At 33.7% G+C, this 72,089-nt stretch overlaps 1 protein-coding gene and 1 pseudogene across 1 annotated transcript; one reads left to right on the top strand and one right to left on the bottom strand.

Annotated features, from left to right (window-relative positions):
- Positions 1–30,354: 30,354 nt before the first annotated feature.
- On the bottom strand, positions 30,355–60,308 carry LOC115884403 (annotated as a pseudogene).
- Positions 60,309–63,128: 2,820 nt separating this feature from the next.
- Positions 63,129–69,676, top strand: LOC115884410 (the record flags this gene model as incomplete). Its single annotated transcript, XM_030902972.1, has 2 exons — positions 63,129–63,444; positions 69,474–69,676. Coding segments are annotated over exons 1-2 (411 nt in total), but the record flags the coding sequence as incomplete, so codon positions are not given.
- Between the last annotated feature and the right edge of the window lie 2,413 nt (positions 69,677–72,089).

The following is a 72,089-nucleotide window of genomic DNA, read 5'->3' as shown; positions in this document are numbered from 1 at the left end:
TATTTACGTTTACGTTAGATGGTCTGTACTTTACTTTGCTATAAATATCGTAATCTTAAATCATACAGGATGTTGAAATAAATTTTCTTCGTTTTTTTTTAAATGGAACACCCTGATATTAATTTTTTAGTAAATGGAGAATAAATTTAAATGAACATTTTTTTGTATTTAGAGTATTTCAAATTATTCAACGGTTTCGCCGATATTCGCGGTTTTATATTTCATATCAAAGCCACCCAATGATATATCTCGTATTTTACCCTTGAAAGACCAAAAATGTAATAATATAGAGAGTGTTCCATTTTTAAAAAAATAATTCTGATCCACTCGAATTTTTTGAGTCACCCTGTAAAGGTTAAATTATTTTTCTGAAATACATCCTAATACATACTTTAGGTTTGCACTTAAACAAAATTGCTAAGTTTTTTTTTTATTTTAGGAGCTACAAATGCCCGACGCACTATTGCCGGACCCTATATATTTCTTCGGATTTTTATTACCATTATTTCTTCCAAAACCAACAAATACTACCAAACTAACCTAACCAATTTTTAACAAACCTTACAATTGGTACGATTCAGGAAACCAGTTACCGAAGTCGTACCACTAGGTTTCCTATATCGTACCTACCATCTCAAATATATCTCAAACATATCTAGGTATATATTCATACATAATCATAATTCTAGACTGATTCCAAAAGCTCATATCAGACTTTAACTTGCTAATAGAGATGAGCAAAACTGCGATTCTTCAATCGCAATTAACTGAAATGGCGATTTTTAAATCGCTGCGACTGTAACTTGCGATTGCGATTTTAATATTTTAATATTAACTAGGGATATAATTGTCTGTGTATGTAGCTATAGCTTAACAGTTAAAAAAAGTTAATAAAATTAAGTTGTTTAGTTTTTAAGTTTTTTTAATATCTGACAATTTGACTCGAAATATCGAGAGGTGTCTCATTATTGGAATTACATGTACATTTCCTTGACAGTCGCTGGCAGTCATTGATAATCTTACGGCATGGCAGTAGCCTAAATATGCTAATAATAAGCCATCATCGTTCCATTTGAAAACACTGAGATATGATTAAAAATACGATTTGGGCATCTTTTAATCGGCCAGGACAACATACATACTGCCATTACTCGCTGACGAGTATTCGACACGCATCAAAAGATGGTCACGCAAGGCGTTTTCTTTCATAAGCTTTTCTGTGACTGAAAAGCCCGATACGTGATATTATTTGCCTACCGCACTCCGGACATTCAAAAATCTCATTGCTTTGTTGCCTCTTTTCTTTTTGGTTTGGTTTGGTTTGGTTTTTCTCCATTGAGTTATATTGTGAACTGCTTCTTCCCAATGATTCTGCATGTTAATCCCCTTTAAGTTTTCGTGGAAAATGTCCTTGTACCTTTTGAGTTGTCCACCCGGCCTCCTCTTACCGTCTACAAGCTCACCTTAAAGCAGAGATTTTGGTATGCGGTTTTCTTGCATTCTGCATACGTGACCAGCCCATCTTAAGCGGGATTTTGTAACCATGACACTCGCAGTTAGCTTTTTCAAGGACCGATACGTTTGAGACATGATGGAACCACCGGATTCTTAAGAGTTGTCTGAGGTGTCTCTGTTGCAACTTGTTTAATGCCTTCATGTGTCGGCCGTACGGCAACCAGGTTTCGCTCCCATATAACATGGTGGAGATTATAATTGCTCGCTACACTGCCAGTTTCGTTTTTGTACTCAAGTCATGATTTAGAAAACCCTGTATTTTAATTTCCAGAATGCTCTTGAGGCACTGCTAATCCGGCGCTGAATTTCAGAGTCGATATTTGCCTTTTCCGAAATCAAACTGCCGAGGTAATTAAATTCCGCTACATATTCCAATAGTTCCTCTCCGATTTTTACAGCATTGTTATGAGGGGGGAGTGCACATGATTTTGTTTTGTCGATGTTTAGCTTAAGGCCCAAAGCCTCGTATGCCCAGGTATATGTGTTCAACATTTCTTGTAATTGTTGTAACGTGTTTGCAATTAGAGCGCAGTCATCAGCGTATTGAAGTTCTGTGATGAATGTTGTACGTGTTTTTGCCCTCAGTCTTTTTATGTTGAACAGACCGCCGTCATATCTGTATCTAATGCCCAATCCCCTCTCCTGCAGTTTGCTGTCCATTATAATGGAGAGCGCTGCCATGAATATGTTGAATAGGAGAGGCGCTAAGACACATTCCTGCCTAACTTCTGTATTAGTCAGGAAGGGATCGCTAAGTGATACATGATGTGACACTCTTGACTGGTTGTTGTTATGGAGGCTTTTACACACTGTAAGAAACTTGTTGGGTACTCCGAACTTTTTCATAATTGCCCAAAGTGCATCTCTGGTCACAGAGTCGAAGGCTTTTGTCAGATCGATGAATGCGACATAAAGTTTAGACTGCTGCTCTTTTACTTTTTCCTGTAGTTGGCGGATGGAAAATATGGAATCGACGGTGCCACGGTTGATGCGAAAACCCGTTTGCGATTCTGGAAGGAATTTTTGTATATGTGGGTGAAGGCGATTTGACATAATTTTTGCAAGAATTTTTCCTCCGACAGCCAATAGTGAAATTCCCCGGTAATTTCCGCAGTCTGATGCACTTCCTTTGTTCTTAAACATATTCACTATATTCGCGTTGCAAAAGTCCTGAGGTACCTCTCCGCTTTCCCATATGACATCGAAGAGAGCCTTAAGATAACCAATAAGTTCTTTACTTGCACACTTATAGATTTCCGCCGGTATCGCGTCAAAGCCAGCTGATTTGTTGTTTTTAAGCTGTTTTATGGATGCCATTATTTCCTGTTCTGTTATTGGGGTATTTAATACATCGAGGCTGTTATACTGAGGTATTGTGTTTAGTGCTTCCATATTGGGGTTGTTTTCTTGGTTAAGGATATTCTTTTACAGCCTCGCAGAATTTACCATGATCGTGATGCGTGGCGTACTCTTGAATCTTATTAGCCTTTTGTGACCACCAATCATCCTTCAATTGGCGCAGATTTCTTCGAAGCGTGTTGTTGGCTGCTTTAAAGTTATCTACCAGCCTTGGATTGTGTGGATTTGCAGTGACTGCTTGATGTGCTCTGTGCTTTTGTTCCAAGAAGGTCTGTATATCAGGTTGATTTTCGTTAAACCAGTCTGGTTGTTTCTTTTTGTTAGGCTTTCCCAGTACTGCTTCTCTAGTTTTATGAATCGCATCCCTTAATTGTGTCCAGCCTTGTTCTGCTTCCAAGATTGAGATTGAAGTTATCGGTGGAAGTGATTTTTTGATGGCTTCCCGGAGGGCGTCGGCGGTATTTTTTGTCTCTAGACCCCGTACGTTCAATCTGGTCATGTTGTTTTGCTTTTTACAGTGTGGATGTTTGGGTTTTAACTGGATTTTTATTTTTGAAATTAAAAGTCGATGGTCAGTGCCGCATGCGGCATCTATTCTGGCTTTTGTGAGTCTGGCATCTTTTAAATGCGTCCTTCGAACGATTACGTGGTCCAATTGATGCCAGTGACCTGATCTGGGATGTTTCCAGGTACCTTTAAACTTGTCCTTCAACATGAACCACGTACTGGTGATGCATAGATTATACTCTGTGCATGTTGTTAATAAGCGTTCACCATTGCTATTTACGTTTCCTATTCCATGTTTTCCCAATGCGCCAGGCCATATTTCCTGTTGTCTACCGACACGAGCATTAAAGTCACCTAGCAAAATGATTCGTTCGTGCTTTGGAATTCGTTGGAGAGCATTTTGTAGGGCTTGGTAAAATTTATCCTTATCCTCAATTTTACCGTCTAGGGTGGGAGCGTAGGCACTAATGATGTTGACGTAAGATTTGTCTGATATGGGGTACCTTAGGGTCATAAGACGTTCGGAGACACCAATAGATACATCTGTTAATTTGGTGGCGATTTCGTTTTTGATTGCAATGCCTACGCCATGAATTCTCCTTTGTGTTGCGGGGTGACCTTTTCAAAAGAAGGTGTAATGCCCCTCAGTGAGACTACCCTCATCCGCGAAGCGGGTTTCGCTAAGAGCGGCAACATCTATATTTAGTCGGTGGAGTTCCTGAGAGACCAGTGCTGTTCTTCTCTCTGGTCGGTTTGAATTTATCTTGTCCAGTAGAGTGCGGACGTTCCACGCCGCAAACGTGAAACATTGATGTTTTTTGTTTCTCCGATGATACGCTCGAGTAGGATCCGGAGATCCGATTGAGGGGGTATTTTACCTCCGGATGATGATTTTGTCCCACTCGAATGTTCCATCACTGATCTGTGTTAGCTGCGTGAAAAGGTTTAATTGTAACGGTTACGCTGCCGCACAATTTTGGCTGCAACTGTAGCACGGGATGGCTATGGCACAGTGAGGACCGTGACAATAGTTCCCTTGTGCTACGTTCTCGGCCGGCTAGGAGTAGTTCACTACTCCTCTTCCCCAGAAAGATGGTAGGTCTGAGGATTGTATAAGGTTATACCGCCTATACTCAGACGTCAAAGCCTCGTTTGTGTAAACAGGGTGCACCGCGTGAATGTGAGGTTGACTTTTGGGTAAGCTAGGCTATATGTATCGCTTCATTACCCCTTGCACCCCTCCGCCAGGACAACACACAAAAACAATAGACAATTACTTTTTTCAAAGGATCCTTGATTAAAAATTAGTGTTTTTAATACAGCCATTTCAAAATCAATCCTAATTTATGTCATATGCTAACATACCAATAAATCTCGTTTTTTATCTAAAATAATAAAAAAGTTATAGGGGCGAACCACTCTTGAGAAACACTCGGTATATTATTGATCTTGGCCCTAGAAAATATTACCTTCTCTATAAATAAATAAAATCAGAGAAAAAATTCAATCGTAGTTTACTATAAAATGCTTCAATGGACCACAAAATTACATTCGCAACATAATCGCAAATCGCAACTCCTAAAAATTCGAACTCGCAACTCGCAGATAGAAGATTATCACAGTCCTAGTTTATGAAATCACAATCGTAGCAAAATCGCAACTCGCAACTACAGTAATATTGGTTGCCTAAATTAAAACTCGCAAATAGAAGAAATCGCAGTCGCAGTTTCCTATGAGAGCCAATCGCAGGTTGCGATTTTAAAATCGCTGCGATTGAATCGCAGTTTGCGATTTGTTGCTAATCTCTACTTCCTAATGCTACACCTCGAAAATCCATTTTTAGCATCTGATATACTTACAGCTCTACCGTAAGATTCCTATCGTAAGATTCCATAATATTAGTCTCCTTACTTTCATAAATAGTACTGGTACAAATTGAGCAACCTTACAGAGGTACTCTTTAGGCAACATCATTGAAAATATCAAAATAAATTATTTAGAGGACTTTTTAGAAGTAAAGTGCTGTTTACCCCCATTGGGGAATCTAAAAAAATATTCTATAGTTTGAGAACAAATATACACACCTTCGATTACACTCCCTCAAGTCATATAAAGAAAAATAAGTAAATTATAGAATTTTATATGATAAATAATAAAATATAAGTATAGTTAATTTTCGTAGGCTAAATTGAAAAAATACTGTTTAGCTTGGTTGAAAAGTTATAGTAGATATTTTAAAATAAGCGAAGCAGAACATAATAAAACTAGATTATACAAAAAGAATGGGTACTGTTATAGTACTGTGAAATAATGATTCATAGGTAAACTTTTATTTTAAATCTATTACAATGTTTTATTTATTAGTTCTGCTGATAATTCCTCTTTAAAAAATCAAAATATCAGACTTATAGATTTTCACTCTTCCTCGTCGCATTTTTTTTTCAAAAAAAAAATGAAAGTTTTTATAAAAAAATAACAATAAGGTTCAATGTTCAGGCTATCGATTGTTTGTTACAAAATAAGTAGAAAAAGATTGCGCTTTAAGTTGTTTCATCCAAGTGGAAAATGCTTTGAAATAAGCGAAGCCGAACATAATATGTAAAATAGATTAAAACGAACTAGGCGTCATGTTGTGACAGTTTAAAATGTGAATAAAATTGCCGAAAAAATTTTAACGCGTACAGGAGAGCGTAATTAGGGCGTTGTTGGGTGCAATAACATTTAATAACTAAACTTTCCCGAATATTTAACTCTTACGAAACTACATTTTATAGCTTCACAGTTTCTCACACCGATTTGATGACAAGCAAAAATAGATTCAAGCATTTCATGTGAGTAATAATAACATAATCAAAAAATTAAATAGGCATCATAGGCTCTCATAGTATAGAGAGGATAAAATATAATTTGTAATATTAATGGTATACTTTTTTTAATCAACTAGTGATTAAATGTTTTATGAATACCTAAAATTATAATTATGTACCTTATAAAAATTTCGTTATAGCCGAAATAGCCCCAATTATGATACCTCTAGCAAAACCGGTGCGTATAGAACCAAAGACTAGTAGAACTATGCTCGCTACCATCGTTGAACTCATCTAAAAAGTTTTTTAGCTGGAATAATAAATTATAATAGTTAGACCTTCTGAAGATATCAAAATATTTACTTTTTCATTTTTATTTTTAGAATAATTTTCACAAATTATACTTTCTAACACTTTTAGAATAATGATATAATAAATTTGTCGTATACTCGCTATTTAAACCGTATTTGTATACAGGGTGGTGAAAATTTCGATGCTCAACATTGGCATCTCAGAAGCGACGAGAGATACGAATTCGGATGGGATAAAAGTTGTGTAATTAGAAGTTTGACAAACACTTATGAAGAAAATCCCGATATCTTGATTAGTTTTGGATTTATTTAAAAAAAAATTAAAATATTCCGTTTATTTTAAATGATAATATCTTCAGAACTATTGTATCTATTGCAACGTAAATTGGTAGGTTTATATTTTTGACCTCGGCCAATTAAATGCCGTTGGTGCTTCTAGATTTCGCACAACAGTCAAGTTTTTGTTTTCTTATGACCGCCATTTTGAATTTTTATACTGTTAGATAGAGCGAAAAAAAATTTATACGGTGGTATCTAATTTTTATTCATTATTATGTAAATTCACCAAAAAAAAATAGATTTTTTCAAAATTCGCCTTGGATCAAGTCTGCCTTGGAAATCCAATTGACACTTTATATGTCAGCAAGTTATTTTTTTTTATACTATTAACTGTCAAATCTGGATGCACAAAAATTGTGTAGTAGAGTTCAATACAGGTCAATACAGAACCTAAAATTTTATTTTCAAGAATGCTAATATTATTTTACTACTACATGTTTGGTTTATTTCAATCTGAGTTGGCACATTAACATCATTAAGCCTTTTAAAATATTGCCCTCTTGTTTTTTAAAGCTACCAGCAACTGCTAAATTTCTTGAAATCCTTGCGAAAATAGTACGATGAGGCTGTCTCCTTTCAGGATACTGTGAGTCTCCCCCGTTTTTGAGAAAGCTCACGGACGCCGAGCTGCCTTGGTTCGGTTCCTCGGGCTCCACCCCCAACGTTTAAAGTGTTTGAGAGACCACTAGTGCCAATACGGGTAGCTTTTATACAGTGGAGATACCAGGGAGTGATGAGATGAAAAGAAAATAAAACACACAATTAACTACAACGTAACACTAGGTTTTTATTTAATAAATTAATTATGTACACAAGTAATCAAGGAAGGTTCACGTCCTCGAATCGTAACAATAGTGAAATAAAATGTATATTCAAAGACCCGTAAAGTAAAATTTACAATAACAACCGTGTACCTCTAGAGTTTTAATCGATTATTCCCGATATGTAACTCTCTGACTGATTCTATCCCGCGAATTCAAACGTGTTCCCGAAATGACGTTCTATTAAATAAGACGGCGCGAGTTCCTGATCGGCGTCGAATTTAGCGGCGTCCTAATGAACACAGACACGTAGATACTGGAGCAACACACTCTACTACGACGCGACTCTCTAAACGGCGGCGACGTCGTTACAGGCGTCCCGATGGTCACAGCTAAATATTTATCGGAACGGCGTCCGTTTTGACAGCGAAACACGGACCTCGGATCGGCGTTGGAGTTAAAAGCGTCCCGTGACACATAATAGCGAGTCCTGGATTGATCCCGAAGTTAACAGCGTCCCGAGGGATACACACACGCGAGCCCTGGATCGACCGCAAAGTTAACAGCGTCCCGTGGGATATACAAATGCGAGTCCCGGATATATCGCGAAGTTAACAGCGTCCCGAGGGATACACACACGCGAGCCCTGGATCGATCGCGAAGTTAACAGCGTCCCGTGGGATATACAAATGCGAGTCCCGGATCTATTGCGAAGTTAACAGCGTCCCGATGGATATACAAACGCGAGTCCCGGATCGACGTTGACGTTAGCGACGTCTCGGCGAGTTGTACGTCGTTCGGATGAGCGCAGCCCGCACACACACCGCCCGGTCAGGACAGCCTCGGGATTTCGGCGAGATCCCGTCCAGCGTCACTGAAGCAGGGTGTCGTCCGGACGACACACGTCGTTCGGGTGAGCGCAGCCCGCACACACACCGCCTGGTCAGGACAGCCTCGGGATTTCGGCGAGATCCCGTCCAGCGTCACTGAAGCAGGGTGTCGTCCGGACGACACACCTAGAAAAATACGGGAGCTACAAAACCAGCCTCGGGATTTGGGCGAGATCTTATTCTAGCTCCATGAATATTCGCGACCCGTGCGTTTACTGAACTACCCTGACTGTCCCTTAAGAAGATGAATTAATTATTAGCCCGTAATTAGCTTTTCCTAGAGATACACTGAACAGGAGCAGATAGTCAAACAGAACCTTTAAAAGAAAAGGCCACCATTCCTGACGACCTACCCGTAGCACAGCGTAGTCCCTCTTTTGCCTGGTCGGCAACCCTGGTCATTTTTAATATTAGTAAAGAAAACTAAAAACTCTCGTCTCCGCACCCGAAGGATATACCATACCGGAGTAGATAGTCAAACAGAACATTTAAAAGAAAAGGCCACCATTCCTGACGACCTACCCGCAGCACAGCGTAGTCCCTCTTTGCCTGGTCAGCAATGGTTGTTCTCCCGCGCTTTTAATACCCTAACAATCCCGTCAACTAACTCCCTTATCCCTATAACACGTCCAGGTAGTCGAGTAAACGCTTAATAACTATAAAAATAATACGACCTACCCTCGATCACTTTGGCGGTGGGTGCTTACCTTATACAGTGCGGCGACAGGCGGCTGGCAGCAGGACACTTGGCAGGGCACTCCGGACTCGAACCTCACTGTTTGGCGTGCGACTACCAACTAGCACCAACTAACTAACTGGAGCTGCTGCAGCCAAGGTACTCGACACTTGTGTCTAGCCCTAGCAGGCAACTGTTAAGCCCGACCAATCACGTTAGAGTTTTTGACAAACACGAATGAATTAACACACTCCAAATAACCACGCTAACCAACCTGATTGGTCAAGCTTAATAGTTGACTGCTAGAACTAGACACTTCTGTACTCGACTGACGCTCCCCTCCACTCGGCCTGCACTAGCAGAGTAGGGCGAGCGGCGCAAACGGTTCGGTTTTTCGCATTAAACTATAGCGACCAAAACCGATCAAAACTCTCTTACAAAATGGCAATTAAATATTTAACTTATTTAATTCAACAATAGGAACACTAATGAAGTTCATTACAATAATGAGTTAACAATAAAATACATTGACTGTCATTATTAAAAGAGAATGAGGTCTCTATTATTCTAGTATGATATTAATACAATATACAGGGTGTCCTAGAAATTTTATGAACTTCATTACAATACAATATTCTATAACTTGCGCATACTATATCGGAATTTCTATTATTTTTAAGTAAACACCATACATATCTCGTGTTTCCTCACTTGTGAACATATTGTTGACTGTTAATATACCTTACACTATCTACTATAAATTTTTGTGTCCAGATTGAACACTTAATAGAGTAAACAAGTGTCAACTGGATTTCCAAGGCAGGCTTGATCTTTTGAGCGAATTTTTAAAAAATATGAATAAAAATTGGATACCACCGTATAGATCATTTTTTGTTCTATCTAACAGTATAAAAATTCAAAATGGCAGCCATAAGAAAATAAAAACTCGACTGTTGTTGTGCGAAATCTATAAGGCTTAGAAATTTTCTGAAAACCGCATTTAATTGGCCGAACTCAAAAATATAAACCTACCAACTTACGTTGCAATAGATACAATAATTGTAAAGATATTGTCATTTAAAATATTATTCACATTATTTTCATTTTTTTGACATAAATTCGAAACTAATCAAGATACCGGTGTTTTCTTCATAGATGTTTGTCAAACATCTAATTACGCAACTTTTGTCCGATTTAACCGAATTCGTATCTCTCGTAGTTTCTGAGATGCCAACGTTGAGCATCGAAATTGTCACCACCTTATATACCAGTTGTTTGCGATATTCTCCGATGGTGGCAGCACCGGCGGAGAATACACCAAGCACCAAGCCTATAGTACGGATTACCTACATATTATGTACTCCGTGCACTTGTAGCTCGCAATTGGAATTATCATTGAATTGAACCAAATCAATGAATTGAACCACAAGCGAACTCTGATGGTTGCAATGTTGGACACATTGCCACGGACGTTTGGCAAAGTTCCCTTTCACGAATATTTGATGCAACTATAGCAACATTGAAACCTCCATTAGAGGATACTTGAAAAATAGAATGAATGCTAAAAATCCATTATGTTAGCCGGTGTAATTCTGGATTTTACCACCACGAATAAAAACAAAACAAAAATATATCTACCGGAACAATACCTATAGATACGTATAATCCTCGATGGGGAATAAATGGGGCAAATTTAATCTAACAGATCGAAAAAGCATTAATTCCGATTATATAACGCCCCGGATCCATTTTAGTGCTGTTTGCTCTGAACTTTTATACGAACAACGTATATATTTTTATTAGCTTTTACGTATCTGGCGCACCAGTGTTTTACGGCGTGGATATTTGTTTAGTATCATTTGCAGTAAAAATGAGACACTGCAGCGAGTTTTGTTTTTCACTGCAATTTTGAACGAAATAGCCCCATATATTGTGCTTAAAGACTTTTTTCATGTTATTTTAATGTTATTTTTTCAAAAAGAGTTAATATTAAAAACTATTTGGCACAAAATTCCTGAAATTTGATAGTGAATTTAAATCTACTAAGGGCTGGCAAAGGTTAGTCTTGGGTCGAGATTTCCGTATGTAAGAAGATTATAATCCGTTTATAATGTACAGAACAAAGAGAGGACAGTAAACACGTTGCCAAACGTATGAAATAAACCGAGAAACTGTGCACATCGCTAAGAGACGTGGAAGGGGATATAGCAGATTTGTCTCAGTTGACCGGTCGACCCAATCAATACCTCTGTCAGAACTTAAAGTTCTAGGGAAACGTGTACGTAATGCGTTCAGCTTCACAATTTAATTACGTCTCCTGATACTTAATTTGTCTATTTATTAACGAGTCGTTGTAATTTTCTCTATAGCTTGAATTTTTTTAAGTGCAAGCTAGAAACACTTGCATTTTTGGTAAAAATAAGTGGAATTGAGTGGGTGTTCGATAGTGGTCGCGCTATTAGAACTCTGAATTCAAAAATCGATATCTCGAAATCTATTAGAAATAATAGATTGTAGTTTTTTCAATAACTTTGTTAAAATTTCTGCTGCATTTTCTTTGTAGATAGTATGTGAAAATCTTTATCAATAAAAAAATTAAACGATTGCTGAAAATTGCTATGCTCTAAAAGTAAATGGATGGATTGTTTACAAGTTTTGAATAGAAAAAACAACCTTATCGAATTTTTCTTATGTAAACATATTGTAAAATATCCGATCTTGAAAATAAAAAAAAGTTTGAATATCTAAAGTGGTAGGGCAGGAGAGGGCACAGAGGACCGCTTAAGGAATTTTAGTGTACAAATCCATAAAGAAAATTATTAAAATAGGCAAACCTATTTGTGTCAAGTTTAGTGGTTACTTTATTCATTTAAGACCAAAAAAATATTTTAAACAAAATGAATTATTATTTACAATAGTTTTTTTTAATATTCTGCGCTGGTCCTCTGTGCCTACTAGCAATGGGGCACAGAGGACCTAGTGCTGGGGCACAGAGGTCCTAGTAGGGTGGGTTGAGATCATGCATTGAATAAACAATATTTGAATAGGATTTTCACAAAAAGACTGATAGGTTGCAAAAATAGTTTATAGCAGCTTAACAGCTAACAAAAAATATTATTATTAATAATATATTTAAGAACATTTCAAACAAATAAATTCTGCATCGTCCTCTGACACTCCTGCGCAAGCGTCATGTGCCCAACCTTTGCAATTCTGACATTGAATCCATACCTCCCCTGCCCTTGATTCGCCATACCTACTGGGACAATAAATGCATATAGTGTTAGTGTCTTCTTCTTCACTATCGCTACTTGAAACCTCCACCACTTTTTTTTGCACGGTTTTCTTTTTTTTAATATTGGACTTTTCTTCTACATTTTTAGTAAGTTTTCTTTTTACACTTTTGGTATTTTTTTTCTGCTTCTTTGGCCATAAGCTGGTCCTTAAATGGAGAACTTGTTAATTCTTCAGCATGCTGAGCTCTGCTTACCTTCTGTGGGTTTTGAGTTTTGTTTTTACGGGCATCTGACTTTGGTTTTGGAGAAATTTTTAGGATAGCATTTTTGAAGGAAGTGTAACTGCAGCTCGGTTGTGGTTCTTTGAATATGTTTTGAGGTTCAGGTTGGTGATCATCCTCATCTGAAACATTTTCGGCAGCTATCGGCCTCTCGGTTTCTTGCTGTACCGGGACGTCTGTAACTTCAGCGGGCAGAAAACATTCGTCAGGAAATATTCCATTATTGAATGGATAAATTCCTGTGGTTTGAAAACGCTTTGTGGCTTTTTCCAAGGTGGCAGCATGAAGAAAAGCCTTTGAAAATATTTCTACGACATCATATAATGACACACGAGATCCAGGGTTATTAGTGTGCCATAAATCACACTCCTTTGCATACTGATGTTTAAAAGACCCAAACACAGTGCAGTCAAGGGGTTGCAGGCGATGACTGGTGTGGGGAGGGAGAGAGACCATTATAATATTATTTTCTCTTGCTTTATTTATTACGGCAAGCGTCCTATGACTATTATGATTGTCAAGGATTAATCATATTTTCTTATCGGGACCGGGTTTCACATGGTTAATAAAGTGATCTAATTACTTGACGAAATGATCGGAATCCATCCATCCAGAACCATTTGCATAGCCATCTGCACCTAGCGAACATCCTTTCATAAATAATGGGTTCATTCGCTGTCGGGGAAAAAGAAAAAACGGAGGGACGTAAGATCCTGCAGCTGAAATCCCACAATCTGCAGTTACATTAAACCCACGTTCAGAGCTCACTATCCGCCCAACCTGCTTTTTTCCTTTTTTAGCTAGAATTTTTCTGGGTACGGGCACTGAATTAATCCCAGTCTCATCAATGTTATATATCTGATCTGGTTGAATATTACTGATCGTACAACGTCAAAAAACTTTTGAACTTGGGGTTTATTAAATCCTGCAGCTCGTGCTATATGCTTGTGGCTTCGGGAGCTCTAATAGAAAGTTGAGGATTTCGTTTTCTAAACCCCGCCAACCAGTCACAACCGGCTAATTTGGCATTCTTATTAAATGGATGTTTCAAGCCCATATTTTCTGCCAGCTCAAACGCGAATCGACGAATGTTCAACAGTCGCACAGAGCTCATTGCTCTTGAAGGAAATCTGAATGGCCAAATGTATGCGGAAAACATTATTAGAGCCATTTACCCTCTCCGTGATGAAATGGGTGAACATTTTATCGTTATGGATGATAATGCCAGGTCGCATCGTAAACGAAGGGAATATTGAAAGATTAGACTCGCCGGCAAACTCTCCCGACATAAATCCCATAGAACATGTTTGGGATTATGTTCAAAGACGAATTCACCAGCGAGATAACCCCCCTATAACTCTTGAGGAGCTACGAATTGCGGCTCAAGAAGAATGAAACAATATCCCACAAGAAACTATCAATAACCTTATTATCTCCATGCACAAGCGTGTAAACATTTTGTTTTAGAGATGGGGAAGACATACAGACTATTAAAAGTACCAAGAAAATTTTTGTTGATTTTTTTAGTTAATTTTAAAAAATAAAAAATTGCGTTTGCAAATTTCTCTATTTTAATTTTTTCTCAAAGCCCAAGCATTTCAATTTACAAAAGTTTGGTAGTTTCTTAGTCGCAATAGGTTAGGTTCTCACAGGTTTTTTATTTACTAAAATACCAAGCACCCATTTTTAAATAGGTCGGGGGTGTAAGATGTTTGGCGATGTGCTTATATTCTTCTACTATTTCCAGTGTTGTGTTATTTATTAGAATGTCTTTTCTGTCCCCTGTATATTACTTTAGATTTTGCCTCGGTTTCTGCTAAATTCATTTTGAGACCCACTTTATTGCTGGCTGTATTTAGTTCGTTAATTTGTGCTTGTAGTTCTTCAGGACTATTATCAATTAGGACTATGTCATCAGCGAATCTTAGATGGTTAAGATATTCTCCATCTATTTTTAATCATTTGTTGGTCCAGTGTAGTTGACGGAAGATTTTATCTAGTATTGCTATAAACAGCTTTGGGGATATCCCGTCTCACTGTCGCGTCTCGTACTCCTTAGCCAGTTGGGAACCTGGGGTTGTTTTATATCACTACTCTTACTTTGGCTTCTTTGTATATATCGGCGAGAGTTTCTATATAAGTTTCTGTAAATTCTTTACATTTTATCATTTCACTCAATCAAAAAAGTTCACCGTTTCGAACTAAACGAAGAACACCTTTTTTACGCAAAAAAGTTCTAGTTTTAATGTCATTTGTTGAAATTACTGCATCTATAAAGATAAAAGAATTACCACCAGTAGTACTCTCTACCCTAATGAAAAATACCCTTTTAGGGTTGTTACGGAATTTTACACAACCGCCATTACCTTTGGCATTAAAATGTGTGTAAGAGTACCAAAATTCAGAAAAAACGTGTTACCAGTAGATATTCTTAAAAATAAACAAAATATATTATTTTTATTTAACCCTTCGAGGGCTGTAACTTCTTCGGGAAGCATTTTAGGGCATATATTCATAGGAACTTTTTGTTTTAGTTTTATCTGTAGAATCACCCACCAAAATTAGATACTCTATTTTTTGACACCCTGTATACAGGGCGTTTCAAAAAACCATGTGCCATCTCTCGTGGGGAGATTCCTCACGGAAAAATAAGATTTATTTTTCATATCAACCTAGGTACAATTCTACTTATTATAGGATTTATTATAATTTTCTTCCAAGTACTTTTAGCGTTTCGAATAAAATTTTAAGAGTAAAAGCACAGATTAGGTATCCGATAAGTAAGTACTTACTTATACAGATACAAATCTTGTCCCTAATTTGTGGTACGAAAATCGTTTTTTATGACGATGAGCAAACGAATAAATTTTCTTGTGCGCAAAAATAAATTCCCGTTTAAACAGCGTAATAACTAGGCCGGTCACAAGGCCGGTCAGCTGTGCACAATTTTAGAGGCCATAAGTGGGCGTGCTTGTGCGCAAACTAGTAACCTAACTAGTGCGCGACTCCGAAAATTGGAACCACGAAAAACAATGCTTTTGACGATAAGTTTATAATCTGTATAATCTGTGGTAAAAGTTACTATAAATGCGGCATATTTTAAAGCTGAAAAAATGTCGACATATTCACGAGGGACGTGCATATGAGTTATCACTAGAATATTTTTCAAAAAAATAGTTTAATGCCGATTAAAAGTTGTTTCTCGATATTTTGCCGATTTCGACCTCCTTGATGAGACAAACGCAATTTTATTAATTTGCCTTGATCCAAGTCTAATAGCAACCTTCAAAAAAATTTAATATCATTAACTTGCGAAAGTTTCAAATAAGTATTCATTAATTCCTCATCAAGAAATATGAAAAAAAGTTCCTATAAACATAGATATGGAAATGCATAGTTTTAGAGCTACAGGATGTTAAAACTTTTTAAAATTAGATTTTTTGTAATTATTTTAATTACCATTATTTTTTTATTTGAAATTGCTGTAGGTTGGACTAATAGTTATAACATTTAATAATAAATTAGGTAAAATATATTATTTATTGTTTTTATTTTTATTTTATTAATTATGATTAATAAAATTGCGTTTATCTCATCAAGGAGGCCGAATTCGACAAAATATCGAGAGATAACTTTTAATTGGCACTAAACAGCCTACACAATTTTGATATCAAAAGAAAAAAAGCAGTGGCGCATATGTTTTTTTTGAAAAATATTCCAGTGATAACCCATATGCACGTCCCTGATGAATTTATCGACACTTTTTTAGCGTTAAAATATGTAGCACTTACAGTAATTTTTACCCTTAAAATTTCGAAAGTTTATTAAGACTTTAACACCCTGTAGCTACAAAACAAAGCAGAATCGGACCTATGTTGATATGAAAAATAAATCTTATTTTTATGTGAGAAATCCCCCCACGAGAAATGGCACATGTTTTTTAAAACACCCTGTATTATAATTCACTCGAGAGATGGAGAAAACCCCGAATATTCTATTAAAATTACCACACATACACCGAACTTTAATATCCTCTCTCTCTTTTTTTTTACAGTTTAGCAGAAAATCACACTTCGAAACTAAATCAAATCAAGACAAATTATAGACGAAACCTTGACAGCGCACAAAAAAGTTAACAGGCCATTCACACCGATGTACCGGAGAGGAACAGAAGAAGAACGATCTCATCGCCATGGTCCAGTGATCGCAAGGTGCTAAGGCCCCGTTCACAGCGGCAGGACGAGCGTTTGACGCGCCAGAGTAGAAAATGGCGCCGAAATTGTTCGCCAACGACATGAATCCTGGTGTGAGGGCGGTACTGATGACAGCCAAGGCTTTGGGGGTGGAACTGGATATACAGGAGGTCAGTGTTTACTGTAAGGAGCACGTGGATCAAGAATTACTAAAGGTAAGCTCAAAAAGTCAAAATTATTAATAAATAGTTGTACAAATTTATATAAGGTAGACTAAACCTTTGAAAAAAAATTGGCGCCGGGAGGCATGTATAGCCGCCCATACTAAAATATGTTAATAAAAAGTTGGTAGGCAGTTCTTTTAGTTTCAAAGTAAAGGAATTTTTCCAATTTTTTTTATCTCAAAAACTGCGACTTTGACTGATCTTGCTTTTATTACAAATTTTGTTGTAAATATTATTCCTAATCTTAAATTATTGAAAACCGCGTTTTGCTAGCTACTGTAATTTTGGAGATACGATTTTTTAAAATTGTTAACCCCCTTCCATACCTCTTTACCAACCCCCCACCCCTCCCAAAAACCAGATTTTCGGATGCCACAGTATTTTTGTGCCAAATTTGGTTAAAATCGGTTTAGCGTTTTTTGAGTTATCGTGTTACAGACAGACGGACAGACACCATGAAAATATTTTGTATTTAGGTCATTTATGACCCAAATAACTCATTTTGAGTTAAGTAAAAAAAACTTTTTTTTCGATCTTAATAGCCTACCATACCTGTTGGTATGGTCGGCTAAAAAAGGCTAAGAAAAGAGTCAGAGAGTAATATTATTTATACAGGGTGGTCCGAACTGTATTCCGGAAACTTCAGCAGCATATTCTGGAGATAAAAATGAGTAAAATGCCATTGCCTGGAAACTTATATGGTGAAATTTTGATAAAATAATTTAGTACTCACTTAAAACACGGTATGTCGTTAGTGGTAGGAAAAATAATTTTTAGAGGTTAATAGTTTATTTGGTTGCCTGTGATATGCATATACAGGGTGTTTCCTAATTAATCTAAAAAATAAAAAATCGTTAGAAAACGGCTTAAGGCGGGCTCTTAATAAGTATATTTATTTTTTTCTCGGCAACTGTAGATCAGAAAGGAAGTACTTTAGACCTAATGGTTATATAAAAATTGTTTTAAGAACACATGAGGAATTACACCACAATTTTTTAGACTAATTAGAAAACACCCTGTATATTGTCAACTTGACAATGATTGTTGATAAATCAAAAAATACCTTTTCTGTGAAAAAAGCCCGACTTTCGCAGGAAAAATTTTGGTTTTTATTGAATTTGGGCCTGCGTCTGCAAAAACCGGTATGTTTTTTAATATTCCATCTATCTAAATTTTAAATATCATAGTCAGAAATAGTTTTATTATTTATTAACTGTAAAAATAGTATACTTATAAGTTTTATCAAATATTGTGATTTTCTTTCTACCTTGTAGTCAAAATTTATATTTAATAAACTGTAAAATATATATATTCTTATGTTTTATTAAAGTTACTCTGATATACTAATATATCAGTGTAACTTTAAAACTAAATCCTTTGAAATCAAATATAAACATAAAAAATATTTACAGCAGAAAAGGCGAAAGCGCTGGGTTAAACGTAGTCTCTACTAAGAACACGGAGGGGCGCTTTGACCCAAAATTTTACTATTAAGTTTCATATCTATCTTAATAGAAGATTATTTTCTTTTATCTATGGTAAAATGCTTAGTTTCGGAGATACAGGGTTTAGAAGTGTCATTTTTATGTCCAATTTTTCCAAATAATTGTTTCTTAAATATACATTTAAGACGTTTTTACGTAAAAAAGGCCTCTTGGTAAAAATCGCTACGAGTAATAGTTCTCGAGATATTTTGAATCGAAATTATCAATACCAGTCATCATTGACATAAATTAAGCATGTTGACTAAATAATTATTAGAGTGAAATCATAAATTTGAAATGTTTTGTGCCAAAAGTTCAATAGAAACTGTTATATCGTCATTTCTTTGAAGAAAAATTTATAATTAATTAAAAAAAATAAAAACATCCCAAATTTATCATTTCAGTCAAATAATTATCTACTCAAAACATGTTTATTTTTTGTCAATAATTATGAATAATGACATGTATTGACTATTTCCATTCTAAATATATTGAGAACGGTTCGTTGCTCGTAGCGACTTTTACCAAGAGACATTTTTAAGGTAGAAAATCACGGAAATGTATGTTTTTTCACTCAGTAGTTTTATATACAGGTACGGAAAAAAGTACTCTTCAAAACAGTTAATACACATGTAGGTGGCGCCCCTTACAAATAGGCGTCATATTCACATCAAAATCAAATTCCTCATGTCAAAAAACTCCCAGACACCAATTTTCATCTAATTATTGACGTTACTTCAGAAATTATTTGGAAAAAATCGAAATAAAAATGAAACTTAGTATCTCCGAAACTAAGAATTTTAGGACATACATTTATACGAACTTTTTTATACTTATTATTATCTGCAGAATATGTTGCCGAAGTTTCCGGAATACAGTTCGGACCACCCTGTATATTAATCCCCCATTGCTCTATAAGATTGTTAATCAGAAATGGAACTGTAAAATAAAAACTAGGTAAAAGGGAGCAAAACGACCATTATGTTCATTTGAGTAAATCAATGAAAATTTTTAATCAAAACACGGCGAAAAAACTTAATCGAACTAATTAGACCACCTGCCTATAATTAATATTTTTAATTAAATTCAAACTGGTTCGAATAGAAAATGTTTAATACAAATTGAAAAGCGTACGGTTTCAAATTTAATTAAATTTCCGTCTGATTTTAACTCTCTCTGTGTATTTACACTGCGTGCTTCTTTTGAACGTATTAATGCAATATTTGTATTATGTATCAACAAAATTACGTGATATATATTTTTTGCTTTTATTTTTTTAAGTTTTTTTTCCATAGCAACTGTTAAAATTGCCTAGATATACTATCAAAAATAGTAGATAAAATAGTACTTTAACCGCAAGGGTAGGTTAAATGATACTTTAACAGCGAGGATAGATTAAAAACTTTATTTCTTCTCGCACGTTTTTTAATTGCTTCCGTTTTGGAAAAATTTTGTATTCCTTTTGATAAGTTATTCGGCATTTAAATGGAAGTAGTTTGGATATGGCGTTTGTCGCCTCAGCCTGAATATCGGTTGGTAATTTACTTATTTCTTTTTGAGCCATTTTTGGATCCAATACAATCAGCCATCGACACGAAACCCAGCACAATATTTTTTCTACTCGTAATAAATTCCTTGAAATAATAATTTCTGAATATTTTTTAAAACGTAACTCGCTATGGAAAAAAAATATTGTTTTATACACGATGATAAAATTGCATTATCGTCTTCCGAAATTAATTCACTTGCGATTTCATAATTCGCTCGTGAATTAATCTTTTCGGTCGACGATAAACTACCATTTTATCGTCTTGTATAAAAAATAACTATTAATATTGAATAAAATGATATAAACAAAACAAAATATAACAAAAATTCTCCTATAAAAAAAATATTTTTAGTTGTTTTTGCGTCAAATAAATCCTACGTACTATTTTAGTATTTATGATTGGTTTATTGATTGAAAAATACCAAGAAATAATAGAATAGCTTGAACTTTACCTCAGAATTATTTATTTCCTTCCTTATATTTATTTTGTTATTCTATATGTAACTGTGGTTGATATTTAGTTTTAATTAATAATAGGACAACCCTGTATACAGGTATCCTATACCATCCGACCATTTTAAAACTTTATTGAAGTGAAACTTCGCTTTGGGAGTAAAAATTGAAGGCCGTGACACACGAGCTAGCGTCAGAAAAAGTGGTAACGGCGGTGTTGTCACAGCTACCCCATTCGGTGTAGGTCTAACCCTTTGTAAAATAATTTAACTCGCGTTGGGTAACGATCTGTGCCATACGTGGCTAAGAAAATCACTATAGGTTTGTTCCAACCAGCATTTCGGGATCGTTTCGAAATCGTACTCGAATCGGTTTTCTTGCACTTTGTTAGCATGCGCGGACTTCGAATAGTTTCGTGACGGTGCAAAAAGTATCAACGTTGGAACGCTTTGTGCATTGTTTTGTGTCAAGCGTGCGTGTATCGATCCGATTTTTGTTTTTTGTTTAGAATTTCATAACATAACCCTATTATTTATGTTTGCAATTTGCAATGATAATAATTATTATTCTTGAAATGGAGAATCAGAATCCAGTAATTATTGTTGGTAAGCGTTGTTTCAACTGTATACTCACTAACTCACTTACCTATCCTCTCTTTTATGATCCTGTTATGCGTAGTTTCTAGTTATTTTAGCAGTGATCTTCTTCTTCTTCGTAAGGTGCCGACTTCTTGCGAAGGTTGGCGACCATCATGACTAATTTTATTTTCTTGACTGCTGCCCTGAACAGGTCGTTTGATGTACAGTTGAACCATTCTCTGAGATTTCGAAGCCACGACATCCGTCTTCTTCCTATGCTTCTCTTACCTATTATTTTACCCTGGATAATTAGTTGTAGAAGCTTGTATCTTGAACTTCTCATTACGTGGCCCATATATTGGAGTTTTCTGATTTTCACCTCTTGGGACAATTCTAGATCTTTTGAGACTCTTCGTAAGACTTCTTCATTGGTAATTCTGTCAACGTATGATATCCGGAGTACCCTTCTGTAAAGCCACATCTCGAAGGTATCTATCTTTTTAACATTTGTTTTGTTAGAGTGGCAGCTTCTATACCATAGAGCATTATTGTAAATATGTAGCATCTTAGCATTCGTATTTTAAGGTGGTTACTTAGAGTTTTGCAACAAAAGAATTGCTTCATTTTAATAAAGGTGTTACGTGCTATTTCAATTCTCGTTTATAATTCTGATGAGTAATCATTGTTGTCGTTGATCAGGGTTCCTATATATTTATATTTATAGACTCGCTCTATTATCTGATGGTTTACGATCAGTTTAGTATTTTGATTTGGTGTTTTGGTAAATATCATGAATTTTGTTTAATTAAGGTTCATATTCAAGCCATAATGGATACTTGTTTCATACACTTTTTGGACCATTCGTTGCAGGTCCTGTATACTTTCTGCTAGCAGTACGGTATCATCTCCGTATAGTATATTGTTTATAGGAACTCCGTTTACTACTACTCCAGCTGCTTCATTGTGTAATGCCTCCCTCATGATGACTTCCGAGTACATATTAAACAATAGCGGGAAAAGTATACATCCCTGTCGTACACCACGTTTGATGTTGCTGTTTTCCGTGTATTTATTGTCTATCTTGATGTTTGCTGTTTGGTCGAAATATAGGTTTTCAATAATTCTGGCATCTGTGGTATCTATTTGCTTTTCTCTCAGAATTTTGATAAGTTGTTCATGACGGACTCTGTCAAATGCTTTCTCATAGTCCACAAAGCAGGCGTACACATCGTTGTTAACATCCAAACAGCGCTGAGTCAACACGTTTATACTAAACAATGCTTCTCTCGTGCCAACTCCATTGCGGAAACGACAATGATGATCGTCACTCATCCGTAACTATTATCTATAGATAATTATGAAAGTGTACAAATTAAAAAATCCGAACGATTTACTCCACACAAACTCACAAGCAAAAGTATAAGGCACACATATTCGAATTCGTAAAAAATAACCAAGATAGAAGCATCAACCGGACGCCGCACAGTGTAACGAAATCGGGAAATGCGGGACATTAGCCCAAAAAAACAAAAAATGTAATTCATCAACTTTTTTATATATATGGATAAAGGACATCCCAGAGCCCCACTATGTGAGATATTTCTTGAGCTGACCTCTTAGTCGGGGAGTTATGGCGGGTTAAAGTTATGGTTTCCTTAATTTAACAAATCTGTACAAAAATTTCATACAATGAAATTTATTATTTTCAGAAGTTTCCTTGTGTTGTTCAATTCCAACAATTTTTTCCATAAAGAGAGGTCTTTTACCAACAACAAACCTGAAAAAAATGTACCAATTTTTTTCAGGTCTAGTTTCTACATGTTTATTATGACTTTCAAAAAAACGCTTACATTCGCGCAAGGTTATATATACAAAATATCATAGAGTGAACCTTCTAGTATACTGTTACATATAAATTCCATCCACCTAGATCCGAACCTGGAAGAAAAAAATTAATTTCTTCGGCAATAATTACGTTTTCCATTGATTCGTCCGTAATTTTTTCATATTATTTAATACTGTTAAATGATTTGCCACTTGTGTCGTTCTCTTTGAGTTTTGCAGTCTTATCTAATTTATCCCTGATTATTTGAATATTTAGGAATGTTGATTGAGTTTTGACATATTAGTGGGAGATAAATGATTGTTCGACAGTCATTTGATAACGTTTTTGGTCCATAAGAGCTATAAACTCTTCGTAAATAAAAAAATATACCTGTAAAGTCCTTTTATAAAACTTCGTATTTTTTTTACCTTCCATTACGCCTTTTTTTTTACTCTTTTCGCCCTGTAGCAAAAATTCCTAGTCGTATTATTTAATTTCTGTAAAAAAATGTCAGCAAGAATAGTGATAACTGAAGAAAAATGCCAATGTCCCACTATTTTAGTTTCCTTACACTGTGCGCCGGACCAGAATCAGCTGTTAAAAATAGATAATCCCTGCTAATATGATTCAATACGCAAGTCAACCCAAACAGTTCTCAATTTGGACCATGTACCGAAATTACCGTTCTGAAATCGTAATTATACGATCCCAAGGTAGGTTGGTACGCAAATACGATGGTCCGATAACCGTCAAATCTGGGTTGGAACACATTTGAATTACTGCGCACGAGTGTGATCGTTCGGTGACGGGTCTGCGGCGGGTTGGAACAAACCTTATAATAGACTTGATACTGTATCTGTGTACCAATATCCGCTGGTTGTGTGCTAGGAAGTAAATTTTCATGGATATTTTCATCGATAGGTTTTTAGCTTCTGAATAACGGTCTAGGTAAAGCATCTAGCTCATTTGCTACCTCAGAATTAGAATTATTAGAGCTAAGCAACTCGCATTTTCATTGGTGGACATTGTCATATTTATTTCAACCCAATAACCAACGAGAATATTCGTATAATTTAACAAAATTACTATAAACCACTATAAATACGAATGGTTGGTTAGGTTCAAAATTGTTTTTCTTCTTAAATAAATTTAAGCGTTAACATTATTAGGCATTTGCATAAAAACCTATATTTTGGGTGGTATTCCACAAAATTTGCAGTCTATTGAGGAAACAGAAAATGTATAGATTACAGAAATAAATTGAAAATAATATTTATATTAAAACAGCACTACCGGATGCGTCTCAAAAGTGGCTCTCCACTATAACTTTTTTGTTTTTTCAGATAAAAAAAAACGCGATTTGATATGTTATATATGACATAAATTAGGATTGATTGACGTGTTCAATTGTTTTTGGTCACTTCTTGTTTCACCGGCAATGACTACAACTTTTTATTTTTAAATGATCGGTATTTTTTACTTTATTCGATAGAAAATAACATTCTGAATAGAATGACATATCATATATCAATTTTTGACATTCTAGCTTAATAAATAATCATATTTTAAATTTCAATTTAGAGTGCCATGGCTATGATAGAAACACTAATTTTTAATCAACGAGCTTTGGAAAAATATATTTGATCGTCGAATGGTGCGTTTAGACTTGAGCACGCATGAGCTGAGCGAGCGCGCACGCGGCATTCGTTCGCACTCTCGGCTCCGTTCAAATTCAAAACTTATTTTTCGACGAATGAAGTGATCCATTTGTGCGCGCACAGCAGAGTTGTATTGGCGAAAAGAATGGACGACCAAGAAATAGTCGAGGCTGCAGTCATTGTTATGCACAGCTTAATTATTAAAAAGGAGAAAAATCGAAAACATTGTCGCTGGTGGCAAACCTAAATTTTTAGAAATCGATATAATTTACTGCAACAACTTAGTGTCTGAGGAGGGCTATGATTAGTTCAAAAACTTTACAAGAATGACTAGACCCGACTTTGAATATTTACAAAATTTAATAATACCAAAAATTACGAACAAAAGATACAAATTTTAGAATAGCAATTTCATTAACATCGACATATTCAATACTAATTTTATTTACAAGATCTTGCCATGCGTTTTTTTATTTTTTAATAATACAAAGAATGTTTAACATCCCATAATATAGGCAACTTTTCATATTCTTCAATTAATAATAACGAAGATTCATTGATCCACTCCATAATTTTAATAAAGAAAACGAAAAAAAAATCACACACGCACGCACGAACGCAGACAAAAAAAATTGCCGGTGCAAATTGAGCGTTCGCGCACACATAAAATCCCTTTGAGCACGGACCAAAAACCGACACCACACCCGTTCTCGGCTACTCGCGCACAGACAGATTCAGAGTGCATGAGCGTGCGCGCACAGCTGTTTACACTTGAGCATTGGCGGAGGATCAGTGCGTGCGTGCTCAAGTCTAAACGCACCATAATGCTTTTAGTGTATTGTCCTGGCCGGTTAATCTTTTAACCTGCCGAAATCATATTTTTAATAATATCTCTATTTTTTGAAATGGAACGAGGGTGGCTCATTAGCATGTTTGGAAAAAGCATTTTTTTACGAATACTTTGATACCACAAAATTGGTATTTCGCGTCAATTTTTTTATGAACCGCATGTTATAATTTCAAATTAACCATATGCGAAAATGTCAAAAGTTGGTATATAATATGTCATTCTATTCAGAATGTCATTTTCTGTCGAATAAAGTAAAAAAATACCGAGGGTGCCATTTAAACATTAAAAGTTGTACGTATTTGCGGTGAAACAGGAAATGACCGAAAACAATTGAATACGTCAATCAATCCTAATTTATGTCATATACAGGCAGTCCTCGACTTACGTCGTTTCGTGTTACGTCGTTTCGAGTTACGTCGAACATATTTTTGACACTATTCCTCAAAGTTATGTTCCACTGTTTTGAGTTACGTCATTTTTTGAAAAGAACGATCTAAATTTTTTAAAGGACTTTGGACATAAACAATACATTTTTAGCAGCATACAGCAGGGTTAACAGATCCTCATAATGAAAAAGCGGGGCAGGGTTGCTAATTATTTAATTAGCAAACTATTACGAACTTTTGACAACACCCACAATAAAACTTCCAACTAAAAAAAAATAAATATCTACTTTATAAAAAATATATCTACTCTATTCTCTAGTATTTCTGTGGTTGCATATAGTAAACTTACGTATTATATACCTAAATATATTATACTATTATGGATAGTTAAAATAGTTTTATGAGTAGATAGACTGTAAAAATACTCGCCCTGATTTGTTTTTCATAAAAAAATACTTTCTAAAATATAATTCGTTTTTTGTATTTTTGTTTTCTTGTTTTTTTTTGTTTTTTTGTAATATAAGTTTAACTACATATTAATACAATACACTGTTCTCATACCTCAATTATTTAAAAATACGTAAAATATTAATATATACAAACGCATATCTCTTTGTTTTATTCTATTTTTATCTTACAAAAGTACCTAACTTCTCCATTTTCTATAGAATCTTATGACAAAATAAGATTCGACTTACGTCGTTTCGAGTTAAGGCGCTATTTTGAAGAACCTAACCTGCCGTAAGTACGAGAACTGCCTGTACTAGCATACCAAATCTCGTTCTTTTATCTGAAAAAATAAAAAAGTTATAGGGGATGAGCCACTTTTGAGACGCACCCGGTATATGTCACTTTTTCACACACGTCGTTCAAAGCCTTCAATTTAATAGCTGTTAGTAAGAAGTTTCACTTCAAATATGCGCACATAGTGCACACACTGTTTTTTTTATTATTAACATTTTGAGAAAAATGCATTGTTTATTAAAAAAATTGCTTGTTCTAAAATGGCTAATCCCGTTTATTCTTTTCACAAATTCCATACTATTTTAGAAAAAAATATAGTTGAATTTTTAAGCCACTGTGCCATGTAGATATTTTTCGTAACTATGGATGTGTTTTATTTTTGTTAGTAAAGTAACACAGCATCTCGCTGCAAATATATTCAAAGATTTAGCTATATTTTCGGGTTTCTATAAATATAATCAAATTCCGCAAAGCCCAGCAAATTCCTTTGGCTCTTTCAACAAAAAACTGTTGCGAATTCGAGAAGGGACAAGTGTTAGAGAAAAAATGCAGTGATGACAGAGCTAGAATAAATTTAGAAAGGCTGACTTGGCAAATTTGATTTTTTTTATTTTTTTTTCTACGAGAAAAAATAGAAATGAGATGACATAGGTACTCTCTTGAGGAAGTTTAAATTGTGTATAGTATTTTTTCTAAATTTTTTATACATTTATTTTAAGTAAAGTAAAGTAAAGCAAAGATTTCAGTTAACGTCTCCTTTTTGCTGCCAGGGCTAATCTGGACGGGGCCTACTTTGTTTACGCGGAATCCAAACAGCGGTCCTCGGCCATATCATGGTCAGTGGCCTACCGACTTAGGAAGTGTCTAAATTAACTCTTACTCACGACATATCCGATCACATCCGGCCTCGAACCGGCGTGGATGAGCAGTGTGTATCACCCCAGTGCAGTTATGACATTCACCATGTTGAAATTGCAAAAATTTTTAGAAAGCTGCGACCATTGAAAATAGTTCGCCTTAGTAACCCTTATTAACATACTAAAAGTCCCCATTTGTCCGATGTGTGCATCATCAAAAAAAAATCGGCCGCCATCTTGAATTTTGGTACTTTTTGGGAAAAAATGTAAATAACTAGAAAACGGTTTGTTATAGCGAAAAACTTCAAGTAGTAAAAATTAAAGATAATAAAAAACTCTATTAGAATCAATAAAAAATAGTTTATTATCCTAACGCAATGACGTACAAAAAAAATTTGAAAATCGAGCAATTTTTAAAAGAAATCACCGAAATGCAAATTACTAATTTTTTAAGCTTATTAACAAATAACATGGATATTTAGCATCAATTCAACTGAAATACAATCCTTGTGACATTTTCAAGAAATATTTTTTATTGGTGGGTTAATAATATTTCAAAATTAACAAAAATTGTAAAAGCTATCCGTTACTAAATACATGTGTACTAATAATGTGCGAAAGCAGTCTCCACTTTGTCTCGGTCGGGGCTGTTTGCACTTAAACCCAGGTCTTATTGTTACCATTTTGTAAACAACTTGTTTTTAAAAATACAGTGACAGTTTAAAAAATTAGGCTACAGGGTGAAAGAAAAAAATAAAATGTAATGTAAACTGGCGACTTTCAAAACGTTGCAAAAAGATCCTCATCTGCGAAAAATTACATCCGTTTTTTTTTAGATCCTGCAGCACAAAAATCTGAGCTAGTCGAAGATGGAAATACATTCTTATTTTCATTATATGGTCGACATAGGCTAGCAAAAGATTTAGATCAGTTGAGGTATTTTAAATATAAAGCCCTTACATCTCGTCAGGTACTTATAGTAAAAATTTTGATTTAGCTACCTTACCTCCAACAACTAACGCAGCTGAAAATCATTATTATAGGACCTATTTATAAATGCAGTATTGGCTAAATAACGGAGAAGAGGCAACAGAATGTGGATGGAGTAAAAAAACGGATACCTTAGTTCTAACAACAATGTCAAACGCAGTGGCACCAGAATTTGTATTGAAAATGATTTACTGTAATTGCAAATCTGGATGTAATAAACTATGTACCATTGCGATCAAAAAAAGTAGTTAGAATTAGTAGTCCCAGATGGAACTCCTGGTCTAAAAGGGTATTTGAATTAGGTATATTGAACTTTGGATTTAGCCAACAACACTGTTTTTTTGTTTATCCCTAATGCATCCGCAATGTCCCTTATGGGAACCCCATCCCTTAATCGCGTAAATATAATCGATTTTTGCTCTGAAGTTAAAGGCATTTTTTAAAAATTACGTGACACTGACACAAGAATATAGACGAGCAGATTAAATCATATTTTGTTGTACTATTTTTTTTTAATCGCAATGGTACATGTTTAAAATCCAATATGCCATGTTCATGCTTGTGTGGTAACTGTAATGGTATTTCTTGCGAGAACAAACAAATATCGGTCGATGAAGAACAAATCGAATAAAATTGTAAATTTCATTTTTTTTCTAGAGATGACAATTTGAAAAGTTAGGTTACAAGTTGGTAACACATTTTTATTAAAATGGTCATAATTTGAATTATTGTTATTCGATTTGTAGGGGTATGTTTATAATGTATTTATCATAATGAAAAAGTATTAAGATCTTAGGTTAAGATCGTAGATGATATTTATGTCAAAAAGGCATTCGCAAGTAGTTTATTACATTTTATTTTTTTCTTCCAACTTGTAGCCAAATTTTTCAAACTGTCACTGTATTTTTAAAAACAAGTTGTTTACAAAATGGTAACAAAAAGATCTTGGTTTAAGTGCAAATAGCCCCGACCGGAACAAGGTGGAGGCTGCTTTCCCACATTATTAGTACACATGTATATGTATAGTAAAGGATCGCTTTGACAATTTTTGTTAATTTTGAAATATTATTAAACCACCAATAAATATTTCTTGAAAATGTCACAAGGACTGTATTTTAGTTGAATTGATGCTAAATATCCATGTTATTTGTCAATAAGCTTAAAAAAATAGTAATTTGCATTTCGGTGATTCCTTTTAAAAATTGCTCGATTTTCAAAAAATTTTTGTACGTCACTGCGTTAGGATAATAAACTATTCTTTATTGATTCTGATAGAGTTTTTTATTTTCTTTAATTTTTACCTCCTTGAAGTTTTTCACTATAACGCACCGTTTTCGAGTTATTTACATTTTTTCCCAAAAAGTACCAAAATTCAAGATGGCGGCCAATTTTTTTGATGACGCACACATCGGACAAATGGGGACTTTTAGTATGTTAATAAGGGTTACTAAGGCTAACTATTCTCAATGGTCGCAGCTTTCTAAAAATTTTTGCAAATTCAAAATTATTTGCACTGGCCTAATCAATATATTTTACACTTTTCCCTTGGACAACAGCACGATACAGAGTTTCGAACCGGTCACCCGTCCAACCACCAGTATCGCCTTACGTCGCTTAACTTAGATGTTCTAATGGGAACCGGTGTTTCAACGTAGCTAGGCCGTTGCCTTTATTTTAAGTAATAATTTGCTTTTTTAACTGATGATATTTTATAAAATAGTTACCTATATCATATTTAAATACATTTAAATATCATATATTTAGATACACTCTTTATAGTTGGGCCCATTGTTGTCTATTATTGGCTATGCGGAGCCAAGTTATCCCTGCTAATTTCCTAATATCATGGTCCCATCTCAGGTTCGATTTTTCTAGGTCTCTTTATTCCTCGTGGGTGCCATGCTTTAAGATACAGTATTATTAGTAGTATTAAAGCATAGTTACCAATATAACACTAATATCACAAATTCAAAAATTTGTATGCCCAGGCCACGGGCAGCTAGTTTTATATTGGCAAAACAAACAGACTTAAGAAAGAATAAAAAAGACTAAAAAAACAGATCTTAAGCTTCGTTCAGAACCTCGCAAATTAGTGGTTTCAATTACACTTTACACGTTTTAGTTTACGATCATTCACAATGTCTAAAACACACAATTAAAATTAATAGAATATACCGGGTGGTGCATCGTCTTTGGAAACATAGCAAGTCCCATGCAAATTTTGAACTGTTCACACATTGTCTCCCCTATTGATTTTACAGCGAAGTCGTAAATAGATTCTTTAAAGGTTTATGTATGATAAATACACGTGCCAAATTGGAACAATTTTGGACCAGCCGATGTTAGTATTTTAAGAAAGGTTACATGCAAACTTCTACTCTAATTGAAACCATTAATTTATTCCACTAATTGCGAGGTTCTGAATGAAGCTTAAGTGTCCATTTCTGTCCGAAAAAGTAGAAAAATAAGCGTTCGGCATTTAACGTTTTATGTAAAACTGGCTAGGTATTTTTACACAAATGAAGAAGCAAATTAAAGATAAAGGATTAGGTATACTATATCCGTGTTGTAGCACATTTTTAGACAACTTCTTTATTTTTAAGATTTTGATGGTCAAACATCAACAAAATATTCCTTATGTTTGGACTAAATGTTTTCAAAAATAAAGACATAATTTAAAATTCCGTTACAATGCGAAAATAGATTGAAGTTTTGTGATTACAGTGATATATAATTTACATGGTTTTGTAACAAATTGCGCGATATTTTATGGCAAATGCTGAAGCTTTGCAAACTTTAATCAAGCTTTAATCAAAGCACGTGTGTTTGGTATTTTGGGTTTGGCTTAACACGACAAGATCGGGCTAAGCCTTAGGCAGATTTCTGAAATATAATATTGTTACGGATTCCGTGGGTCCACTATTTAAACTCACGATAAAATACTTAACGAATTTATTTGTTTCACTCTGTACACACAACTTATACTATTTACAACACAACTTATGCAACTACTATTACTCTAACGGTATTTCGCGGTATTTTCAAACTTCAGACTTCAGACAATCTTCAGACTTGACTTCAAACTTTAAACTTGTCCAACTGTCAAAGCGCGGGCCTTATATACCCCCTGGCGGTTGTTTCTAGATTTTTCTAAAGAATTCTATAATTTTCTTTACTTTCTGGCGAATGCGCCAGGTTCCTCAATGCACGTTGCAGTTATGCAACCAGTAATACACCTTGACATTGCCCCCTTCTCAAATTTGATCGTCCCGATCAAGGTTTCCTGTCTGGTATCTCTTCAATCGATCCAGATAAACTACTTTCATCTTACTTCTAGGGCTGCGTTGAATCCGGTACACAACATCATTTATCCTCTTGATGACTGTATAAGGACCTTCCCATGCTGGAGTTAAGTTTGGGGACCTTCCTTTCTTGCGCTGTCGGTTATACAACCATACTCTATCGTCCTGTTGAAATCCCGTAGAATTAGCTCTGAGGTCGTAACGAGCTTTCATCCGGTCACTGGCTAGCGTAATCTTACTTCTCACGGCCTTATGAATTCCCAATAACCTTTCCTTCAGTTCATCCGCGTAGTCCTCTACGTTCGTGGTGCTGTCGTCTGGTGATCCGAACACCAAGTCACAAGGCAACCGTATAAACGTCGACCAAATAAAATCTTCGATGGTGAAAGTCCGGTGGTGTTGTGAACTGCACTTCTATATGCCATTAGGAATAGTGGTATATGCTGATCCCAATCTCTTTGATGTTCATTCACCATTTTCGAGAGATGTTCTTCAATGGTCTTATTGAATCTCTCGACCATCCCATCAGACTGCGGAGCTGTTGTCCTAGTCTTGTGAATACCAAGCAGATCACACATCTTCTGGAACAGTCTTGACTCGAAGTTCCTTCCTTGGTCAGTGTGAAGCTCTAAAGGAATTCCAAATCTACTGAAGACATTATTGACTAACACTTCAGCTACAGTCGATGTTTCTTGGTTTGGAATGGCAAAACTTCTGGCCATTTACTGAAATATCCATCGACACTAAAACGTACTTGTTGCTCTTGTGCGTTTCAGGGAAAGGGCCTGCAATGTCAACAGCGATTCTTTCGAATGGCAGTCCAACGTTATATTGTTTCATCTTTCCCCTAGATCGAGTGATTGGTCCTTGGCTGGCTGCACAAATTTACATTGTCGACACCATTTCTCGACATCTTCGCAATAATCCACCCAGTAAAAGCGATCTCTCTCAGCTTGCTCAAGGTCTTGCTTACCCCAAGATGGGCTCCAGTTTTACCACCGTCTTCCAATACCTGGGTAACTTTCTTCCTTGGTACCAGTAACTGAGTTGTTACTGTGCTGCCATCCGCACTTTCCCATGTGCGCTTTAACAATCCATTCTCAATAACCAGTGAATTCCAACCTTATTGTTAAGTTTATTGCGGCCCGCAAAATGTTCAGTTATTTCGTATAATGTCTTGCCTTCTGTTTCCGGCAATAGGAAATACAGAAGTAGAAGTCCTAGCATACAGACAGCACTATAAAGCCAGAACGTGCCTGGCAAAGTAAGTGCCGATATCATGGAAAAAAATATTTTGTTGGCAAGAAACCCAAAGATATAACTCATCGCTCCTGAAAAACCGCTGGCAGTGGCTCTGATCTTGCTATAGTATACTTCACCTGAAAATAATTAGACCGTTAGTGCACGTTCGTATTGACACAGCTGTTAGTCTAAGAGCTGACGACATATTTAGAAAACATATTTTAGACAAGTTAAAATTAAAAAAAAAAAATAAAGTTGATTGGAGAACTAAGGAAATAAAAAAGGAAAATAAACTGGAGAACCCAGAATCCTAAGTCGGGCAGGGGGTTTGTAGGTATTTTGTTACTGCGCAACCCTTTATATTTGTAAAAAAATAAATCCAGAAACTATCCTTTAGGCAACTTGAAATTTATTTATACTTAAATTTTAGCATTTATTTAACCTAGAAATAAGCATGCCAGACTTTTTTTTCGGTTTTAAAAAATAACCCGACCATCCCAAATATGTTTAATTATTATACCTCAAAAATATACTTTAGGCATTCTAAAATTTTTACAGCGTGTTTATTAGATAATATTAACAAATATGTGTTAATTACCAGATGAATTTTTGAAAACGGTTTTTAACCCTTAACTGGTCCGGTAATAGATATGTATCATAAACGGTCCGGCGTAGTCTGTGGGACTACGCCTTCTAAAAAGTTTAAAAAACGCAGAAAAATTAAAAAATAACAAATTTTTATTTCATTATATATTATCTTACGTATTATTGAATTAATCTAGCCAAAAATGGGTTCAATTAATATTAACTTTAAGAAAATCTAGTACAAAATAAAATAACATACATATAAATTTGAAAAAAAATCAATTAGGTTTTTACCAAGCTCTAAAAGATAAAACCAAATTACTAACAGTCATTACAATATAGAAATAAGTTTTTAATATTATATATATAAAAAAAATAAGTTATAAAACTGGAGTTAAGAAAAAAATTTGAGTTACAGCATGAGGCAAAGTTCATTGTTTTCCTAAACATGTTTTACACAATGGAATCGTACATTCTAGGCATTAAAAATAATTAACTAGGACATAACATTGTCTTTAACTAGGATGAGAACTTTATAGGATAAGAATATCTCCGTAGGCATTTTTTGGTTGTACAGGAATTGGAAGTATTCTACCAATTGTAAAGTGTATTTCTCGTGGAATATTTGACATTGTCAAACGCATTTGTCTGGCAGATTGTCATATTGTCACTGTCACAGTCCTCATCATATCATTTTAATAGAGTTTCTTCATAACTAGAGTCTCCTAAACGCATATTTTCGAAGACCCGGCCATATTTTACAAAAGTTTGTCACACACAAAATCTTACACAAACGGTCCGGCGTCGTCTGAGAGACTACGGCTTAAGTAACTTCTGCCATAACTTCTAAAAAACTAATCCATTTTGGGTATAAATATGGCTATCAGTTGTTGACCGTGAGGGGGAGGATTAGCTGGAACGCCAATCCTGTAGGCGGCCCCAGTAACTAATGAGAATGAGTTAATTATTTGGCGTAGTCTGTCAGACGACGCCGGACCAGTTAAGGGTTAATACTTGCCTGACGCGAATAAAGATTTTAAATGAGCGTGATAAGAAAGTCTTATGAGTATCTATAAGCGCGAAAAAGATAGTTTATTGAGAGACGACGGCTGACGTAACAGTATTTTGGAGTACTTAAAATTTTTATAAGCACAATTTTTTTTCGGTTTCATTTCAATTATTTGCAGGCTTTTAATTCAGAGATTGTTGCAATTAAGTTACCATGTATAATTATGTATTGTTACGGATTCCGTGGGTCTACTAATTTAAACTCGCGATAAAATACTTAACGAATTTATTTTTCTCACTCTGTACACACAACTTATACTATTTACAACACAATTTATGCAACTACTATTACTCTAACGGTTCTGGCACCTTCGCTAATTAATTCACAATTTAAAACGCGGTATTATCAAAAATCACTTCAAACTATCCCAACTACCGATAGAAGGCACGCTTCTCAGAGGCATCAGCTTCAACCCTTGCACTGAGTTAGTCCGCACCAACGATACCATAGCACCAGTATCCACTGTCATTCGTATTCTCCTACCATTGACCTTCCTGTCGATCACCAAACTGTCAGCGGTTCTTCCTAAACTCCTAATGGAAAAAATCCTGGGGCTCTGTTCTCCCCAGTCCAATACTCGCCCCTTAGTATTGACTGATTTTAGTTTTCCTGGTGCCTTCGTTCTCTGGATGATGAACGGGATCGCATTTGGACGCGGCAATCCCGTTTGATGTGGCCACTCCTGCCACATCTAGTACCTTAAGTCCTGGGATCTTCTATGGTTCTCTGCCTGGGTGTTGTTGCTACTACTGTTCACTAGTAACTCACATAGTTGACTAAACATCTCCTCCCAACGTATGTGAGAACTTCCGGACTGTTCCTCGACCGTTACCCATCTTATGCTGTGTACAGAATAGCGCCCCAGGGGCCGAGTACAGAATAGCGCCCCAGGGGCCATCATACCACCGAGGCACAATTATCCACATAGTAAAAGGATGGTAAAAGGCTTTTTTTCAGGCAAGCCAAATTATAAAATAGAAATTTTCCGACACTTTCCGACAAGTCGGATTTAACTGTCTCCGCGCTGTGGTTGTCATTTTGTGGATCTGCCCAAGCTCACCTGATGATGGAGTAGGGCTCCGAAACCGGTTGTGAGAGCAGGTTGATCCACATTATGACAAACACAGCGTAGAATTAAATTTCTATATCAGCAGTTAAGTGGCAAGAATCCTTATATAATTTTATTATATACCTATACTGCAAGAAATTTGTTTTCTATGTTGTTATTTAATTGTACTACATGTCTGTAGCTAGTATATATTGTCCATAATGATAATTAATTTTCAAATGACTGTGCTGGGCGCATTGGCGTAACTACAGGGGTGCTGCGGGGCACCCCCCAGAGAAATCTTGAATTTTAGGACTCTTGGCTACGTATTAATTTATATTTGCTTGTGATGTAGTAAAAATGACGAATTCTAATATTATTTAGTTATTATTATTTGGTTGTGTTCAAAAAATGTGTTAATTTTTATTTTTTTTTTAGAAAAATAAAATTCTGCCCTAAAATTATATGAGACAAATATTCATTCGCAAGAAGCTAAATAGGATCCCGATATCCTTATTATCAAAAAAAAGCTTGTAAGTTTGCCTCATTAATTTATTAACCAGTAGTGGGAAAAATATCAATATTTTGGTGATTTTGATTGTTCTGGATTGAATATGTAGTAATACATGGTTAGATTAGGTAGGTAGATTAGATTAGGTAGCAGAATCGTAGAAATTTCTCATTAAAGCAAGACAAATGAATGCATCTCAAATCTCAAACACTGGCTGATTCTCATTTTGAAGCCGACAAAACTGTATCTGATCATACCTATACTGATTCTGCACGAAATAATTGATTGTGAAAAAGAAAAGAAATTTTTCTTAAATTCTTATAGAAAAATAATGCAATTGCTTGCAACTAAATAGTAATGTTTTCGAAGATCACTTATACTTACCATTTATATACCGGGTGCGTCTCAAAACTGGCTCACTCCTATTTTTTCAGATGAAAAAACGAGATTTGATATGTTAGTATACGACATAAATTAGGATTAATTGACGTATTCAATTGTTTTTGATCACTTCCTCTTTCACCGGAAATTAATAAAACTTTTGATTTTTAAATGTCAACCTCGGTATATTTCTACTTTATGCGATAGAAAATAACAATCTGAATAGAATGACATATCATAATGTGTCAACTTTTGACATTTTCGCATATGGATTATTTAAAATTATAACATACGGTTCATAACGATAATTTGACTCGAAATATCAAGTGTGTGCTACAAAATTATTAGTAAAAAATTCTTTTTCAAAATATGCAAATGAGCCACTTGTTCCATTTGAAAAAAATTGGCATATGATTAAAAATACAATTTGGGCATTTTTTAACCGATCAGGACAAGACACGAAAAACATTAGACGATCAAATCTATTTTTCCAAGGCTCCTTGTTTAAAAATTAGTGTTTTTAACACAGCTATGGCACTCTAGATTGAAATTTAAAATACGATTTTTTGAGCAAAAATGTCAAAAGTTGACATATGATATGTCATTCTACTCAAAGTGTAATTTTCTATCGAATAAACCAGAAATATACCGACAGTGCCAATTAAAAATCAATAGTTTTTCGTTGAAACAGGAAGTGACCAAAAACAATTGAATACGTCAATCAATCCTAATTTATGTCATATACTAACATACCAAATTTCGTTTTTTTATCTAAAAAAATAAAACTTTCAAGATGCACCCGGTATAGAAAAAACAACCGCGGATTAAGGTTGAACGAAGAGAAAAATTTTGAAGTACCTTTAAGTGAAATTTTATTGTTAAAATAGCATAAATATGCTTAGTTGTTATGGTAACATGTTAAATATTGGGGGCGCCAGGTAGGGTATACGAAAAAATATTTGTAATGTCGATTTTTGTCAAGCTAAACATAGCATTTTGCTGTGTGTGCGCCCGCAAGATAATTTTAAAACTAAAAGAAATCCGCCATAAAGTTATAGACATTTGTTACAATGATTCGGTATTAAAACTAAAAATTTCGGACTTTCATTGTTTTATTTATTTTACTTTCAGTTTTAAAATTAATTTTGCTTACACGCAAAATCATCCACGCTCTTCAAAATTCGTGGGACACAAGACAGAGTGGATTTTAACAACGCAACGCAAAAATTATAGTGAGTGAAGCGATAGCCTCTAAGAGAAAAATAAAAGAGGCTCTTTTAATACATTCCAATAAAAATAAATGTATTACTCATGCATCTGTAGACGTTGGTAATGTATGGCTTCTTTGATTTTAAAACACATAACATAAACAATACGTAACATCAATAAATTTGGTAGATTTGCGTCTTTATGTTATACTTCAAATGGCGTTAGCCAGGTTTAGGACTAGGATATAAAAAACTTTTTATTTCCCGTCTCGAAACCAGTTTAAAATTGCCAACGTTTCGACCTATATCCTCGTCTTTTTTAAGGTTGCATTACAGAGAAAAGAAATCCTACTTAGACTATAAAAATTAAGACACAATTCAGACACAGATTTCTTAGTTTTTTATTTTTATTTTTATACCGGGCGCGTCTCACCCCTATATAACTTTTTTATTTTATCAGCTAATAAAACGAAACTTGATATGATAGTATATGACCTAAATTAGGATTGATTGACGTATTCAACTGAGGAGGTTAAAAAAGGGGATCCAAGTCACTATTTTTTAAGTACAGATTTATGTACTTTAGGTACCAATTTATTTGGTATAAAATGGAATTAAGTAAATTCTACAGTGGCACTAAGTAGAGTAGAGTGTAGAATGTTTACTGAATTTCTTTCTATACTAAATAAATTGTTATCTGCAGGATCTAAATCTGCACTTCAATCCATTTAAAACAAAAAGTCACCTTTTATTCTAAGCCCCTTAATTTTTTTGGTCACTTTCTCTTTCACCGGAAATGACTACAACTTTTGATTTTTAAATGGAACCCTCGGTATTTTTTTACTTTATTTGATAGAAAGTGACACTCTGAATAGAATGACATATCATATGTCAACTTTTGACATTCTCGCTTAATAAAAAATCGTATTTTAAATATCAAACACTTGATATTTCGATTCAAATTTTCGTTATGAACCGCATCTTATAATTTTAAATAAACCATATGCAAAAATATCAAAAGTTGACATATTCTATTCAGAGTGACATTTCCTATCGAATAAATTAAAAAAATTGGCGCCGGGAGGCACGTATAGCCGCCCATACTAAAATATGTTAATAAAAAGTTGATAGGCAGTTCTTTTAGTTTCAAAGTAAAGGAATTTTTCCAATTTTGGTCCGCGGTTATTTCCCCTATCTACCACCGGGGGTCGCGTCCGATGGGAGTTTGGAGTTCTCCACACTGATTTTCTCAAAAAACGGAACTACGGAAACACGGAATATCTCAAAAACTGCGACTTTGACTGATTTTGATCAAATATTATTCCTAATCTTAAATTGAAAACGGCGTTTCGCTAGCTACTGTAATTTTGGAGTTACGATTTTTTAAAATGTTTAACCCCTTCCCATACCCCCTTACCAATCCCCCACCCCCACCAAAATGTCCAGATTCTCGGGTGCCACAGTATTTTTGTGCCAAATTTGGTTAAAATCGGTATAGCGGTTATTGAGTTATCATGTTACAGACGGACAGACAGACAGACACCATGAAAATCTCTTGTATTTAGGTCATTTATTACTCATGAAACTCATTTTGAGTAAAATTATAAAAACTTTTTTTTGCCGGTCTTAATAGCCTACCATACCGGTTGGTATGGTCGGCTAAAAATACCGAGAGTGCTGTCGTTTTGTTGTCAAAAGTTGTAGTCATTTCTGGTGAAACAGGAAGTGACCAAGAACAATTGAATACGTCAATCAATCCTAATTTATGTTTTATACTAACATACCAGATCTCGTTTTTCTATCTGAAAAAATAAAAAAGTTATAGGGGTGAGCCACTTTTGAGACGCACCCGGTATAATCCCATTTATCCTGGTATATAATCCCATTATTTCCTGGTCGTAAACCTGCTCTAACATCATTTAATAAATAAATAAATATACCTATAAGCATCCACGGCAGAATTCTAATACCACAATGAGTAAAGAATGCAGCTCCTACCAGAAACGTCAAGGGCAGCCAGCTTTGTCCTTCTACATCTAAATTCTCATCTTTTGTAACAATTTTTAGACTGTTAACATTAATTAAGTGAGCATATGTCGCTACGATAAAAAAGCAAATCCCTGTGCCCAACAGTGAAAGGAAATTCATTTTTCTTTTACCAACAAAATGCACTAACATAGAACTCAGGATACAACCAAGAGCTTCTGCGATACCTGTAAGTAAAAAAATAATATATTTTCAATAATCAAGTTACTTAAAAAAATATATGTATATCTGACTCAGAAAATCCACCTTTGTATATTGTACTCTAATAAAAGAATATTGTCAAGATCAAGGTGTATTACTGGTTGCATAACTGCATTACTGCTACATAACCGTAACGTGCATTGAGGAACCTGGCGAATTCGCCAGAAAGTAAAAGAGAATTACAGAATTCTTTAGAAAATTCCAGAAACCATCGCCAGGGGTATATAAGGCCCGCGCTTTGACAGTTGGAGCAGTCTGAAGATATTTTATCGTGAGTTAAATAGTGGACCCACGGAATCCGTAACAATATTATAGAGGATCCGACAAGAGTGCGTCGGGCAACTGTAGCTCCTAAAATAAAAAACTTTTCAGTAGATTGAGAATTAAAAAATGATTATTTTTTATAATTAGAGAATTTCAAGATTTTCAACAGTTTGTTGTTTTTTTATCAACTTTCATTCTTTCCCGCATTTCGCAAAGATCTGAAATTATACTTACTGGAGAGAGCCCTACATGCGGTAAACAACTTTTTTGTTGATGTTTAATCATGAACAATTTTGAATTTTAAAATTTTGATCACTCACGCACTGGTTAAAAGTCTAGTATTTAATATTTTATGACTCTTAAATGATTCGCGGTTTTTGCACCAACCGCGGTACCGTCGATTCCATATTCTCCATCCACCAACTACAGGAAAAAGTAAAAGAGCAGCAGTCTAAACTTTATGTTGCATTCATCGATCTACCAAAAGCCTTCGGCTCTGTGAACAGAGATGCACTTTGGGCAATTATGAAAAAGTTCGGAGTACCCAGCAAATTTCTTACAGTGTGTAAAAGCCTCCATAACAACAACAAATCAAGAGTGTTATCATGGATCACTGAGCGATCCCTTCCTAACAAACACAGGCGTTAGGCAGGGATGTGTCTTAGCGCCTCTCCTATTCAATATATTCATGGCAGCTTTCTCCATTATAGTGGCCAGCAAACTAACTTTAACAGGAGAGAGGTTTGGGCATTAGATACAGATACGCACGGCGCGGCGGTCTGTTCAACAAAATTCATCACAGAACTTCAATACGCTGGTGACTATGCTCTAGTTGCAAATACGTTACAGCAATTGAAAGAAATGTTGAACACATATACATGGGCATACGAGGCTTTGGTACTTAAGTTGAACATCGATAAAACTAAAAGCATGTGCACTCCCCCGAAATATCACAACAATGCTATAAAAATCGGAGAAGAACTATTGGAATATTTAGTGGAATTCAATTACCTCGGCAGTTTGATTTCGGAAAAGGCCAATATCGACTCACGAAATTCAGCACAGGATTAGCAGCGCCTCAAGAACATTCTGTAAATTAAAAGATAGGGGTTTCTACAATCATGACTTGAGCACAAAAACGAAACTTGCAGTGTACTGAGCAATAATAATTCGCACCATGTCTATGGAAGCGAAACCTGGGTGCCGTACCGCTGACACATGAACGCATTAAACAAGTTGCAACAGAGACACCTTAGACAACCTCTTAAGAATAAAATAAAATGGTTCCATCATGTCTCAAACGTATCGGTCCTTGAAAAAGCTAACTGCGAGAGTATTGAAGTCATGATTACAAAGTTCTGCTTAAGATGGGCTGGTCACGTATGCAGAATGCAAGAAAACCACATACCAAAATATCTGCTTTACGGTGGGCTTGTAGACGGTAAGAGGAGGCCGGGTGGACAACTCAAAAGGTACAAGGATAGTGTCAAGGATGGAATTATTGGATATATAAAATAACTTAAATATATTTCGTAAATTAATAATTCGATTGAAAGGAAATATAAAATAACTAAAGTTCATTGGCATTTACGCAACAAAAGTAAAGTTTTAAAAATCAAAGTTATAAGCATAATTGGCAATTGCGAAAATATTTCCTTTCAATACTACGAATATATAAAATCACCAAATCAGCACTAACGCGGTCATCGCACCGGTCATCGCACCGATAGACAAATAATGCTGATTCGATGATTCGACGCGACGTAACGAACCAATAAATACAAAAATGGCACCTGTTGGGGGGGGCAGTCGATAGTCGAGAATTGATGTTCGATAAGGTCGCGGTCGAGATTCCGGCATTGACGTTACACTACCCTGACACTACCCCTGAGCCAGTGATGATGTTCGTCCATAAATATAATATGTAAGTACATATTTAGTTTTATAATTATTTCATTATTCGATTTCATTATTAAATTAATTAAAATAATTATTAAATTGAATCATCTGTCTTATTCCGCTATGCCCCTAGTCATAACCCACAAAATGGGGTGTGACAATATTTTCCACGAAAACTTAAAGGGAAACAAGCAGAATGAGTGAAAGAAGCAGCTCAAAATAGAACGGAATGGAAAAGAATTATAAAGTCAGTTAACAGCGACAACTAAAAAGTAAAAAGGCAACAAAACAATGAGATTTTTGAATGTCTGGAGTGCGGTAGACAGATAACATCACGTATCGGGCTTTTCAGTCACAGAAAAGACCATGAAAGAAAACGCCTTGCGTGACCATCTTATGATGCGTCTCAAATACTCGTCAGCGAGTAAAAGCAGTATGTATGTATGTAATATCAAAGGAAGCTATATAAAATCAAGAAAAACATACGTTTTCAAATTAAATCTTAAATAACTTAAAAACGATTTATTTTAGGTATAGGAACACGTATACTCAAAAAGTAACAAATGGAAAAACGAATTGAAAAGCAAATATTGTGAAATAAAAAAAGTGGGTTGAAAAAATTATTTAACATAATTTTTTAATCGCTCAATTCCATGACAGCTACCGTCATTATTATATGTCATTTGAACAATTTAATTTTTGAAATAGATAGCCACATGTCTTCTCTTTATGTCACAGTGGCTGTGGTAATCACTAAATTTGACTTTTAGGCTATACAAATTTTTTTGACAGATAGTTTTTTTCGTCCAAAAATTTTAAATATTTTTTTTTCTCAGAAACGGTTAATGTTAGGTATAGAGTGTTTAACATCAATATTCGTAGAATTTTACAGAGAATTTAAGTATTCAATAATTAAATGAATGTCATTTAAAATAGGAAAGTTGTTGTCAACTTCCGGTATTTCCGGAAGTGCCGTCATATTGAAAATATTTTCAATCGATAGATCTCGTTGCAAAACAAAGATGTGCATAAATCTCTAGATTTTGTGGTTCTCTAGAAACTTCTAATGCACGCTCAGCCTGGGACACCCTGTATATATAATGTTCGAAGTACTGTGCTGTTGTGTGTTTCATACTTTCTTCAATACTTCTTATATTACTATTCTTATTTGAACGGCTTGTATGAAAACAATTTATTGAGAATGTTTATTACGTTAAAGTAAACAACTCATTTCATGGTTCATCCATCATGGTTTTTCCCATCAATGTACGATTTTATCAATATTAATAAGAAACACGAGGTGGATTTTCTTAAAAGAAAAAAAAATAAACAAGATATATTTACCAAGAATAATTGTAGCATAGTACTTATCTATGGGAGCCTTTAAAGTGGCAAATATGTTAACGGCATACGTCTGAAGAGTGGTCATCCCTGAAAAATGGCCCAAGGCAAACGTGAGCGACACCAAACTAAATGGCCACAGAAACGGTTTCTTAGTGTACATGGTCAAATTTTGTCTTGCTTTTTTTAATTTCTCTATAAAGCCCCTGTTTTCAGCAGAGAACGTATTTCGGCTGAAAATAAATAAATAAATATTAAACAAAGTACAATCAATCCCAAATTATACAGGGTGGTCCGAACTGTATTCCGGAAACTTCGGCAGCATATTATGCAGATTAAAATAAGTAAAAAAGTTCGTATAAACGTATGTCCTAAAATGCTTAGTTTCGGAGATACAGGGTGTGGAAGTTTCATTTTATTTCGATTTTTTCCAAATAACTTAAGAAGTAACGTCAATATTTGGATGAAAATTGGTGTCTGGGAGTTTTTTGACATAAGAAATTTGATTTTCATATCAATATGACTCCTACTTGTAGGGGCCGCCACCTACATATGCTTTAACCGGTTTGAAGAGTAATAACTTTTCTTTCCATACCTGTATAAAACTACTGAGTAAAGAAATATACATTAACAACTTTTTTACATAAAAAAGGTCTCTTGGTAAAAATCGCTACGAGTAATGGTTCTCGAGATATTTGAAATTGAAATTATCAATACCTGTCATCATTGACAAATTAAGCATGTTGACTAAATAGTTATTAGACTGAAATCTAAATTTAAAATATTTTTGTGCCAAAAGTTCAACAGAAACTGTTTTATCATCATTTTTTCGCAGAAAAATAATTTATGATTAATTTAGAAAATAAAAATTTATTATTTCAGTCAAATAATTCTATTCAACGTGTGCTTATTTTTTGTCAATAATGACATGTATTGACTATTTCCATTTTAAATATCTTGAGACGGGTTAGTCGTAGCGATTTTTACCAAGAGACATTTACGTAAAAGTCATGGAAATATATATTTTTTAGTCAGTAGTTTTATACAGGTACGGACGAAAATTTATTACTCTTTAAAACTTGTAACTCTCTTAATTTATTACTCTTTAAAACTTACAATGGCACATATTTTCTGAAACACCCTGTATAAGATAATTAACTTTCTTAGATATTTTTTGGTACCTTTTCTTCAGCTGTTCACACAACTCCTTGAATTCATGTTCTACTTCTTCTACTTCCAACCATCCCCTTAACCAAGCAGTGCTTTTCTGGGCTTCTTCGAATCTATTTTTAGAAATCAGCCAATATGGACTTTCCGGAACAAAAACAAGCACACACATGACAAAATTGGCACTATACAGCTTACCAGAGCTACCGTTCGCCAATCCATAAAAAGTGCCCAGTAAAAACTCTATCAGAATTCCGGCAATGATAGCGACTGTGGAAGTAGAGGCCAACACCCCTCGTAGATTCGGTGTAGTAACTTTCAGCTAAATACGTTAGTGTCTAAAAAAAAAAGAAGAAAATCTCAAGTACTTCATAAAAAAAAATTCAGGTAGCTTACCGGTGCTTCTAGAAGACCCCCTGTTAAGCCTGTCAAACATAAAGCAAAAAATACTTCCCAAGAGTGTGAGGCAAAATGGAAAAGTAACCACGAAGCTAGAAAAGGAAGCGTAAAAATCTGCATAGCTTTCCGGCGACCTATTGGTTGGGTAGCGATTCCCGAAAACAGGCAGCCTAATGGAACAACTAAAAAATTGGCAGATCCTGTAATGTAACGATAAAAAAAATTAATCACAAATTATTATTAATCGTTAGTATTTATTTTATTTTTTTTTCTTTTATTAGATTTGTTATGTTTATTATATTAGATTTGATTTCAATGTCAATGTGACTCCCACATATTGTTGCGGACTCAGCTCTTGTGCTAATATTCCCCGCCCCCATTCGAGAACCATTGGAAAACGCCAGAAAGACAGAGACGGCTGCTAAGAAAATACCACTAAAATCTAGACAATCTTTCTGTTTCTCTCGTCTACAGGATGTTTCAAAAAACATGTGCCATCTCTCGTGGGGAGATTCCTCACGTAAAAATAGGATTTATTTTTCATATCAACATAGGTCCGATTCTGCTTCATTTTGTAGCTAAATGTGTTAAATTCTTAATATTTTTTCGATTTTTTATAATTTTCTTCCAAGTTCTTTTAGGGATTTCAATGAAGTTTTGAGGGTAAAAGTTACTATAAGTGCTACATATTTTAATCACAGATAACATATAATCTGTGATTTTAATGTTAGAAAAATGTAGATAAATTTATCAGGGACGTGCATATGGGTTATCACTGGAATATTTTTCAAAAAAAAGCATGTACGCCACTGAGTTATTACTCTTGTTAGCGAAATAATATACGCAATTTAATGCCGATCAAAAGTTGTCTCTTGATATTTTGTCAATTTCGGCCTCCTTGATGAGATGCACACTTGATCCAGGTTTATTTTTAACTCTATGGATCCAGGTCTAATAGCAACCGTTCAAAAATTTTAATATTATTAACTTGCGAAAGTTTTAAATAAGTACTCATCGATTCCTCATCAAAAAATATGAAAAAAGTTCCTTATACATGGCTATGAAAATGGATAGTTTTAGAGTTACAGGATGTTAAAACTTTGTTAAAATAAAATTAAGTTTTTTGTAATTATCTTAAATACCATTATTTTTTTATTTGAAGTTGCTGTAGGTTGGGCTAATAGTAATAATACTAATAGTAATAATACTTAATAATAAATTAGGTAAAATATATAATTTATTATTTTTATTTTAATTTTATTAATTGTAATTAATAAAATTGCGTTTATCTCATCAAGGGGGCCAAATTAGACAAAATATCAAGAGATAACTTTTAATTGGCATTAAACGACCTACACAATTTTGATAGCAACAGAAAAAAGTCAGTGGCGCATATTTGGACAAGGATCTAGACAATTAAAACTAGAAAAACAACACCAAATTCGTATATTAAACTTTGCCTACAGACTACAGTATAAATGTTACTTTACCATAACCAGAAATAATAAATAATTAGAGGATTTTTTAAATAATTTTGTGTATATTTTGTTCATGAGGCACAATACCGTGGATTATAAGCCGATAAATGGTAGACCGCTATTGTAATTAATAATATTAGACAATGATTAAAACTAAATATTCTTGTGTAACTTTCGAGGAATATCCGGTGTTTAACCATAGTAAATTTTTATTATTTTTACTATAAAGTGGCGCGTTTTTTTTTAAATATTCCAGTGATAACCCATATGCACGTCCCTGATGAATTTATCCACACTATTTTAGCATTAAAATATGTAGCACTTGTAGTAACTTATACTTATACTAACCTCAAAATTTCATTCGAATCGCTAAAAGTACTTGGAAGTAAATTATAATAAATGGAAAGATTATTAAGATTTTAACACCCTGTAGCTACGAAACAAAACAGAATTCGACCTAAGTTGATATAAAAAATAAATCTTATTTTTACGTGAGGAATATCCCCACGAGAGATGGCAGATGTTTTTTGAAACACCCTGTATCAACCGAGGCTTGTGCAAAGAAGAAATAGAGAAAAAAAAGATCAGAGTCGGTATCGTGCTCGCGCCTTTTAAAATAAATTCAAATAAATCCGTTTTAGATAAATGGTTGTAAATAAGTTTGTAAATAGTTAACAGTAAGTAAGTTCATTCATCAAAACAGGTGCTCTTGGTTTAGTTCGAAAAGGTGAACGGTTTTCAAGATATTTGCGTTTCCTGATTTCGCAGTTTTAGACATACATTTATACGAACTTCTTTACTCATTTTTAGCTGTAGAATATGTTGCCGAATTTTTCCCAATACATTCCTGACCACCCTGTATATACAGGGTGAATCTTAAATAAGTGCAAATATTTTAGAAGAGGTACATTTCAACCTCGAACACGTCTACGAGGATTTTTCGCAAAAAAAGATGTTGAAAAATCGTGCATTTTCTTTTTAAATTATCCGTATATTTTAGAAAACTTTAGAACTCCTGTCCAATTTACAATTTCTTATTATTCACGATATTACTACTATGATTATTGGGCGGCTTTACACTCATGGTTACATGGCACTAAAATTGTATGCGAATACAGACAAAATCCGTTGGTTTCTCAATTTTTTTCTAGAATAAATCTTTTTTTGTAATTTTCAAATTTAAATAACTCGGTTATTTTATAAGAAAATATAATTTTTATCGAGATCTATCAGCCTTGAAAACATTTATACACTTATTTAAGACTCACCCTGTAATAAGGTGGTGCCTCATACGCCGTGGAAGCTCCAAGAACGGTAGTTTATATCGAAGTGAAATTTGCCAGCATACGTAAGTTAACCGAAAGCATTTTATAAAAATATATAGAATTATACAGGGTGTCCCCAAAAAGCACATCAAAGTTGTGTTATTTCTAATAGAACACCTTATATATATTAATTGATTTTCGATTCTAGGAAAAAATAAAGTGGTGTTTTGGCTTAAAGAAGCATTACATACCTAAAATATAAGGGATTTTGACATATTTCACATTTTGTGAAATGAAGAGTAAATTTTAAATTTCGATAACAGCTACCTAAATTTTAGTTGACCTTGTATAGCCTGATATTTAATTACAATAACCATTGTATCTTAAACCAAATTAAAATTTGACCCGAAAAGTTATATAGGGTGAGACAAAATTAATATGGAACATTAGCAAAGACTACATTAGTCACTTTTAAAAGCAAGTTACTCCTTTATTTTAAATGGAACACCCAGTATGTTTTTCCGGTATTCAATGGGGAATTTATATATCTTCAAAATATTATTGGTTACCTATCCCTCAGACAAAGATTTTCCTAGATATTTTAATTTTTATGATTTTGCGTCAGTAGATCTGTATTATTTGAAAAATCTAGGGGGTGGTTGTGTGATATACCTTTCGTTAATTTACCAAAATAAAGATTTTAGAGTAAATACTCAACGGTAAAAAAGATACATCGTTTAAAATATATTTTAATTATTACAGAATTAAAACTAGATCAAAAGGATCTTCTCATTTTAAATGGCGTATGTGGAATTGTGCCTCGAAAAGCAGCTACAATTTCTCCCATGTTGTCGACAATAGTTGGTCGAGTTTTGTAAACACCTGTCTTTAACATATATCCCCATAAAAACAGACTAGATAAAACTGAGCATTTAAGTATTCTATTAATTGGTAGAACCAATAGAATCATATCAATTTTTTTTGATGGAGGATAAGTGTGCATTTTCGGCCAATTTCTGAAAATTTTTTTTTGTTTTAACTGACACAAAATGATAACTAGTTGTTAAAGTTGGACTAATTAGACAGCTATGTTGAAGTAACGTCAGCCATATCACAGCCACTTAGATTTTATCAAATAATAAAGATCAACTAAGATGAAATTCATGTAAATAAAAATATCTAGGAAAATCTCAATTGAGGGGTAGGCAACCTTAACCTTAATAGTATTTTTAGTACATGTATTCTCCACTGAATACTGGAATAATATACTGGGTGTTCCATTTAAAATAAAAGCAGTAACATGCTTTTTAAAGGTGAGCAATACCAATATTAATTTTGTCTCACCCTGTATAACTTTTGGATCACACTTGATTTAAAGTACAATAGTTAATTTAACTACATATTAGAGTATACCGGTAAATTCCACTTAGTTAGTTTTTATTCTAATTTAATATTTTTAGAAAATATTAAATATCTCAAAAGCCGTACATTTTGACATATACTTCTCTTAATAAAACTCGCCTTACTTTTTCTCCCAGAACTGAAAATCAATTAATATAGGGTGGTCCATTACAAAAACACAACTTTGATATGTAACTTTTTTGGGGACACACCCTGTAGAACTCTCTATATTTTTATAAAGTGCCCTGAATTAACCTACATATACTCACAAAATTTCATTTCAATACCAAATGCCGTTTCTAGCCTCCGCGGCGTACAACAGGCGCCACCCTGTATATGAAAATATATATATTGGTTTTAATCTGAAGGTTTCAATGGAGCTCAAAAGACTAAAAATTTAAGTAATTAGACATTTTGTTTTATAAAAATTAACATTTGATTAATTGCTTACCAATCCAAGAGATTGCTTCCGTTCCTAAAACAATTTTTCTTTCGGATTCCCACCTGACAGGTTTGGAATTAAAATAGTGGGAAATCCAATAGTCATTCCATATGCTAGCAGTAAACTATTTTAACTGTTACGGCTATAATTTGTGGTAATATTCGTCTTAATGTTGTTACATCTCTACTGAATTTTCCTGGCGATTTACTGAAACAACGAAATCATGTGTTATATTAAAGTATTCAATGACCATTGATCAAATAAATTATATTAAAATAAATTTAAAAAACATAGGGATATTTTTAAAATTAATTTCGTTATATAGTTCCCGCTAATGATGAGCATTATGATTCTTTTTAGTGAATCGAATCACACAAGTCGCCACAACATTCGAACAACGATCGAATCAATATGAGAAATTGAATCGACTCCTACAATTCGTTCGTTTGAACATACCACTGCACAATTTACGTTTCATAAAAACAAGAATCGTAACACTACCGGCGATAATCTAGTCGGACAATTACTTAAGGGACCAGGAAAAGAAATATACATACATTCTTTTATTTGTTTTTCAGTGCTGTATGGCTTTGACGTAATTGGATTGATTATTTTACCAGTAATATTAAATTATCAATCCAATTCATATATATCTACTATTTACTTTAGACCGACATTTAATGGTTTATAGTCGGTAATATTATTTTAACAAAAATATTAACGCGAAAATTAAATACCTTACAGATACTCCCGTACTAAGCACAGTATAAATAAGTTTTTTTTTGTAAATAACTTTCTTATCGTTTGCATTTTATGTTTTATGCCCATGATGTTTGTTTAGGGCTTTTGTTCAAGTCTAAATATTGGTGTCTCAACCTATATGGTGCCAAGCCTATATGTATAACCGCCACGCCGCGCAGTGCTTCTGTGGCTCTAGAGGACAAAAATCCAAAACTTCTCTTTTATTGTAAGCAATTTATTCAAACTAGGTTTATTTGACAAAAATGATGAGTACTCTCATTGTACTAAATGATGATGTTCTTAGTCCCACGTTTATGAAAAAAAAATCTTATAAATAATAATAATGTTGGAGCTGTGTTCCATCTAAGCAAATAATAAGTTATAGTATGAAAACGTAGTGCTATTAAATAAATTCCTGTGATAAAAAAGAATTTAAATAACATTAGAACATGATTCCTGCCAATATAAGCCTAATATAAGATAAAAATGTTTTTCTTTAATGAAAAGAAACATTAATGTTATATTTAATTAAAAAAATTAAGATACTATAAATTTACATTAGACAACAAAATGCATAGATCGTAACTACTCTGATTCAGGAGACCCACTGCTGACAGAATCTTCCAAATTTATAGTATCCAAATCACAGGTAGATGAAGTATCCTCACATATAAGATATTTCTGTACATCATTTTCTAATTATGTTACTTTTCATGTTGTTACTGTTCATTTTGTCGGTATGAGGGGTCTGGATGTTAATAGTTACCTCTTTTCAGACCATATCCATATATTATTTTTCCTTTCTTGGTATGAGATTTTATAATAAATTGAAAGATGGACACTTTTTATGCGACGCTTCGCCCCAACATGCGGACTTTTTCAGTACAAGTGGTGTCTCATTTGACTGGAAGGTTCATCAATATCTAATAAGAACATATTTTTGAAATACAAATAATTTTGAGTTCTTGTCCTTATGATCAAGCCAAGTATTAGCTTTCAGATCGGCATTGCTTTTTATCAATTTTACTCCATCTGAAAAGTATTATAAAATAAAGTTCGTCGCAAGCAGACGCAGGTGAACTATACAAAATTAAAAGTATATGAATATGGCAACAAAATATTCAATAAATACGATATGTTTTGATATGTTTTTTTAAATGCCTTTTGAAGTTTGAAAACGTAAAATTTTTATAAATCTATAAGAATCATCTTAAAAATAAATAAAAACTAAACAATCACGAACTTGTTTAGAAATAAATTTAAAGTAAGATACCTTGTTTAACAATATCCATAGTGGCTTTCAATTAAGTACGTACCCGTTTAACTCCATAATATACAGAACTACTATGAATGTTATTCTTTCACTGATGAGATAATGATCGCAAAATTTATTTTAGTGAAAATATTTACAACAAAACGCTGTTTGGTGAAAATAATATACAGGATGGTTGAACATTGCTATAAGTATAAAATTATATATTCAGACAGTAAATTTTAACTTATTTTTGATTTTTGTCCATGGGACGAAGCACTGTGCTCCGCGCCGTAGAAACGAACGATCGCATTGTGATCCGATTCACTCACGGCCTTTACGGCTCATCGTTCAAATCTTTGGGCGATCCGTGCAGGCCACGATCAATTGAATGAACCGTATCGTAACCAATGAATCACCCTCACGACTCTTTGAACGAACGATAGCATTGTGATCCGATTCAATTATTACGACTCTTTTACGGCTCATCGTTAGAATGTTATGAATCCGTGCTACGATTCAATCGAACTAACCGTATTCCTAAGCAGTCAATCAAATTTCACGATTCATTTTAATACCAAGTTCAAATGAACGACCTGTTCAAACTTCGCCCGCCTCTAGTTCCCATCTAAAGAAGAACCCACCACGTCGTCAACTAGGGTCGTCATTTTCTGATGTGGCAACTTCTTTGATCTTGTTTTAGAAATTATTTTAGTTTTCAAGGCAAGACAAGAAATTACTTCAAGATCAAGATTTCTTTGACAAGAAATAAAGAAAATCTTGAAATCTCTTTGAAAATATAAAAATAAAAAAGAAATACCTGATTTACTTAGGTATTTGTATTATATGAATATCCATTAAATTGATGGATAAAAGATTATTACAAAAATATTTGTACGAAGCGGCACTTTGTCGATGTCCAAATGTCCAAAGCTGATATAACTACGTCCAAAGTCGGATGTCCAAAGTTGGCATACTGTGGCCAAATTAAATCGGAACCTTTTTTATGCCTAATACTTTAATTTAAATGTAGTTTAATTTTTGATATTATGGCCTACGATATTAGAATAAAACTTTAAAGCGGCCTACTCAGTGGCATACAGACTTTTTGAATTTAACGTAAACTTTTAAAATAAAAAAGAAATACATTTAATGTACGCTACTGAAGTAGAGTAGCTTTTTATCATTGTTGTTTTGACGGTTTATATCTGTAGTAGCATTATCACCGTCACTACTCGTCAAAGTCACTAATTAAACTTCTACGTCCAGGTGTCTGAGGTGGTAGGTATTCTGAACCAGATTCAATTATTGAATGGCTGATTTGCTGCTCAACGAACCATCACAATCAATTATTTAATGTTAGATAATAATAATTAACAAATTATCTGATGTATGGCTACCAGTATAGTGAGCCCAAAGCTTGAATTTTTGAACATTAGATGCCTGACCATCGATTTTACGCATAAAGCATAAACATTTATTAACCAATCTCACCGCGACTTTTTAAACAGGGGGTTCCCTTTAATAAACGAATTTTAAACGGGGGTTCCTCTTTTGTCAAGATATCTAGAAATTTCAAGATTTCTTGAATCAAGACAAGAAATCAACAAGAAATGGTCAAGACAAGATTTTTTTTAAACAAGAAGTGGCCAAAAACAATTGAATACCGTAAAATGGGGGGAATAGAAACATAGTGGTGAAAAGAAACAAAATTTCTGAAAAAAATCAAATCACGATTAAAAATATTCAAAGTAAAAAGAGTCGACATATCTAATTTTTCTATCATTGGTAATACATAATAAAATGTAAAACTATATTTTTATCTGTGCACGTTTCTGTCAATCAGCTGATCAATAAATGTGAGATCGATATCACCTATTTTTGTATGGCGCGAAACTTTATAAATAAAATATTTATTTTTAAAGTAATACATAAGCTGGTACGTGTAAGTTGTTATATTATATGTATTGTTAATTATTGTTAAACCTACTTAAATATGTAATAATTTACTGTTTCTAATCACCTTGTTGGAAGTTAAAAGCCTTGTTAAGATAAAAACCTTAACATCAATGATTGTTTCTATTCTCCCGAATAGCAGGTGAATAGAAACACAAATGGTATTTTTATTTAATATTTAAACGCATATTTTTCAAATATCAAAATATATGTATACGCAAAGAACAAACAAAGACCCATGTTTTAAAATATTCGGGAAAATAATACCACATTTTTATCAACCGGTATATCGCTAATAGCCTACGAAACTGTTTCTATTCACCCCATTTTACGGTACGTCAATTAATCCCCATTTTTTTTATACATCGTGGTCCGAACTGGGAGTTCTGAGTCTGACAGCATATTCTGCAGATGAACATAACAAAAAGGTGTTCAGAATGTATGTCCTAAAATTGTTTTGTTTTGAGATATGGTAGAGCTTCATTTTTTTATTTCGATTTTCCATATAATTTCTGAAGTGCAACGTCAATATTTGAAGAAAATTGCGTCTGAGATGAATTGATTTTTGATGTCAATACGACTAGTTACCTGGCTATGTTTAGCTCGGTTTGAAGAGTTATAACTTCATTCGGTACCCGTATAAAACTACTGAGTGAAAATGTACATTTCCGTGATTTTTTGCGGAAACAATATCTCTTGGTAAAAATCGCTACAAGCAACCGTTCTCAAGATATTTAGAATGGAAATAGTCAATACATATCATTATTCACAAAAAAATAAACACGTTGAGTAGGTATAATTATTTGACTGAAATAATAAATTTGGGAAATTTTTATTGTTTTAAATTAATCATAAATTTTTCTGCGAAAAAATGATGATAAAACAGTGTCTGTTGAACTTTTGACACAAAAACATTTCAAATTTATGATTTCAGTGTGATAACTGTTTAGTCAACATGTTTAATTTATGTCAATGATGACAGGTATTGATAATTTTGATTCCAAATATCTCGAGAACCATTTTTCGTAGTAATTTTTACCAAGAGACCTCTTTTACGTAAAAAACGTCGTAAATGTATATTTTTCACCATCCATAGTTTTATACAGGTATGGACGAAGAGTTATTACTCTTCAAAACAGTTAAAACACATGTAGGTAGCGTCCTCTACAAGTAGGAGTCATACTGACATCAAAATCAAATTTCTCATGTCAGAAAACTTCCAGACACCAATTTTCATCCAAATATTGATAGGAAAAGCTGAAAAATTATTTGAAAAAAATCGAAATAAAAATGAAACTTCTACACCCTGTATCTCCGAAACTAAGCATTTAAGGACATACGTTTATACGAAGTTTTTTACTTACTTTATCTGCAGAATATGCTGCCGAAGTTTCCGGTATACAGTTCGGACCACCCTGTATACTATCATACTAAATTTCGTTTTTTTGTCTGAAAAAATAAAAATAGTATAGGGGTGAACCACTTTTCAGACGCATCCGGTATATATTTTAGTTTTTTATTCAGTGATTTCTGTTTCAGTGGGAAATACCCTGGCTTTTCTCCATAAATAAACTTTTCACAAAATTATTGAGATAATCTAAAATATATGTGCTTATAAAAATTATTTATTTTTTTATTCGTACCTCCAACAACAGTAGCAACAAGTTTAGTGATCTAAATATTTTTTGTAAAAGATAGCTTATCTAAGGCATTTGCTACAATAGGCATATTGTGTAAAGTAGCAGACAACTAGGAACTTTTATAATGCATCACTAATTATATTGCATTCGAGACGAAGATATCGCAAGTTAAAGAACAAAACATATATGTAGGACATAAATTTACATATCTATCTACATATACCGGGCGCGTCTCAAAAGTGCTCACTCCTATAACTTTTTTATTTTTTCAGATATAAAAACGAGATTTGGTATGTTAGTATAATATCAGGTGGCTCGCACCACTGTAACTAGATTTGGTATGTTAGTATACGACATAAATTATGATTGATTCACCTATTCAATTGTTTTTGGTCACTTCCTGTTTCACCGGAAATGACTACAACTTTTGATTTTTAAATGACACCCTCGGCATTTTTTTTACTTTATCCGATAGAATATGACACTCTGAATAGAAGGACATATCATATGTCAATTTTTGACATTTTCGCATATGGTTTATTTGAATTTGTAACATGCGGTTCATAACGACGCAATTTGACTCGAAATACCAAGTGTGTGGTACCAAATTATTGGTAAAAATACGCTTTTTCCAATTATGCTAATGAGCCATCCTTGTTCCATTTGAAAAAATTGAGATATGATTAAAAAATACAATTTGGGCATGTTTTAACCGTAGGGGATAAGAAACTAAAAACATCAGACAGTCAAATCTATTTTTCCAAGGCTCTTTGATAAAAGTTAGTATTTTTCACACAGCCATGGCACTCTAGATTGAAATTTAAAATACAATTGTCTTTTAACCGCAAAAGTTGACATATGATATGTCATTCTGTTCAAAGTGTTATTTTCTACCAAATAAAGTAAAAAATATGCCGAGGTACAATTTAAAAATCAAAATTTGTAGTAATTTCCGGTGTAACAGGAAATGACCAAAAGCAATTAAACTAGTCGTCAATCAGTCCTAATTGATGTCGCCATACTAACACCAAATCGGTATTTCAAAAAAATAAAAAATTATGGGTGACCCTTTTGAGACTCAGCTGGTATGATATAAATTAGGATTGATTGACGTATTCGATTGTTTTCGGTCACTTACTGTTTTACCGGAAATGACTATCTATAACTTTTGGTTATTAAATAGCCTAACCTAATCTCGTTTTTTATATGAATCTCAAAATATTTCAAATTATTATATTATTTGCAATAGAAACTCATGTTTGTAATTAAAAAATAATAATAATTTGCTTGAAACCGGGGTGAAACTTTAAAATAATAGTCCATCGTCAGAAATAACAAAATAACTAAGGAAAAAAGCTTTAATCTAGGTATATTTGGCTTAAAAACGCATAATGTTTGAGCCACTTGGCTGTTCGTCTAAAAATTCTGAAAAAAAATGGCCGTTTAATCCGAAAAATACTTTATAGTTCCATATGCTTCCACAAAGTACCGGGAACAATAACATATAAGGCCAACCTTACCCGTTTGGACCTTTAAAATCTTCGGATTGATAAAGTGACAATTGTAGCTATCAAAGGCGACTTTATAGAAACAATAACTTTTTGGAACTACATGGTCAACGATTCTTTGGAACCATAAAGTTATTTTTCCAAGAAAGTTCCCTGCGCCACCCAATTGCCACTTAATTGGAGCGTTGCTACACCGATCGCGGTGGTGGCGACTACACATTCCATTGGTGCCACTATAACGTTCCGCCTTGTCCTTTGAAGTTATTTTACTTATTATTGCATTTCTATTATTAGTGTTTCTATATTATTCAGAGCTACATAAGGTATAGAGTATTTTAACGCCACTCTTTTAGCTCTTGTTTTATATTATTGTTGGTTCTCAAATTAGTTCTACTCTGAGATTCAGTTTCAGATGAACTAACACTTCTACAGAAACAGCTTCAAAATGTCTCAGTCACTACCTGATTTATGATGTTCATCAGTAGGATTATAGAAAGATGTTGTTTTTGTTTCTGATGTTGATGGCATCGGCTCGCAGTGATTTCTTTTGTTTAATTCTTTGGTAGAAAGTGCTAGATATCCTAAATTTCTTTTTATTCACCTTTGGTATTTAAAAATTTTAATAATGCTTAAAAGCAAGTAAAAAACACTAAAACAGAGCAGCACACGATGCAATCTGAAGCAATTACATTTATTAGGGTATATTAAGTTACGGTCACTATAAAGTAGCCGTTTTTGAACCATGACTTTTTAGTGGCAATGTATGAGCGACGGCTACTTTATAGTGACCTAGGAAGGTAACAGTAACCATTTTGCTACTTTCAATGCTACTATAAATTAGAAGTAACTAAGTGTCGTGTACGACTTGCACATGCTCATGTTGCTATAAAAGTAACAAAAAGCAATAGGCATTATGGTAGCGCATTTGGTAACCCCTACTTTGAAAAGTTACTATAAAGTTTTAGGTCTTTTATGGTGTCATATTCGAAGATTCAGGTAGTTCCAGCCACTTCTTTACATTACATGTTTGCGACTTGCAATCGGGGTGTTTATTTTCCACTTTTGTGGTAGCCAGGGACTAACAGGTCACTCTCGAAATATACTTCAAAGTGACTATTCCATATAGAGTAACATTTTAACTGGCAGAGTGGGTCTAGGAACTATACTTTAGGGGCAGTGACATTTTAGAAAGGACTGGGAACTATATTTGCTAGTTGGGGAGTGATTAGGAGATCTCAAAAATTATATGAACGATTGACTTGAAATTTGGCATAAGACTCTTTTAGTTGGCATATAAGTACAGGCATTAAGAAAGTATTATATACAAATCCTTTCCAAAATCCATAGTATTTCATTTTTTATGATTATTCAGCAAATTTATATATTCCCATAAAAAATGATGAAAAGATGTTTAAAAGCACCTATTAGCAATATATCAGAAAATATAAGGAAAAATATCAGTGACAGTTTTGGTCACGAAAAAGTCTTTACAAAATGATACCGTTTTATTGCATCAAATACAAGCCAAATTTGTATCAATTTTCGAAGCCAGAACTGAAATTGGACGTATTCGGATGAATCAACTTTTAATCAGTTTAGAACCCCAAAATCTGACCTCAAAGCCACATACAAAATTTCGTTATTTATTCAACTTAAGAACTCAATAATTCTTATAAATTAGATTTAATTTAATAAGTGTAGTCAAGATTAAACCAACATAAAGTTCAAAAGCAGTAATGACAAAAGTTTCAAACATGTTGCATTATGATTATGACATTTCTGAGACAATTATTATTATCGCACAAACGTGATGCGTGTGCTATAGTAGGCATTTTTTTCTAAATATGTATATACCTATACCGGGTGCGTCTCAAAAGTGACTCACACTTCAAAAAATCGAGATTTGGTATGTTAGTATATGACATAAATTAGGATTGATTGACGTATTCAATTGTTTTCGATCATTTCCTGTTTCACGGGAAATTACTACAAATTTTGATATTTAAATGGCACCCTCGGTATTTTGTTACTTTACTCGATAGAAAAAGACACTCTGAATAGAAGTCGGCCTCTGTATCTCACAAATTATCAGCTAATTTGAAAATCTAAAATACTACTAGATAGCCCTATTGGCTATGAGAATATTGCAATTAGTTTTTGATTTTCTAAAAACTAACGACAGGAAAAAAATAAAGTGAGTTTCAAAAAATCCATTTTTCCAAAAAACTCGAAATCCTTGAAATTTTTAAAACTTTTGATGGCATTTTGGTGAACATCTCAAGGCGCAGCTTTGCCCTAATTTAACCATCTTCGTATCTATTAGAGTTACCGAGATACCAATATTCGTACCTCCAATTTGTAGCACCTTGTATATGTTTACCAATCATATTAAAATTTAATTATGAATTAATATAATCGAGTTTATCGAACTTTTTTCAATCAATCTATTAATTGGCCACAGCTCTCAGAACTATTAAGTTATGCGATACATCATTGCTATCCATTATAACTTATAGGGAGCGCCCTTGCAAGCGCGGATACCTATATTCTTACCCTCTATGATTGTGTTACAATTTATTCTTTGTTATTATCTTTACATTTCATTTTGTAAAAAAAAATATCAAGAAATTTTCGATACTATACCGGGTGCGTCTCAAAAGTGGCTCACCTCTATAACTTTTATTTTTCAGATGTAAAAATCGAGATTTGTGGTATTATATGACTTAAATTAGGATTGATTGACGGTATTCAATTGTTTTCTGTCACTTCCTGTTTCACCGGAAATGACTACAATTTTGATTTTAAATTTTTTTTTTTTTGATTATTTTTTAATTTATTCGATAGAAAATGACATTCTGAATAGAGAGTGTACAGTAAAATGCAATTTTTTAAGCGGGAATGTCAACTTTTGACATTCTCACTTAATAAAAAATTGTATTTTAAATTTCAATCTAGAGTGCCATGGCTACTTAAAAGCATTAATTTTTAATCAAGGAACGTTGCAAAAATAGATTGGATCGTCTAATGTTTTTAGTGACTTGTCCTGGCCAGTTATATAGAAAATGCTCAAATCGTCTATTTAATCATATCTCATTTTTTTCAAATGGAACGAGAGTGGCTTATTAGCATATTTGGAAAAAGCGTTTTTTTACGAATAATTTGATACCACACACTTCGTTATGAACAACAATTGAATTAAGAGAGAAATATTGGTGCTACTAAAAAATAAACTGCTAAATATATTTTATTTATTTATAATCTCCGTCTTTAAATGATTAACCTATGAAGTAGCTGTAGGTATGTGATTTTATGTTAGCAAAGACTTGAAGGCAGTGATTGAAATAAAATTCAATTTTTTTTTTATTGATAAAATAATAAAATTCAACAGTATTACTTAATAACAATAAAATTCATTAGTATGAAAATATTGTCATTATTTTAACAAATAGATTGGTTCATCAAATTAGTAGCTTACCTTTCGTTTGTCATAATTAAGTTGTAATTATCGGCTTTCTCCAAAAGTAAGAATCCCTACACCTGCACACAAACTATTTCTTGTAACACTATATAATATAATCACCACATTATTGTTTAAAATGTAAGCCATCCGATGTCGCTTAACCTAATAGAAATAATTTGATATAATGTTCCATGAATGGAATTGTTCGCTTTCGCGCGTCGAAGACTGCACTGAAGGTTTTTATTTTTTAAATAGCGAGAGATGGTATTGTAGCTTGTGGTAGTTCCCTTCAACTTTTGACGCTATTGGGTGGTATTGGCCTCAAATAATGTTGATTTCCACTAGTCAATATCGTACGTGCTAAATCGCTTCTAGCGTTATCTCGATTTCTCTGTTGCATTAGTTTGTTTATTTATTAGCTTATTTTTTTGTGTGTTTATATATGTAAAGGATGTGAAAATTAAGATGGTACACTATAATTTAAGTCTCTTACAGAAGATATAATAGAAATATTAGTACAAAATATTTACAAAGATATCAAATCTCCTTAACTTAATAACTAAAGAACTTAAACTAAATAATATAGGTGATTTTGTGTAAAAATGATGACATGATTACAGTTTGAGAAAAAATTAATAAATAAACAAAATGGTGCGAGCTTTTCGATCATTTCTAAAGTCTTTCTATAAGTTATTTCTATAAGTGCAGATATTTAAGGAGTAGTATAGTTCGACCCCAGAAACACGCCCATGAGTTTTTTTGCGAAAAAAGAATGTTGAAAATTTTATTTTTTGAGTGCCACTGTTCACTCCCAGGAAATTCGTTCGCCTTCCATTGAATCAATCTCGGAGAGACTACAATGTTGCCACTAAATTGACAGTACCGGGTGGCCAACTAAGAATGGACGCCTGCTGTATCTCAGAAGTAACTATTTCTTCTCTTAGAGAGAAGATAGAATGTTGCTGTTTGGCATTAACCTTTAGGGAATGTCGTACTTTATTTAACTATACAAGGTGTCCCAGAAATAAGTTCAAATATTTTAACTGGTAGTATAGTTCAACCTCAGAAACACGTCTATGAGGTTTTTTCGCGAAAAATTAAGAAAATTCAAATTTTTTTTTTTTTTTTTTTATATTTTTAGTTTTAGTTAAAAAACATAATTTCTTGATAATATGTATAGGTATTATTTTATAATTTACAGAAAGAAAAATCAGAAAAGATCCAGTGGTTCTCAAAATTTTAGCAAAAAATCATTTTTGGAAAATTTCAAAATAAAATAACTCCGTTATTTTGGACTTATTTGAAAAACGATAAAGAGAAAATATGTTTCTTTTATCGAGATCTACCACCCAACAAAATACTTGCACTTATTTCTGGGTTACCCTGTATAAAAGAGAGTCATTCTATTTAAATGTTTATGCAAAAGCGTAATATCTGTTATGATGTTAAACAGCGCCCTCTAGCTGCCACGGCTAAAGTTTTTAAGAAGAAGTTTAAGCTGTAGTTTATTAGGAAAAAGAAGTTCTTTTAAAGGTCCTAGTTTGTTTAATTCTGTTCAGCCACTCTAGAGCTTTCCTTATTTAAAAAGAAATAAATTTCTAACTTCCCCCACCACTTTATTTTTTTTTTTTTTTTTTTTTTTTCAAAAAAAATACAAAAATTAATTTAATTTATATTAGTGGAGATTGTTATATACTAATTCTAGAAAACCATACCAATGTTTAAATACTTTTTGTTATATTTATAGTAATCTATACTATGAATAAATTAATTTTCGTATTTTTTTGTGTAAGAAACTTAAAATTACTGTGAATTTATAAACATACAGAATGTGGGTAATGTAGGAGGTGGCAACATTGCATTTCCTGGGATATACCTATATGCACCGTAAACGAATTTCTCGAGAATGAACAGTGGCACTCAGTTTTTCAACTTTTCCAGAAAATGTCAAGAAAAATGTAAATTTTTATCTTTTTCTTCATAGAAAAGCCTCATTGGGCGCAACTTATGTGTAAAATGCTTCCACCTTATTTCTGTACACCCCGAATCCCTGTACACCGAATCCCTGTATAGTTTTATTTATTTTAAATAAAAGTGTACATATTTCTATAAATTATCCATCAAACACTTTCTTTATACTTTATAAAATTTTAATTAAGTTTGATAGATAATAATTACTCAGGGTGTTTCAAGAAACGTGCCATCTCTCATGGAAAGATTCCTCACGTAAAATTTTTTTTTATTATTTTATATCAACATTATGTCCTATTCTACTTTGTGGCGTAGATACAGAGGGATAAATATTTTATTTATTTATTGAAATTTTCTTCCAAGTATACTTTTAGTGATTCGAATAAGTTCTACATATTTTAATGTTAAAAAGTATCGACAGATTCTTCAGGGACGTGTGTTATCACTAAAATATTTAAAAAACTGCCTTTCCTGTATTTTCTTAAAAAGATCAGAAGATTAGTAGAAATTATTATTTAAATCAGAAGATTAGTAAATTATTGTTAAAACAATTCAAAGAAGAAGGAAATTATTGCATACCGTATGCCTAAAGTTTGTCCACAACATAATCACAGAAACTGGTAAATGACGAGTAAACAGGTTTGCTTCAATAGGTTGACCGACCATTTAATCATGTCCAGTGAATGAGTAAGTAGAACCAAGGCAAAATATGCTAGTAAGAGAGGGAAGGATAACAAAACAAATGTATACACGTTATCTCAGTTGTACTTATTAACAGTACCCAGGTTTTACCAATACCGACGCTACATCAGTTATTGTGTGCATTTTTTATGTATTGCAAATACAAGTTTAATAAAATTTTCTCTTCGGTAGGAAGTGTTAAGTTACCTATATCGATAGATAAATAAAACGAGTTAATTAATTTTAGAAAATTTCTTAGAAATTTAAAATACACGTAACTAAGTGAAATTTGCATATCAGAAAAAATGGTTTGTTCAGAGAATATTAAGAAAAACGAAATTTCAAGTCTAAGAAGAAGTTTTCCCCAAATAGTGGCTGTTATGGTTAAAAACATTCTTCTGTTAGTATATGGAATGAGTTTGGGCATGCCGACAATTCTCATACCGCGTCTGTCACAAAGGAACGATACATCAGAGAGTATTTTTATTACCGAGGAAGAAATATCTTGGATAGGTGAGATATAATCAGTTTATTTTATTTACTTACTTGATTTATTAACGGAAGTTATTATCTATGGTAAATTTAAGTTTATATTTTTTTTTTTTATTCTCTAAAATAATTACAGAAGCCACAATCAGTTATTTTTTTTTAACTGTACCTACTTCTTTATATGATCTGCTAATAAATAATTAATGAGTCTCTAATTTTGTTTAAGTGGCATGTATATAAATAAATTATAGGAAAAAGATATTTAAATTTAAAAAAAAAAATTAGTTAATAAAGGTTTAATTAAACAGCGATAGTGGTAATTCTAGTATAGAAATGAATATTGTCTGAAATACTTATATTTAGTCAGAAAACTATTTATATCTTTTTATAAACTAAAGGCGACCACAGACACAAAACATTCTTTGAAATATGTACGTGCGTTCAAGTAATGCGCGTTCTATAGTATATCATACCGTTATCGTCAAAGTGGAGGCAACATCTGTCTAAAGGCCCCCATACACTTCGGTCATGTTTCTCGATTTTAACCGTACAGTTAAAACCGCACGGGTAGAGAGCACAGGCAAGCAACCTTAACGCGATTCCCCTATAGGAGATGCAAGACCTTGTCGCTGGTGGGAAAGCTCCTAGTCGGGTGCTAGGGGAAATCTCCTCTAGAACTATAGCTCGGTCTAAGAAGCTAGCTCACTGTCTTGTCCCTGAATTTCACTAAGACATATAACGGTGCCAGACGGGGCTATCCTGTCCGCCATACCAGACAGTAGGTTGTGGTCATGTCTCATGGGTAGAGGGTGTGGGGGGTATTGGCTTAACCGCCCATATCAAGAGGAGATAACCTCACCAAAAATCTAAATCCTACGATAGCAAGACCAGGTCAAAGGGATGCGTGGCTAGATAGAAGTACTGTCTGTACTGGTCTCAACATTGGAGCACCAGCGAGCACCCCATTGTATTTACCCCTTATTTCTACATGCGGGGCGGGGCTCCGTAGGAATGGATCGATTATCCCTAGCGACTCGTGGGAACACTATGAGATCTAGTATTAAAAACACCACCGACCGGTGAAGCTGTGGGAACATTAACAATGAAAGCCTCTCGCTATTCTGGGCCCCCTTGCGACACTGGGGACATTTTTAACAATGAAAGTTCCAAGTGACCAAACTCAAAGGGAAGTTCAGGAGAGGCGGCTGGCACTTGCGCGAGATCATCCTCCACCAGTGGCACATAAGCTACCACCTCATCCAGCAAGGGTCGTGAGCCTACCTATAGAATATAAGTGTCACAAGCTACCCGGCCTTGTTGACCCAGAGGGAGCGAGAAACTCTCATCTCTACTCCGGCAAGGAGAGAAAAAAGCCAGGATGGAAAGCCTGAGCAAGCGAGAAGCAAGCAGGGACGTATCACCAGCTTTGCGACTAATGGATAATAAGTGAAAATGGCGGTACTGCCAAAGGATTACCAGAGGTTGCACTGACCACCGACCAGTAAACGGCTCAAGAAGAGACGATACTGGACGAAGTATTGGCGACCGAATTGCTAACACAAGGATCTACAAAATATGGGTCAGCTGCACTTTGCGGTGATACACTTTGAATTGGTCAAGTGATCCATAGATTGTGTGCCTCAAGAATCGGCGGATTGGTTGGTGGAATATCTCTTAAAAATTGGCAAAGGCCGGCACTGGTTGCAGGGAATGTGAAAACATCTCAAAAGGGACGGCTATCACATCTTTCTACCGAGGCGCAAGGGAAAGGCACCGTCTTGTCCAAGCCCAGAATTTGGCGAGTCATCAACTCGATGGAAACACTGGACGCACGTTTCGCTAACCATGTTAGCAGATGACAGCAGATGCCCAAGACTGAGTCTTGAAGTATATTCATTTATATATCTGTACTAACTATATTTTTTTCTATAATACATCATTTTAGATACAACTATTTCCAGCAAAAAAAGTCTTGAAAATAGTTCACTTTGGAAGCGCAAACAAAACATAATTTTACTCACCAGTAGAGCCAAAATTGCCTATTACACCAGATATGGTATCGCTCCGCCAGCACTTTTTAAAGGTTAGGTCATTGTCCCATGTTTCATCCAAATAGATATTTTCGAATTTCGCGTATATATTTATATCTCTCTCTGCAATATAATGGGCCGCTCCATTAATATTTATCTGTTATTTTGACGTTTACGCCAAAAAAATCCATTTGATTTTAATAACGATTAATAATTAAAAACTACGAACGACATTATAACAAGATAACAAAACAATAAAACACAACTATTAAATATACGAAAAATATAGGAATACAGTTTAGGATAACCGGTATAAAATAATGAAAGAAAGTAATAATGGTCAAAAGAATAACACCGCCACTGGATATTTCATTAGTATTCAATATTTCTGCTCTTTTCAGAAGAGACCGTGAAGTTGGGGATAAAGCTAGCGAATAGGAAAGGTGTAAAAGCTATGGCAACCGCATGGTAACAAATCCTGTGACGTACTCTCGCCAATCCTGTTCGATGAATAGGCGGCCATGCGCGGCGATGCCGGCTTGCCGATGATATCCTTGAAAAATCTTCACCTTTCATAATAAGCAGATTATACAGAATGAAAGAAATAAGTTATTAAATAAAACATATCGAACAATATTAACTACGTTCAAATTCCTTAGTAATATACGTCAGAATATATGCTGATTTATAGTTCATGCCTGGCAATTTTGCAATTTTATAGATAAACGTGGCAATATCGATTTTTTTTCTCGCATTCCTTCCGTAGCTTCAGATCCGCTGGTCAAACAATATATTTGGAAAAAACATTTTTTACAAATACTTTGGTACCACATACTTGAAACATACATTGCACTAAAGATTGAAATTTAAGGTACTATTTTCTTTAAGAAAAAATACCAAAAATTTGAATATGCTAGTGGTTCTATTCAGAATGTCATTTTATATCAAATAAAGTTAAAAAATACAGACCGTTCCCTTTAAAAATCAAAAGTTGTAGTCATTTCCGGTGAAACAGAAAGGGGCCTAAAATAATTGAATACGTCAATCAATCCTGATTTATGTCATATAACTAAAATACAAAATCTTGTTTTTTCTGTGAAAAAAAATAAATAAAAAAGTTTAATGATCTTTTCTTGAAAAATACCCGGTATATTATTTCATAATAGGTATAAGAAGGAAAGTACTAAAAATATTATTTACTTTTCTCGTTCATTCGGAGATCCGAGAAGACATATTTTAAGTGGATGTATTCTGACTTCAATTTTATCTTATTTTATAATTGATGATTGTGCGTTTATTTTAATTTATATTATTATAACTTTATAGTAAAACGTTATATCTAAAATCTTGGAACATACAGTTCATTTATAAACCTTAACATTATATTACTATGTATAGAATCTAAAAATTAACAATGGAATTCCCATTATTCTAAGAAATATCAAACTAATAACATTTTAATAGTAACGATATACAAATCCGAAAAATTCCATTAAAAACAATTTCAATCTAAAGTGTTATTATAAAAATATTAATAAATAGTAATAATAAAAATCAGTATTTAAACATACTGCGTGACATAGAAATAGCAACACCTCGTAATTGTAAATATATTTTATTAAAATTTTAGCAAGTAATTGGGATTATTGGGATAGTTCATGTGAAATGTGAATACTAATATTTTCAAACAATTTTTTTTTAACTATAGACTAATCAATAACTATTCAATATCTTTTTATAATCTATATGATCAATAAAACTGATCTTAATATTTTATATTTAGGTTACTTTTAAGCAATGTGAAAACTGAAATTTGTTTAAAATATTAAACAGCATTGTATATTTTATTTGAAATGCACAGATAAAAGATGAACTATGAGACATAAAATAATATAGAATGTTCTAAAATGAACCAAACAACATAAAATTGTAAATAGTATTTTATAAAATTTGAAAATAAATTGACTAAACTCACTTTAGATTACTAAGAATCTCTATACCTACAGGGTGTCCCAGGCTGAGCGTCCATTTGAAGTTTCAAGAGAAGTACAATATCTAGATCGGATTTTTTGCACATTATTGTTTCACAACGAGATCTATCGATTACAAATATTTTCAATATGGTGGCACTTCCGGAAATACCGGAAGTTGACAGCAACTTTCTTATTTTAAATGGGTGCCCCCATTTTTTATTACATATATAAATTATCTGTAAAATTTTATGAATATTGATATCGAACACTCTATATCTAACATTAACCGTTTTTGAGAAAAAAAAAACGGAAAAAACTGCCTGTCAAAAATATGTGTATGTGTATAGTCTAAACGTCAAATTTAGTGATTACTACAGCCACTGTGCCATAAAAAGAAGACGTGTGGCTATCTATTTCAAAAATAAAATTGTTCGAATGTCATATAATAATGACCGCAGCTGTCATGGAATTGAGCGATTAAAAAATTATCATAAATAATTTTTTTCAAATGGAAACCCACTTTGTTTATTTCACTAGTGATAAGACTCTTCAATTCGTTACTTTTTGTCTATACATGTTCCTATACCTAAAATAAATCGTTTTTAAGTTTATTAAGTAGTAATCCCTAAATTGGACTTTTAGGCTATACAAATTTTTTTGACAGGGAGTTTTTTTTGTCCAAAAATTTTAAATATTTTTTTTCTCAAAAACGGTTAATGATAGAGAGTGTTTAATATTAATATTCTTAGAATTTTACAGAGAATTTAAGTATGTAATAAAAAAAATGGGGGTACCCATTTAAAATAAGAAAGTTGCTGTCAACTTCCGGTATTTCCGGAATTTCCGCCATATTGAAAATATTTTAATCGATAGATCTCGTTGTAAAACAATGATGTGCAAAAAATTTCCGATCTAGATATTGTGGTTCTCTAGAAACTTCTAATGCACGCTCACACTTCCTGAGACACCCTGTATATCTATACAATTATATTGTAGCGGATCCATTTCTTGAAAAAATCCTTGGTATTTTGCCACTGAAAAAGAAATACCTATAAAAAACGAAAAAGTTATTTTTTGTAAAATACCACTGCGTAGTATCCAAACGTAAAACATCTTTACACATCCACTGAAAAGTACCCGACCTTTATGAAATTTCTTGTAAAGATTGTAATCAGAAATATGTTAAACTAGAAGATCAATATTAACTAGAACATTTAGCTCAGATAAGATATGGCAGACCGGATAAATCTTGCGTTGCTGAACATATTGTTGATGAAGAACATTGTATAGATCTTAATAATTTAAAATTAATTAAACAAATCTCAAATAATTACAGGCAATTATATGCATATGAAAGCATCAGAATTAATAAATGTGAAAATAGTATGAACAGAGACAACGGTCCAATTCCTTCAATATTGAGCATAATGTTACCTTGTTCAAGATATAATATAAACTCAAAATTTGCATTTTCTTATTCAAGATTCAAGTCTTAGAGCTTTTTATCTGATCGATATTTCGCTCCATAGAGTTGAAAATTGCAATTTTCGTCGGTGTGTACAGTACAGGGACACAAACAGCTTTATTCTTTTAATTTAATAATGACATTGAAATGAAACTATATTAACAAAAAAGTTTATATAAATTTCTTACAGTCAAATTTATCACAAAATAAGTACATAAAGTCAACAAGAACATAATAATATACCAAAGTCACATGCGCAGGGGATAAATTTAAACGCGGCAATCGGAAATATCTCTTAGACAAAATAATTCATTTTGCGGAACACGCAGAGATCTGAGATCTCAGAGAGATTATTCTGACCGCACTCTAAAAGAAAAAAACCATGTTGAGTCGAAAAGTAACTCATTTCGATTTCACCTGAATTATGTATATCAGATGTTTGGTGGCATTTTCTGTCTTATAGGTATTCTCGATTTTTATATCTCAAGATGACACATTTTATAAATTGCAGGATAGTATATTATGCTTTTCTTCCTTTTCTCCTACAATATACTAGAAGAATTAATAATTTTTTGTTTCTTTCAGGATCCTTGAACTATTTATTTGTACCGCTGGGATGTCTTTTATCAGGCATCTTAACTCATCTGATAGGTAGAAAACGATCCATGCAGGTGATAAGCGTTCTCTTATTCAGTGCATTTCTTCTGTTCTATTATGCATACAAGCCTTGGCATATATTTTTTGCCTTATGTTTCACTGGATTTACTGGAGGTCTTCTTGAAGCACCGGTAAGTATATTTAAAAGATAGAGATTTAGATTAAGAACTTTTGGTGTTACAATAGAAAATGATACGGAATTACAATTTATTATAATATTGTGGACCTCCGTTTTCTTTGAATCAATGTAATTTTCATGAAACTCTACAATAAACTCTAAAAAAAACGGTGTCTAAACGAATGGAGAATGGCAATCGATGATAATTTTGGCGATGTCAATCTCTAGACGTCATTTACCAAAAATTGACATAAAATTTGTTAAAGTTAACACTAATTAGAAGTATTACATACATACAGCCAATACTCGCTGACGAGTATTTGACACGCATCAGAAGATGGTCACGCAAGGCGTTTTCATTTATGAGCTTTTCTGTGACTGAAAAGCCCGATACGTGATGTTATCTGTCTACCGCACTCCGGACATTCAAAAATCTCATTGCTTTGTTGCCTCTTTACTTTTTGGTTGTCGCTGTTAACTGAGTTTACAATTCTTCTCCATTCCGTTCTATTGTGAGCTGCTTCTTCCCACCCATTCTGCTTGTTAATCCCCTTTAAGTTTTCGTGGAAAATATCCTTGTACCTTTTGAGTTATCCATCCGGCCTCCTCTTGCCGTCTACAAGCTACATAGAAAGATTAAAAATGGGAAGACCGACATTTTCCAAAAAAATATTTTATTCTCAAATTTTAAACTACTTTATTAAGAAATCATTTTTACTCAATATTAAAAAAGAAAATACAACCTTCCAAAGGTCATCATAGGGTTATAAAGCTGGACCTCCTTAGCCAAAATTATCATCTATTGTCATTCCCAAATATTCGAGATATTATATAACAGATGTCTCTTCAACAGTAAATTTTAATTCAAAGCCACCTAAAGCTAATTTGCGTTATATTTTAAAATTGAAAAGAAAAGCCATTTTGTAAAATTTGAAGAAAAAGAACCATTTCTGTTGCATTTAAATTATTTTTTATATTGTTATAATTAGGCACGTCAGTCATAAGAAATACCCTGCATAAGATAATGAATTTTCCTTTATGTAGTTATTTTGTTAACTGTTAACTTTATTTAAGGACACTAAGTTTTAACCTCTTTACGGATATATTGTTTTTGCAGCATGGCAACACCGCATAGTCCTTCAAAGAAAAGTACCATATGCAGAATTTTATACTCAATCCAAAAAAAGTACGGTTGCATTTAGAAACAAACTTACATCATTACATTTTTATGACACCCTGTATACAACACATTATTTTAAGGATACTTAATTTGATAAATAATGCAACAAATATTGTATAGAACTTCTTTTGTACTTACGTCAACAACGACGACACTGGACTTACTCGGACTAACAGCGCTTTCAGAGCGGAGTGTCCTCGCGGACCGTCCGCGAGTTTCATGAGTTTAAATGAACAATTTCACATGGGTCGCGTATGCTCAATCCAGATGATTTCGTCTGACGGCTATCTTGAAAAAACAAGCAGCGCAAGAACAGCGCCGACGCTCCGCTCCATCTGAACGCGCTGTAATGGGCCACCCTGTATATGTTTAATGTTTTTTACTTCATCCATGAAATTCTAAAAACATTCTGTGTATAATGTTCTCTGGGTAAAATATTAAAAAATGTCAATTTTTGAAATATTCAATAAAAATTTCATTTCTGAAATCATATTTGCATTGCAATGCCGATGTAATTTTAACATTAGCCTGTATTTTAGAAATGATTGTACTCTATTCATCAGGGCCGGGCGACCCGGGCAACCGCCCGGGGCGCCGAATGTAAGGGGCGCCACGTCAGCAAGTAAAATATTTAAAAAAAAAATGTTCGTGGTATTTTACTTATAACTGAAAAGCTATCAACTTTTTTGTAAATAACCCTTCTTTCTATAATTCTTGTTTTTATTAATTTTCTCAACAATAAACTGTTTTGGGTCAAGAGCTAGCAAAATTGACAGTTTTAGAGTGACCGCTCAAAAATGCACTTTGTCTACTACCCACACCCTTTATTTGTTAATGGCTGATCTGCCCTAAAATTATATGAAACAAAAATTCAATTCGCAAGAAGCTAAATAGGATCCCGATATCATTATCAAAAAAAAGCTTGTACGTTTGCCTCATTAATTTATTAACAGTAGTGAGAAAAATATCAATCTTTTAGTGATTTTGATTGTTCAGGATTGAATATGTAGTAATACATGGTAAATGGTAGCAGAATCGTAGAAATTCCCATTAAAAAAAGACAAATCAATGCACTCAAATCTCAAACACTGGCTGATCCTCATTTTGAAGCCGACAAAACTGTATCTGATCATACCTATATTGATTCTGCACGAAATAATTGACTGCGAAAAAGAAAAGAAGTTTTTCTTAAATGCTCATAGAAAAATAATGCAATTGCTTGCAACTAAATAGTAATGTTTTCAAA

Source organism: Sitophilus oryzae, unplaced genomic scaffold (assembly GCF_002938485.1).
Source record: "Sitophilus oryzae breed Bouriz unplaced genomic scaffold, Soryzae_2.0 scaffold_246_pilon_pilon, whole genome shotgun sequence".
NCBI lineage: Eukaryota > Metazoa > Arthropoda > Insecta > Coleoptera > Curculionidae > Sitophilus > Sitophilus oryzae.
The sequence above is the reverse complement of the archived record's forward strand: the minus strand, read 5'-3'. Positions and strand labels throughout refer to the sequence as shown.